Here is a 61,033-nt window from a genome sequence, read left to right as displayed (position 1 = left end):
GTCAGTGCGTGGAGAGGACTCTGCAGGGGTTGGCTTGGGCTGAGCGTGGGCCTGGGAGCCAGGAACTCCTGCATGGCAATCCTGGCTCTGGCAGATGCCCTCTGTAGCCCTGGGGCAGGTGTTACTTCCCCTCTCTCTGCCTTGGCTTCCCTGTCTGTTACACTGGGGTAACAGTCCTGCCTCCCTGGGGGCCATGGGGCCCATCAGCACGCACTGCTGCTGTTGAGACGTTTCCTCCTCTTGTTAATGTCACCTGAACACACTGCCATGATTGTGCCTTTGCCTTCTTCTGCAGGGATATATAGTGCGAGGAGAAGCAGGGGCTTTCTGGGCTGGGTTGTCCCCAGTTGTTGCTAGCCGGATGATGACCATCAGCCCATGCATTGGTTCAGAACTCTGCTGCTTTGGGGAACCTTTTAATGGCTTGCTGCAGGCCTGCTGAGCATGTAGTGGAGGAAGTGTGTATCCGCATGCGTCCGAGTCCATATTTGGGCCCAGGCAGCTGAGCCAAAGTTACTGGCTTTGTTACTTTTCCCGAGGTGGGTATGTCTGGTGGAAAATCTCATGCTGGTGCCTGTAAAATTGAACTTGCTGAGTGGGTGGAGGTGGGGGGACTCTGGGCTGCTGTTGGGAAGGTTTCAAGGTAAACAATGGGGCCAGGGTGGGGCTGGCCTCTGCTTTCCTTGAGCAGCAATGTGATGCAAAACCTGCCTCTTCCAAACATTCTTAGGAGCAAAGGACAACATGTCACTGCCAAGTCAATACACTGCCAGTCAGCCCAGCGGGGCGGCATCCCTGCAGGTCCCTCAGGAACCTGCCCTGCTCTGCTTTCCCTGCCAACCTCCGCAAGTGGGGGGTAGTGGGCTCAGCCTCCAGAATTTCTACGGCTTGCTGGAACGGAGCCTGTTCCTATTCCCTGCCCTGTGCACAGCAGCTGCACAGCTGCGGGCGTTTGCTATGGGGGCTCTTCATTTATTAAAGATCTTACCCACTGGCCTGGATAGCACAGGTGCTGTGAATGGACAGATTCACTTCCACAGGGAGCTCTGGCTGGGTCCCAACCTGCTGTGGCCCATTCTAAGCGCACTGGATTGTGGGAGGTAATGTGGGCTCGAACAGGGGCTGGGGGAACCAGAACTCCTGGGCTCTAGGCCTGGCTCTGCTGCTTTCACTGTTACTGTGGGTCACTATGCCTCCGTCAAAGCGGGATTAGGAGGCCTGCCTCACGGGTGGTTGGGGGCTGCGTCCGGATTGTGTGTGAAGGTCCTGGGGCCCCTCAATGAGAGGGGCTAGAGAATGGCAGCATTGGAGTAGTCGCTGGAGGATAACAACAGAACCCAGTGGTTGGAACTCCAGCCTGTTAGGGATGCTGGACACAGGTGGGAGGAACTGGCCCGGGACTCTCCCCCTGCCAGCTCAGACCGAGGGGGACCTGTCTCTTCATTAGAGGGGCCTCTTCTTGCCCACCTAAGTTCGCTCCCCTCTAGCTGCCAGTCCCCGTCACGCGTGCTTGGTCCCTGCCAGGGCAGTAGCAATGCACGCAACCCTGTGGGGCTGCTGCTGCAAAACTTGGGAGCAGGGTCACTATGCTTCCCTGGAGCAGGGGCTTGGGGGAGCTCAGAGCTCCTCTAGGAGGCTCTGCAGTGCTGCCCACACAGCCCTTGGCCTAGACCCTTTGCCCTCCTGGCACCCCCTCTCTAGAGCTCAGGCTGGTACGGTGCTGTATTGATGCTGCAGGAGATGCTGTCACACCAGGAAATGAAGGGACAGATGTATTTGCAGTGGGGAAGTCACCTCCTAAAAGCCTGTGTCCGTTTCCTGGCTCTGAACCCTCATGGCTTTGCAGCGGGGACTTTGCATTTCCTCCCTCTGTCCCCATGCCCTGTCTTGCTGTGCATTATCATCAGTTACATATACAGTCTGAATGCGCTATTTATCTCCAGACTGTTGGGTGGCTTCCCAATCCCTGTGGGGCTTCCACTGCCGTGGAGGGCTGGGCACAAGCCACACAACCACCCAGGTCTCATCATCTCTGGCACAGTCAAAAAGGTACACAGAGGAGAGCCAACCGGAAGGCAGGTTCTCCTGGGACTGGCGCCTGCTCCAAATTTGGGATGAGAGGCTTCTCATGGGACACAGAGTGACTCTTGTGGCCAAAGAGCTTTGACTTTGGAAAACATCTCACTACTGACCTTGTTTCTGCCTTTTACTTCCTGCACACATTGTCCTTGGATTGCAATTTGCCAGTGAATTTGTACAGAATACACAGTGTAAGTATATCGCTGTATAAATACATACACAGGAAGGCGTTGCTATAGGTAATGTCTCTTTTGTTTTGGTTTTGTATCTTCTGATCTAGTTGGCCAGATCTGAAGATGTTCTCATCAAAGCCTGTCTGCGGAATGTTTCTATTGTTCTTTGTACATTTCAAACAAAATAAACCCCACCCCCCCAAAAATCAGACTCTGCCCTGAACATTATTGGCTGTTGTTAATTGGTGGCAGGGTGCGGGGTGTGTGTGTTTGCCACTATCTCTGATGCTTTGACCCAGATGAGTCGGCTCAGCCTGACCCTTCAGCATTACTGTCTGGCAGCAGGAATAAAAACAAAACACACGTGTCTCCTGACAGTATGAAGCTGGTCGCCTTCCTTGGGATGTGGGTTGCTGAGGGAAGAGGGACGATTGGGCCGTTCATACATCCACACTTGGAAGCTCCTTAACAGCAAGGCCCAGAGACAGGATGGAGAGGGATGTATGTAGGGAGTTGCTTGCACCATCTGACAGTCATGTGTTGGGGTTAAAATGGCATTTCACTGGTGCCTAAGCCTGTGGCTGCCCCTCTGCATAGGGGGTGAACCTCACCCTAAGCGCCAAAGTCTTGTCCCTGGAGGCATTCAACAAAGTGCTTAAGCACATGCTTAGGTCCATCACTATTCAGCAAAGCATGGGCTCATATGCTTGCCTTTAAGCATGACCTTGAGTCTCATTGACACCAATGGGAATTAGGCAGGTGCTTAAAGTAAGCATGGATGTATGTGCTTTGCTGAGTCAGGGCCTAGCCCCAGCAGGTGCAGCGGCAGGACAGAATGAGATGGATTGCTCTTCCTGGCATGGCCTGGGCAAGCTCTGCTAGCGGGCAGCATTAGCACTGGCTTGTCTGCAGTCAACCAGATGTGGAGACACACGCTGACACTGATGCAAGGGCATGGGCCTGTGGTCTGGGCTTCAGTGCTGACAGAGGGCTTGTAAGAGTCCCACCAGCCCCCTCCTGCTCTCGCCTCCTTGCCTTTGGAAAGGCACCGTGGCCCCCTGGCTTTGCTGAGCAGGGTTACTGGTAAGGAGAGGCAGGGTGTGACCACCCAGAGCCCTGATCCTGCCTGCTGCTTCGCTCTCCTCTCAGTGGGCCCAAACCTGTGTGGTGCTGCACACCCCGAGCCCACTGATAGTGCTGGCACTCAGCACCCACCACAGCAAGAGCCGTTTTACAATGGGGCACTTGTTTTTTAACCCTCACATAGAGCCGTCGGGTGAGGGGTGAGTTAGGCAGAGGGTCACCCCCACGCTGGGCTTGGGGCAGGGAGAGGCATTCGCCAAAGGGCGCTAGCCCACCCTCTGCAGTGCTGCTGGGAAGGGCAGATCTGCCCCTTGGCATGGAGACAGGCAGCCTCTGCTGGGCTTTCATCAATCACAGTGCCGCGACAGGTGGAGCCACTGGATGGACAGTGCCACTCGAGGAACTAAAATGGCATGTGCTGTTCTGCTGTCAGGAATCAGTCTGCTCCTCTCTGCACCCTCCTGCTGGGCTGCTGAGTCCCAGGGGCAGGCAGTGCAACCACACCTGACTTGTTAGCCCTTGGACAGGAGGTGGCAGGCATGGCCTGTGCCTCCCACACCAACACACCTGTGCAGCTGCAGCCAGTGGGTAGACGTGCACTTGCACCTAAAGGCGTCTGTAGGATAGTGTTCCTGTGTGTGTGACACTGGGGGGTTGTGTGATTGTATGTACATGCGTGATTTTGTGTGTTCACTTGCACATATGTTTGTGGGTGTGATAGGGCGTGCACACACATGATAGGGTGCATATCATGGAGGGGGTTTTGTAGCTAATGCCTGAAGTTGGCATGATACAAACCCTTCCCAAATGCCCTGATTTCAGCCTCTCCTGCAGCTAGGGGCAGAGGATTTATGTGCTAACAGGCCAAAGGCACTAGAGCACAGCCTGTGACCAGCCTATGTGCATGCCATGCTCCCCTGAGCTATTACTGCCAGCCACTGGCTTCCTCCAGCACAGAGCCGCACTGCTCCTGCTGTCCCACAAGCCAGGGAGTGAGCAAGGGCAGGGCAGGTAGCTGACCGGCCATGGGAGCTCCCCTGTCATCCAGGAGGCCATCCCACATGCTGGCAGCTGCTGTTGTGCCAGTGCAGGCAGGGGACACTGCACAGTGGCTGGGGTACACTGTGGGGAGCTGTGCGGATGCCTGCCTCTGGGCTGGGGGGGGGCAAAGGGCACAGTCATCTCCAAAGCCCTGACGTTACCCTGCACAACAGCACCACGCTCCCGCCTCCTCTTGTCTGGCTAGGTGCAGCGTCCAGCCCTCTCAGACACAGCAGTGCTGCTCCCCACCGCGCTGCTGGGCCAGGCTTTGCTGCAGAATGGCTGCTGCCTGCTCGCCCCTCCTACCGAGCTAACCATTGCCTGTGAAGTGTGCTGGGCAGACACTAAGGAGGTCCCTGTTCCCTTGCTCCTGGCTGTGCAGGCAGAGTCCAGTGAAGGCTGCTCCATGGGATGTGACCCTCCCTGGCTCCCATGGGAGCCCCTTTGCGAGGAGGTTGGTGGCTGCGCTAGGTTCGCCCTGAGTGGTGAGGGTCCTGGCTGTCCCTGTGCTTACCTGTGCTGAAGTGCCACCCGCCTGGTATGGATTCCACTGTCAGGCTTCCCACTGCACTGTGCATCCCAGCCCCTGCCACCCTCTCCATGGTTCAACACCCCTCGAAGGCACTGGGGTTTAGGATCCCTGCCAGTTCGTGGCTTGGAGGCATTTGAAATGGCCCCTGGTGTGGCAAGACTGGGCTGTGGGCAGTAGCTAGGGGTTAGCTGTTGTTATCGCTGATAGGGAAAATAACCCCCCCTCCGTATTTAACCGGGGCTTTGGCTATCAAGATTTTACAGGCCCAGGCCCTTGGCTGAACTAATTTAACTTCCTTAAAACTTGTTTTTCTGCTCTCAGACCACAAAGACATATTGTCTGGGATAGGGAACTGGTCTTGGGACAAAGGGCCCCCTGGGTGCCATTTCAGCTTTGGGTGATTATAGTGTGGCAACAATCTGCTTGCTCAAGGTAACCGCAAGTAGGGGTAACAGAACAGTCAGGCCCACATGACTGCCAAAGAACAATAACAGGATAAAATGTATAAAATAACTCGCTAAAGTTGCAATATATATACCATATAAGAAAAATTATCAATTATGTTTTGCAGTGTTAGCAACATAATTACCAAATAAGGATATATCGCTGTGTGATGTTTTGTGGTTTTAGTCTTTATAAGCTTGGTAAAATTGTAAGTAAAGAGCAGAGCAGCCTACCCATTTCATGGGGAACCGCTGTGTCTCCCTGTGTGCACACTTGTACTTTGATATATCAGTAAAGGAGCTTTAGGCTGTCTGATCAAAAATCGATAGGGTGGTGGTCTTTTGCCCCAACATCTTGAACCTCAGAACAACGTGAATGGAATCAGCCTCCCTCAGAGCCGGATCCAGAGCCTGGCTCAGGAAACCCTGCTTCAAGCCAGGCAGGGCAAGCTCAGGCCCCTCTGCTGCATGCAGGCCTGGGCCACCATGGGCTCTGTGAAATCCCAGGGCACACACACACACCAGGCCTGCTATGTGCTTGGCATGCAGGGAGTGCCAGGCTGGATCATACGAGGGAGTCATCCTGGCCAGGATCTTCCCTCTAACAGCAGTCAGATGCCTCTGCAGGCAGTGCAGAACCCTGAGCTGAAAGCAGCCCCTGATGGAGAGCGTATGTCATGCCAGACTATCCGTCATGCCCTCTGCCTTGGCCATCACTTTTCTCCCTGGTCTCTGACATTCCCCACCAATTATCCATGGAGCAGCTTTTCTCTCGGTTGCTGAATCAGCATCAGCAAGATACTGAGACAGGATGCAGCCCAAGGAGCTGAGTTGTTTCTGCCACGCTGCCTACCTCTGGTGGGCTCAGGGACTCCCTGGTGCCTCTGTGCCCCGGGGGCCTGCAGCCACCCAGCAAAGCCAAGGCCAATGACATGCGATTTCTTGTGAGTGCATTGTCCCCATGCCCCGCAGAGCCCCAGCAGGGAGGTCAGGCTCTGTAAGAGGCAGGGAAGTGTGAAAGCCACAGCCATGAACAGGGCTAGCAGCAGAGGGAGAAGTGGTGACTAGACACTTTGCTAAAGGCCCCTTGCTCATTTTGGCAGCTTTGAGAGCAGGTGTGTTGCTATTTGTGCAGACAGTGTGCCAGTCCCTGCAGCTGCTCCTTGCCTACCTCTAGCTCCCTCCTTCCCTTTCCTGTCCATTTATGACCTTGAGAGCCAGTCTATGCAAGTATAGGAGAAAGGCACTGAAGGAGACAAGGGGACAGGACTGCTGCTCTCTGCGTTACAGCTAGAGATTCAGGCCTGATTAAATTCAGAGGATGGGGGTACAGTGGGGCTCCAAGCCCAGGTACAGATAATTCATATCCCTCTTCCTCTCCCTGACTCCAGCCCTCAGCAGAGAATTAATTGTTTATTATTTAAACTGGAAACCTCCATTATTATCTGGAGCAGAATTCAAGGGTCATTCCATGTCCTGGCTACAAAAGCAGCTTGTAAGAGCATAGAGGTCCTAGGCTCCTTTAAGAGGGAGCAGGGTTCAGTGCACCTGTGACTGATTACCTGCTACCCAGCTGGGTTGAAGGGAAGGCACTTGGGCCCTATGCTGGGGCAGCAGGAGAGGAGAAAAGTGCTCACTGCCTTCCCATAGCCCAGGGGGCTGTCAGAGGAAGCTGTAGAGAACAAAGAGGCCCTGAATAACCAGTGGATGACTGGTAAGCAGAGCAGGGGAAGGATGTTTACATGTAGACCTCAGCCCATAGAGGTGAGCAAAAGAATTACACAAATGCTTAAATGAAGGAAGCAGCTGAGATCCCAGCAATGCAGGCCCCAGGAGAGGAGGGTTGTGCGCCCCCCTGAACTGAAGGGTAGAAGCTGGGGGCTAGAGATTTTCTTTCAACTTTTTTCACACTGAATGAAGTAGAAATCGTCGAATAGGGGGATTTTCTTGTTGTCTTTGCACTGTGTGGAGTTCTTAAGTGGCCCTGCAAGTAGGGAACCTGTGTCAGGGTGCTGCAGAGCCCTCCTTATTTGGCTAGGGGTTCCTTGGTCAGTGGGATCTGATCCATGGCCCCTCTGGGTCTGGCACTGGAAGAGTTCCCAAAATTGCACAACTCCTCAGTCCCAGCTATATCTGTAACTTGCATGTCTAGAGCACCTTTCATCTGCCAGGGTCCCAAATGACACAGATCTGGGGCTTACTTCACCTGCCAGTGAAATGCAGCTGCCCCCAGGGCAGAACATGGCAGCTAGAATGACAACCCCTCCCATACCACAGATTGGGACAGGAGGAGAAGGGAATGCTGTATCTGGGTGACGCTGCAGGGGAAGTTTAATTAGGCTGAGGGTAATTATCTGAGCTGGGATTGGTCTAGGACAGCAGGTTCTGGGAAATCTCCTGGTTTCATGTACGGCTGAGGGCTGAAGTTCTACATCTCTTCCCATGGGTGGGGCCTCTAGCACCAGCCTGAGGCATTGGATGGCCTGGAGCATGGTTGGGTTCTGCCCCTGGGGGAAGATCACAAACAATCCGCTCAGTCAGGCTTCCATCAGCACCTGGGTTTCCCTTAGCAAGCTCCCATCAAGCCCCATTTAGCTTAGATGAACAGGGAATGCCATGCTGCCCTATGTGCAACCCGCTTGTGGCTCGCAGAGCACATTTTGGAACCCCGCTTCCCCCACCACAGGGCAGAGAGGCTGCATTTAGCTTTCCCTCCACCCTGCTGCTAGTGTGGGCAGGCTCCAGCACAACAGAACAAGGTCTGTGATAGTTTGCAGTGTGTGTGAATGGGGATGACTGACCCGCTGACGTGCAGGGTTTGTGGCTGATCAGTCTGGTCATGCCTGGTTTGCATACACCTTTCCAGACTGCACAGTATGGTTACAGGATGGGTTCAATGTGTGCAGTCTGCCCATTGACCTGTCAATGTAAACATGATGCTAACCTGACTGGAAACAGCTTTCCTATTCAGTATGTCACTGGGTAAATGAAAATTGCCCTTGGAAACATTTACACCTTCCAGTCCCCATGAAAGGGGGGAAGGTGATCACATCGCTACAATACACCCATAGAAACTACACATTCCATGGTTTAAAACTGACCCTAGTCCATACTCCGTCCCCCTCGTTACTGCCCTGCCTCACACCTCTTGTTGGTACCTAGGTGCCAATAATAATAGCATTTAGCACTCTCACACCGTCCTGGCCCTTTATACTACCTCTCGCCTAGGCTAGTTTCATTCTTGTACTGCAGCCAAAGCCGAGGTATCTGAGTACCTGCCTGATGGATTCCATTCACTGATTCCAAGGCCAGAAGTGACCATTGGGATCATCTGGTCTGACCCCCTGAATCGCACAGTGGCCCCAGAATCATTCTCAGAGCAGAGCTTGTAGAGAAACATCCAATCTGGATTTCAAAACCGTCAGTCAGTGATGGAGAATCCACCGCGAGCCTGGGTCAATTGTTCCAGCGGTTAATCACCCCATGTGCCTTACTTCCTGTCTGCCTTTGTCCAGCTTCAACTTCCAGCCACAGGATCTCACCCCTTAACTTTCTCTTTGTTAAGATACATGGACTGAGCTCTTTGAGTCTATCACTATGAGGCATCTTTTCGAATCCCTTAATCCAGCGGCTTTCAGCCTTTCCAGGCTACTGTGCCCCTTTCCGGAGTCTGATTTGTCTTGCCTACCCCAAGTTTTACCTCACTTAAAAACTCCTTGCTTACAAAATCAGACCTAAGAAAACAAAAGCGACACAACCCACTAGTACTGAACAGTGGCTGCCTTTCTCATTTTAACCATATAACTATAAATCAGTTGGAATATAAACATTGTACTTGCATTCAGTGTATAGTATCTAGAGCCGTATAAAAAACTCATTGTCTGTATGACATTTGAGTTTGTATTGATTTCGCTAGGGCTGTTGTAAAACTGGGCAAATATCTCAAAGCGTTGATGTGCCCCCTGGAAGACTGTGGTGTCCCCCGAGAGGTACATGTACCCCTGGTTAAGAGCCACTGCTTTAATCATTCTTGTGGCTCTGCTCTGATCCTCCAATTTATCACCACCCTTATTGAACTGTGGACACCAGAGCTGGACACAGGATTCCAGCAGCAGTCGCACCAGGGCCAAACACAGAGGTGAAAAATCCTCTCTGCTCCTACTGGAGATTCCCCTGTTTATGCAGCCCACAGAGGCGGCTCCCGGCCCCAGCACGCCAAGCGCGTGCTTGGGGCGGCATGCTGCGGGGGGCGCTCTGCCAGTCGCCGGGAGGGCGGCAGGCAGGCAGGCAGCCTTCGGCGGCATGCCTGCGGAGGGTCCACTGGTCCCGCGGCTTTGGTGGAGCCACGGGACCAGCGGACCCTCTGCAGGCACGCCGGCAGGAGGTCCATCGGAGCAGCGGGACCAGAAACCGGCAGAGCGCCCCCTGCGGCATGCCGCTGTGGTTGGGGCGGTGAAATGTCTAGAGCCGCCCCTGCAGCCCAGAATCGCATTTCACAGCATCACACTAGTAGCTCACATTCAGCTGATATCCACCACAGCCCCAAATTTTTTTCAGTCACTCTTTCCCAGGCCCCCATCCAGTTGGTATGGCCTACATTCTTTGTTCCTAGATGTACACATTTACATTGAGCTGTAGTTAAAATGCATATTGTTCGTTGCACCCAGCTTACCACGTGATATAGACTGGTCTGAATCAGTGATCCATTGTCCTCTTCTTTCTTTACCACTCCCCCAACTTCTGTGTCCTCTGCAAACTTTCAGTGATGCTAAATAGGAAACAGAAAGCAGGAATAAATGGTCAATTTTCATTACCACCTGCATCATAATGGATTTTAATGGCAGTTCCCATCCTGCTAGGAAGGAGAATTTTGTACAGGGGCTCAGAAATTGGTTCTTGGCCCTGTCACGGAGTCACCGGGCGATGCTCTGGAACTGCTCCCCACCAAGCCAGTCAGGACTTTGGGGAGCCTCCTCTCCCTTGGAGCAGACTTGTTCAGGGCAAGAAGCTCACACAGCTTCACCTCCTCGGTCTCTCCTTGGAGCATTCAGCATCCTCTGCCCCTCCGTGTGCTTCCCACAGCGAGTCCACCCCAGCGGGGTCCTGGGGAAGCCACCGGGTTCTGCACCCCCACTTTGCAGTCAGACGTGACTCTCAGCCAGCCAGTAACACAGAGGTTTATTCGATGACAGGAACAGGGTCTAAAACAGAGCTTGTAGATACAGCGAACCGGACCCCTCGGCTGGGTCCATTCTGGGGGGCAGTGAGCCAGACCCCCAGGTCTGCCCTCCACCCTTGACCCCAGCCAGCTCCAGACTAACCACCCCTCCCAGCCCCTTTCCCGGGCCTGGAGGTCACCTGATCCCTTTGTCTCCAACACCTTCAGTTGGCACCTTTGCAGAGGAGGGGCCCAGGCCCTCAGTTGCTAGGAGACAGAGGGTCAGGCATTTAGGTGCACTGGCCCTTTGCTCTGCCAGATACTTAAGAACTGCCATGGGGACACTGAGGCACCAACACAGTATTTAGAGAAAACATTAAGAACATTCCCAATTCATCACAGGCCCTATGCTATTTAACATCTTTATCGGCGGCCTGGAAGATTTATTAACAATCTGGAAAAGAGGTTAAGTTAGGGTGACCAGATGTCACGATTTTATAGCGATAGTCCCGATATTTGGGGCTTTTATTTATATGGACTCCTATTACCGCCCCCCCCCCCGCCATCCAGATTTTTCACCCTTGCTATTTGGTCACCCTAGGTTAAGCAGAGAGGTGGCAACATTTGCAGATGACACCATTATGAGCTACTGAACAGCTCTATGGAGCTCTAAGGCTTGTGTCTCTCACCACCGGATGTTGGTCCAATAAAAGATGTTACCTCCCCACCCCCTTGTCATGTTAATGCCCTGGACCCTCGCCTCTGCAGCAACACTGCAAACAAAATTCTTTAGCTTAGACAAGACCAGAAGAGATTTTAAGAACTCTGGAAGAACCTAACCAAAATAGATGAATTGTGGCAACACGCTGTCATAAAAAAATGGGTGGTGTTAAATGCAAAGTGGTGCATGTTTGGAGGGAATAATCTGAATTACTCCTACATCTAATTAACAGTATCAGCTCAGGAAAGGGATGGGGCATGAGGTGAACATATTGATGGAGAGCTCTGTGGTGGGGTGGGGGGAAGGTTAGGGTACACCAAGAACAGGGGGCAGAATCTAATGCTGCTCTGTAAATCAAAGTGACAACCCATCTCAAGAAGGCTACAGTGGAATTAGAGGGGTTTAGAGAAAGGTAACAGAATGATCAGGGGCCTGGAAAAACTTTCATAATGGGAGACTCAATAGACTGGGCTTGTTTACCTTAGAGGCAAATAAGAGGGAACTTGACAAAAGTCTATTTAAAATAAGGAGCAGGGTGAAGAAGGCAGCTCAGGCACTCGTGTTTATCATGTTTCAGTGCACAGGAACCAGGAGACAGTCCATGCACTCAAAGGGGGGACATGCCAAACTGACAAGTGGGAACACATTTTCACACAATGCACAACTGACCTCTGGGACTCTACCACACTCTGTTTAGGGACACCCAGAGCATGGAGTTGCCTCCCTGACCATCTTGGCTAATACTCTCTGATGGACCTATCCTCCATGAACTTATCTACTACTTTTTTTGAACCCAGTTATAGTTTTGGCCTTCACAACATCCCCTGGCAACAAGTTCCACAGGTTGACTGTGTATTGTTAGAAGTACTTCCTTTTGTTTTATACCTGCTGCCAATTACGTTCATCGGGAGACCCCTGGTTCTTGTGTTATGTGAAAGGGAAATAATGCTCCCCTGTTCACTTTCTCCACCTCATTCATGATTTTATAGACCTCCCTCATATCCCCCCTCAGTTGTCTCTCTCCTAAGCTGAATAGTACCAATTGTTTTAATCTCTCCTTTCATATGGAAGCTGTTCCATACCCCAAACAATTTTTCTTGCCCTTCTCGGTATATTTTCCAATTGTAATATGTTTTTTTAGTGCTGGGGCGACCAGAACTGCATGCAGTATTCAAGCTGTGAGAGTCACGGGGTGGCATTATGATATTTTCTGTCTTATTCCTTTCCTAATGGTTCCTAACTGGGTTAGCTTTTTTGAGCTCCGCTGCATATTGAGTGGATGTTCTCAGAGAACTGTCCATGATCTCTTTCTTGAGTGATAAAAGCTAATGGAGACCCATCGTTTGATATGTAGAGTTGGGATTATGTTTTCCAATGTGCATTACTTTGCATTTATCAACACTGAATTTCATCTGCCATTGTAAAAGCAGCAAAGAATCCTGTGGCACCTTATAGACTAACAGATGTTTTGGAGCATGAGCTTTCGTGGGTGAATACCCACTTCCTCATCTGCCATTGTGTTGCCTGTCATCCAGTTCTGTGAGATCCCTTTGTAACTGTCTGCAGTCAGCTTTGGACTTAACTATCTTGAGTAATTTTGTATCATTTCCAAATTTTGTCACCTCAGTATTTGCTTCCTTTTTTCAGATATTTTCTGATATGTTGAACAACACTGGTTCCCATACAGATCCTTGGGGGACACTCTCTCCCTTGTGAAAACTGACCATTTATTCTGACCCTTTGTTACCTGTATTTTAACCAGTTACTGATCCAGGAGAGGACCTTCCCTCTTAATGCATGACTGCTTACTTTGCTTAAGAGCCTTTGGCCTGAGGCCAAGAGCTCAGCAAAAATCAAATAAGAGATGAGGCATTTCTATGAGTACTAAGCAGGGCCGGTGCAAGAAAGTTTCGCGCCCTAGGTGAAACTTCCACCTTGTGCCCCCCACCCCTCTCAGCCCTGCGGCAGCTCCTCCCCACACTCTGAGGTGCCCCCTCCGGGGAGCTGTGCAGCGCCTCCCCACCCCAGCTCACCTCTGCTCCGTGTCCTCCCCGAGCACGCTGCCCCGCTCTAATTCTCCTTCCCTCCAAGGCTTGCGGCGCCAAACAGCTGATTGGTGCTGCAAGCCTGGGAGGCAGAAGAAGTGAAGCAGCGACCACACGCTCGAGGAACTGCTGTAAAAAAAAAAAAAAAAGAAAAAATTGGGGGCACCGCTTTTTGGCGCCCCCAAATCTTGGCGCCCTAGGCAACCACCTAGTTCGCCTTAATGGTAGCACCGGCCCTGGTACTAAGAATAGCCAGAAGCATAATAGTAAATACAAGAAACTAACCAAGAGTTTGGGAAGGGCTGTTAATCATCCTGCTTCAGAGCACGAGCCAACCGGTAACTACTGGGGGTCAGGAAGGAACTTTCCGTGGGGGCAGATATCCCATAACTGGTGCGGCTGCTGAATTCTTGCACCTTCCTCTGGAACAGCTGGCTCTGGACTCTGATGGAGACAGGACCCTGGACTAGACTGACCCTGATCTGATCCAGACAGGCAACCCCATATTCCAAAGAGTTCTAAGGGGCCAACTTCTCTGGTCCTGTGGCATTACTGCTGGAGGAGAACAGTGGGATTTGATGGCAAAGAACTTTCCTAGGACTAATAAGTGACCAATCCTTGCTCTGAGCAGGAAGGGAGGCAGCAGAAGCAGAAGGACACTGCTCTGAAGGGAGGAAAGGAAAGGGTGAGAATGGGAAAAGCTGCCAAGCACTCACCGCAGTCTGCTGCATTCGGTCCTTGTTCAGGTTTCTAGGTGCTGGGTCTGTCTCTGTGTCTCTCTCACTTGGGACTGCACGGCAAAGCATCTGATTAGAGAGTTTGTTTTCTCCCTCCCACTTCCCCCACCTCCTGCTCACTGGCTGACAGTCTTGAATTGAAAGGTCAGTTCGACAGGACCTTGCAGGAACTATATGGTGCTGATGGGAAGTTACATTTCAGCATCTCCTCTCTCCCCAGCCGGGGAGTTCTGACTTTCCCAGCAAAGTGCTCTGTGGCCCTGGCGCCCCAGTTCCATCTTCCTCCAGAGGGATTGGAATGCTGGGATGTGCCCAGCTCAGGGGGAGCAGTGGTGGGAAGGGGAGGAAAGCAGGGTGGTTACCTAGCTGGGAACTGGGGCTCACGTCTGTCCCAGGGGCTTTATTCCCCCAACCCTTCTGGTCTGCTTCTGGCACCTGTGCTACAAAGAGTATGCGGGGAGCTGAGCACTGCCTCAGGAGGATCCATAGGGATCTGCCTGCCCTGCTTAGTGCAAACCTGCTTTATTATCCAAATGGCAGTGGGACGGGAATGTGTCAGTACAGCCTGTTGGAAACCCTTCTGTGCCTCAGGGACATAGCAACTCCTTTGCAGCCTCCTCACTCATGTGCCTCGTGTGGGGAAGGCTTGGCCTGGGGGTGGGGTGAATGACAAGCATGAGTATGGGGCCAGAGAAGGTGGGGAGCAGGGGGCACAGAGGCCTGGCCTGTGGGACACAGGGGCATGGAGGCAGAGGAAGTGGGAGGTGCAAGGGGCACAAGAGGGGGACGGCTGGGTGGACATGGGGGCAGATTATAGTGTGTTATCTTTGCTAATAAATGACAAAGTGTATTGCCAGAAGCACGGGGAGGCCTTTGAATTTGGACACAGACTCGGCCTGGGCTACCACTGCCTACAGCACTTTGTGTGATGATGCTACCGTGGGACTTGAAAACATCCAGCATGTGTTGGAAACCACTGGGGTTTCCCTAGATCTGCATGAGCCCCTGGGAACCGGTAGAACAGTTGAGTCTGGATCCACTGACCCCCTCCAGAGACAAGAGGGCAAAGCTCACTCACACTGACACAGGTTGACCTTGCCCCATGCCCCCAGGAGAACGGTGCCTGCCCTGGCACTAAGTACTGCAGTACCAAGGTGAGACTCCAGACAGACCCCACTGGCACAGGGGGCGGTGGGACACTCTCCCCAGTGACAAGGGGAAGGTGGGTTGAAGATAAGATCCCGGCGCACTTAGGGGTGCAGTCTGTGCGTGGGGCTGGGGTGGGTGAAAGCCAGAGGCCAGTTCTGCTCTCACGGGCCTTTCAAAGAGGTTGAAGGCCTAGGTGTGCAAGAGCATAACTTATCCCTGCTGCCAGGACCAGGAGGGAGCACATGGATATGGGAGCAAGCCCATAATAACTGTGGGGAAAACACCTGCCTGCCACCACTGGGAATCGGGGGCCTGCAAAGAATGATCCTGGAAACTGGGAAACCAGAACCCGGAGGGCTTTAGTGCCAAGAAACTGCGAGACCTGAAGAAATTAATGGGAGAGAGGGGAAGTGGATGAGCAGGGGCTACACAACAAACGCAAGGGAGGAAGAGAAGGGGCAGATGGCCAGGCCTGTTTGTGCATCAAGGCCATGTCCATTTGGAGGCTGTTGGCTGAGTCTCCATCCTTCTCTCAGAATAACTCTAAAGCCCTTGAAATATGAGTCTCCCTCTTTCCCCTTGGCAGGTTTCCCTGTGACTAAGTGTTTGCACATGCCAGCAGGAAGGAGCCCTTGAGCTCTCTCTGCCTGCTATGCTGAGAAGGTGACACCGTCCAGTCCAGGACTGCTTGGCTTTTCCTGTAATCGGACACAACTAGACTCTGCAGAAAAGGGACCTGGCTAGGCAGCAGGCGAGAGTCTTCTAGGCCTCCACACCCCTTGGGTCACTTTTGGAAAGCTGGAAGGGGACCCAGGTTACACAAATGGGACCAAAGGCGGGAGACACCTGCTGCTGTGTGGCACCCCCAATAGCATGGACAAATGGGGTGTGAAGAGCTCACCCTCTTCTTGGAGATAATGGGGCAGGTCTGCATGTGCTGGGACAGTCCTTTTGGAATGCTCTCTGAACCTGGACAGGCTGTTTGGGTGGGTCAGCAGAACTGGCCATGGGCTTGTTCTGATCTGCACCTGTGCAAAGTGTGCACCTGGTGTGAGTGGGGGTGGGAATCTGAATGGGTAGTGTGCTACACTCACATGGGCAAGGTGCAGGGCAGAATGCCAGAGAACAGAGAGGCGGGAGAGATGTGGGGAGCCAGCGTCTCTGGATGATGAGGCCATTCCAAGAGGAAGTGGAGTTCTCCGAACCTATGGGGCCTGCTGCACTGGCCTGAATGTCTCTGGGGAGAGTTGACCAAGTTGCTAACTGTCGTGATTGGATCAGGAGTCTTGTGACAGTTGATGTTTTATTTAAAGGTTGAGTTCCTGGAGGCCTGTAATTGCAAGAGAATTTCAGCTGTCATGAAAAGGGGAGTTCCCAGCTCTCCTGGCTGCAGAGAAATGCTGGGAAATGCAACCCCCACAGGCTCAGAAACAAGAGGATAAAGACCAAAGTTATTTGTAGTTAAATCTTGTGGTTTTAATGCCAGTCTCATGGGTTTTGACCACCAGGGTTGGCAGTGCTGGATTCTGGCACTTCCTTTTTCCTGCTGGAAGGAGGAGTGTGCAGGTAGCACCAGCACAAAAATAGCGGAAACACAAAAGGAGATCAAACATTTCTAAATCCTAGGAAAGGCTCAATTCAGGAGTGGTGGTGGGGAAGGGTCAGGAGGGGGATCCTAGTCCACACAAACTGGTTCTGCCATGCCCAGGCACTCACCACAGCTGCTGTCTCTTCGCACTCCACACACCGGCCTCTGGACAGGTTCCTTTTCTCACTTCAGAAAGCTGCTAGATACCAAACACCCACATTCAGACCTCAGTGTAGGCCCCCCCTGCTCCAAGGCTGTGACACCCCCCATCCTCTTGGGATGACATTTCTGCCTCTCTTCCCCCATCCTCCCTTTCTATGTCTTTGCTCTTCTGAACAGCTGGTCTCCCTGCACATGTTCTCAGGTTAATTCAGTTTCTATTTTAACACTCAATGATCGATCACATGTCTGCGTATAGAGGGCACCTGCGCTTGTGTCCCCTGCCTGTCACTGCACTTGGCCTGGACCATGTAGCAACCTCCGCTTCCCACCTTTTCTCTTCCTGTGCAAATCAGTTTCCAAAAATAGTTAAGTAAGTACAGCCTGCTGATGTGCAGAACCATAGTGCCTGCTCCCTGTAGAATGTCTCCCAGTATCCCCACCCCCCCACACCCAGCGCGGTGCAATCCCACTCCACGCCCCGGGCGAACAATGCGGCCTTGGTACCAGCTGCAATGTTCTTTGTGGACCAACATGTGCCTTTTCTTGGATCGCTAATCATCCAACTTGCTGCTGCTTTGGTTTGAGGTGATCACCTAATTCTCCTTCCTACCCAATGGTGCATATTTCTAAAAGCCTCCAGCTTAAATCTTCCATTATTCTTTCCTCACTGCTCAGCCATAGCAGCCTGAGGTTCAGTCAGGATGAATTTCTATTGCCAGCTCCCCGAACTTTTTCTCAAACATTTCCCACCTTCCCGCAGCTCCAATCAGGAGCCATCTGGGCTTTGCAAGCTGCCTCAAAAACTTTGGTGTTACTGAGGCCTGGTCTACACTACGCGTTTAAACTGATTTTTAGCAGCGTTAAACCGATTTAACGCCGCACCCGTTCACACAACGAGGCCCTTTATATTGATATAAAGGGCTCTTTAAACCGGTTTCTGTACTCCTCCCTGACGAGAGGAGTAGCACTGAAATCGGTATTGCCATGTCGGATTAGGGTTAGTGTGGCCCCAAATCGACGGTATTGGCCTCCGGGTGGTATCCCACAGTGCACCATTGTGACTGCTCTGGACAGCAATCTGAACTCGGATGCACTGGCCAGGTAAACAGGAAAAGCCCTGAGAACTTTTGAATTTCATTTCCTGTTTGCCCAGCATGGAGCTCTGATCAGCACGGGTGGTGATGCAATCCCAAATCCAAGAAGAGCTCCAGCATAGACCGTATGGGAGATACTGGATCTGATCGCTGTATGGGGAGACAAATCTGTTCTATCAGAGCTCCGTTACAGAAGACGAAATGAGAAAGCATTTGAAAATATCTCCACGCTATGATAGACAGAGGCCACAGCACAGTGCTGTGTGACAAGCGTAACGGAAAGCCAAAGAATCAAATGGACTCTCATGGAGGGAGGGAGGGGGTACTGAGGATTCCAGCAGTCCCACAGTCCCCGAAAAGCATTTGCATTCTTGGCTGAGCTCCCAATGCCTGTAGGGTCAAACACATTGTCTGGGGTGTTTCAGGGTACATGTAGTCAATTTACACCTCCTCCCTCCCGTGAAAGAAAAGGGAAAAAAATTGTTTCTTGACTTTTTTATGTCACCCTATGTCTACTGCATGCTGCTGGTAGATGCGGTGCTGCGGCAATGAATAGTAGCATCCTCTCCCCTCCCCAGTGACAGACGGTACAGTATGACTGCTATCCATCGTTGTCATCAGCCCATGAGTGCTCCTGGCTGGCCTCAGGTGAGGTCAGCCGGGGGTGCCTGGGTAAAAATAGGAATGACTCCCGGTCATTCCTGGTAGATGGTACAGAACGGCTGGTAACTGTCCTCATCATAGCAACTGGGGTTGAGTTCCATCAGCCCCCCCCCCTTCATGTCTAAAGAAAAGATTCTGTACTGCCTGGACTATCACAGCAGCGGGATGCTGGGCTCCTCTCCCCCCACTGTTTAATGTCCTGCCTGGACTATCATAGCAACTGGAGGCTGCCTCGCCCTCATTTTATCTCACTAAAAAGTCAGTGTTTTTATTCCTGCATTCCTTATTACTTCATCACACAAATGGGGGACACTGCCACGGTAGCCCAGAAAGGTTGGGGGAGAAGGGAATCAACAGGTGGGGTTGTTGCAGGGGCACTTCCCCATGAATGTCATGCAGCTCCTCATTTCTGCGGGATCTGACACACAGTAGCTGTGCTCTCTGGTTCTCTAATACACTGGTTCTCTAGTACACTTGCCCCATATTCTAGGCAGGACTGACTCTATTTTTAGACAAAACATAAAGAAGGAAATGACCCAGGGAGTCATTCCCATTTTTGTCCATGTGCCCCTGGCCAACCTCAGGGAGGCCAGCCAGGAGCACCCATGACAGCAGCAGATGGTACAGAATGCCTGATAACTGTCATCTCATCGCCAATTTACAATGGCACAGCAGATGGTACAGAACAACTGGTAACCGTCTCTACTACCTTGCAAAGGCAAATAAATGCTGCTGTGTGGCACTGCAGTACCGTCCATCAGTGGCATCCAGTACACATACGGTGACAGTGACAAAAGGCAAAATGAGCTCCATGGTTGCCATGCTATGCTTCTGCCAGGGAAATCCAGGGAAAAAGGGCGCGAAATGATTGTCTGCCGTTGCTTTCACGGAGGAAGGAATGAGCGACGACATTTACCCAGAATCACCCATGACACTGCTTTTGCACCATCATGCATTGGGATCACAACCCAGAATTCCAATGGGTGGGGGAGACTGCGGGAACTATGGGATAGCTACGGGATAGCTACCCAGAGTGCAACGCTCCAGAAATCAACGCTAGCCTCGGTACATGGACGCACACCGCCAAATTAATGTGCTTAGTGTGGCCGCGTGCACTCGACTTTATACAATCTGTTTTACAAACCCGGTTTCTGTAAAATTGGAATAATCCCGTAGTGTAGACATACCCTGAGTGTTTAACCACGTTAGCATATTGAATCTCTGAAATCCTGCTCACTTGGGCCCCAAGAATCAGTCTTATTTATCGCTCCTGCTCTGTTCTCTGAGATGAGGCCCAGCAGAGCTGCTGACTGTGTTCGCTGTTCAACAAACTGCATCAAACAGCAATTGTGCTATTGCAAGTCTCTTCCCTCCCTCCCTCTGTTTGTGCAGAGCTGTGATATAGAATTTTCTGATATCCTAATTAATGCATCTCTGGCCGGTACACAGCTCCTCCTTACTTCACAAACCATTCCCTGATGCACGTTCTTTGCCTGCCCTGGAGGTTTTAGAGGAGTATCCGTGACTCATCTCACCTAACTACCTTCACTGTCCTCAGCTTCCATCCAAACTGCCTTCTGCTGCATCAGCAGAACAAACCGCAGACTCTGAACACATGAATGGTAGCTCCTCCCCAGCCTACAGGTATGGGTCAGCCCCTCAAATCTTCCAGGCTGGGGGCCCGGTCCAGCAGCTGAATCACCCATACCCGAGTCCTCCCAGTGAGGGGACAATTCACACGACTATGGGTTCAGCCTGACGTTCTATATTCAGTGAGCTATTCATGAGCTATGGTCTTTCCAAGCTCCCCAGTGAATTTGGGTTAGATCCTGAGCCTGTAGCTTAGGAACCTCCATCCTGTATCCCATCCATTTCAGGAATAACCATTGTTCTGTTATTGCACCTTTCTTGGCCCTGGTATTTACAAAAATCTCCTCTCCCTTCCCAGCAAGGCTTTCCTCAGGAGCCAAGAAGTTTTAAGCTCCAAAGAAGCAGTGCCCTGCAAAGGAGGAGATTGATTCTCTAATGCAGTTGAGAGGTAAGGTAATGAACCAAAATAGCACAATTGCATTATCAGAGGTCCCCCGTAAGAAAGCTTTTCCTTGTTCCAGCTTGGATGTGGTCCGCAGAAGGTGAGGGCTAATGGATGCAGCTATTAGGAAGAGGTTGTTGATGTTCAGAGTGCATGCTCAGGCAATGATCCTGAAATAAACTCTCAGGGCATGAATATAGGCTCCAAAGTCTTCTCTTTGGCTTCTCTAACATCCCCTCTTTATTCTCCCATGTGGAGTCTGGGCCTCGCTAGCCATGTGCTGCTAGTTGTGGTTTCAGAGACTGGAAGGAAATAGTTGCTGTCTGGAGCACTGGATGGATGTCTCCCACTCATACACCAGAGGGATTTGCTTTGTTTATCCTGCCAATGTGGATTCAGGCATGGAGAGATCTGGGATTGCCATAGCCTGGCGTCATGGTCATCTGCAGTGACATGGGGGATACCTAGGCTCTGTGTCTGGCTTGCTTCCAGTGCGCTCAGGCCTACAGAGCTCTGCTGATCACTAATTAGGAGCTTAAATTCTGGGCTGGATTTTACCCCATGGTTGTCTACTAGCTGCATGAGAGAAACATTTGAATGGCTGTTCCCATTTGCCTGTTCCCTACAGGGTCCCATCCTGCGAGGTGCTGAGGGAGGACACCGGTGCACCACAGGAGGTGCTCATCACCTTGCAGGGTCAGGCATTCTGTTGCTGGATTCCACAGAGACAGGCATGCTAGAAAGAGCTGTTGAGCTAGACTGAAGCCTTCTCTACCCAGATGTTTTAATTCCATGAACCAGTTGTTCCTTTATCAGCCTTCATGCCCTTCATCGTTGGTTTTACAGCCAGCAGGGTGTCTCAGCTCCTCTAGTCTGATCCGTAAACCCCAGGCTATCGCATGTCATCCAGGGACCAGGCCCTGCCCTGAGAGCTTCTGCTTGACTAAAGCATCTTTGCCAGAAAGGCAGCACTCTCCATTTGAGGACAGCAGGAGCCTGAGAAGCCACCACTTCCCCAGCTAGTCTGTTCCAATAGTTATGTTCTTCAAGCGGGTGATTGGGGCCAGTTAAAATCAGTGGATGCCCGTTACCTCTCAGAATGAGAACTGAGGTGTGAGGCTGGGCCCTCCAAAATGGAGATACCCCAACCAGTAACCACCGTTGCACATTTTGGCTTCAGCGCATATAGGGGCAGGTGCCATTCTTAGTTCCAGATGTGGATTTTCTACTCAAATTAACAGCACTTTGCTCCTGCTGAATGATAACTTTCCTTGCAATCACACAACCCCTATACACCTCTCTTGCACAGGATCTCTGTCACTTTGAGCAACCCTCCCGTTTTCCAACTAGCTGCAGTTTCTGTCACATAAGGAAACCATCTGTGCTCCTGCTCAGGAATTGCTGCTGCCTGGTCCATGAGGTTGCAGATCGGGAGGGATGGAGTTTGTGGTCGAAAACACTCACGATCTGCTTCCTCCACTGGTCCATGGGGTTGCAAATCGGGAGGGATGGAGTTTGTGGTTGAAAACACTCACGATCTGCTTCCTCCGCCTGGTCCATGGGGTTGCAAATCAGGAGGGATGGAGTTTGTGGTCGAAAACACTCAGGATCTGCTTCTTCCTGGCTAATGTGCCAAATTGACCTATTGGATGATCGAGGCACGCTCTTTCGCTTTTTTGTGTGTGAATACGTGTAAAGGGAAGTAAGGTTTGGGGGTACAGGGCACACCCTTGACCCCAAGGTGATAACCAGAGTGGCCCCTTTCATTGTTTCTGGCTTCCTCCTTGCTTAGTTCCAATGACATGGCTGCCTATGCACCTGTCACTGGTCCGGGGATGGTTGCAAATCGGGAGGGATGGAGTCTGTGGTCGAAAACACTCAGGATCTGCTTCCTCCTGGCTAATGTGCCAAATTGACCTATTGGATGATTGAGGCACGCTCTTTCGCTTTTTTGTGTATGAATACGTGAAAAGGGAGGTAAGGTTTGGGGGTATGGAGCACGCCTATGATGACACCACTTTCATTTTTTAAAATTACTTTTACAATTTTTTAGTTTGCATCATATATATGGACAGAAATACAGAGAATAATTTATTTAACATCAAAAACATTTATTATAATCTGATGTATACATAGAAATATATTTCTTTGGGTTGCATTATGTTTTGAACAAGAGGCAGTTAAACGATGGGTTTTCTTTATTGCCTTTTTTTTTTTTTTTGGTAATGAAGTGAACTATGCACATGTCTTGCATTTGTACTCTTTCTTCTCATATGTCAGGTTTTCTTGATTGGTTCCTTCTGTAATGCATGGTATATGTGCCCACCTCTTGCAAGAATCACACTGGACCTTTGATAAGTAACAATGAAGAAATGAAATCACAGAAGTTATGTTATACATACTTTGCATTCACTCATCCTATTCCTTCCACATGTGAACATTACCTAATATATAACTATCGGCATGAAGAAAATGTTTAATGTTGTGGAATTTTTACAAGAATCATGATCCTTACGCAGTTTATGGCATATATTTCTCATGTAATTCTATGTTTCTTACCATCGTGCAATCCTCACTTTCTTTTTCACAGTCGATAAGGTTGCAGTATATGCAGTAGTCCTCCACGCTTTCTTAAAAATAAATATAGCATTATGAAATGATGAATACGTTACGACCAACACTGAAAATGCTAATCTTGATGTATTAATTGTCAATATTGTAATCCAGTCAATGGTTTGAACACACATATCTTTTCCTTTTTTTGGAATAATTTTTTCAAATTTTAACTTTACTGCACCTGTATCTAAAAATTCAAATTTCATTTAACTGGTCGATCAATAGCAATCATTCACCCCATTCAAATTTTTGTGTACTTAAAGATATTATTGATTCATAGTCAGCATTTCAGAACCAAACCTGCGAGATATCCCACTTTAGGGTTATTAAGATAACTGTCTGTTATGTGACAAAATTCCACTCTTCATGTTATCTTCACATGTGCCTAATGAGTCCACAATACATGGTAGAAAGTAATTACCTGACTCCTTCATTAGAAGAATTGCTATATGTCTTCTAAACGCAGTATTAGCCTTCTGTGTTGTTCCCACCGTACTGATGTCTTTGTGCTGCAAATATGTTTCTGCAAACTAACAACACTGATATTTAGAATAACCTCATACTTACCATAGGGGACAGTGGGCTGGTCCAGTGTACCGGTAAGAACTGGCCACTGGTTCCAGACCATACATGGCTGACGTTACACGTCCGATGTGGCAGTGCTTTATGCTTTAACAGCACTGCCCCCTTTATCCCATCGCCCCCGCATCTGCGGCCCTGCCATAGGGTCCGGCAATGCTGTTAAATGCTCCTGGCAGGGCTGCCTACTGTGGGGGTCCAAAAGGGGCTCTGGGTTACAGTGATTTACAAAGGCCTGGTGCTCCTGGCCACTGCAACAGCAGCTGTCAGGAAGGGCTGGATGGTAGAATCTGGTCCCCCAGCACCGCACCTGCCACTGGAGAACCCATCCCTTCTTGTGGCCACAAGCCCACCCCCATCCACCTTGGCAAGGACACCAGTGCAGTGCCCACTGGTAATCGCTGGCATTTACTTTCAACATGGATAATTAAACATACATAACCAATAATAATGCCAATTTGGTATTCAATACCTTTAAGATGAGTGGTCCACAGTTGTGGCCATCACTTTGTCTGGGATGCTGCACAATTTTACTGTTCCAATCAGATGAGGATTTACTAGTTAATCGTTTGATGAAGTTTCTGAAATTGTTAGAGAGTACATTAGCAGACTGCATAAATGAGCTTTGCTTTCCTTTTTTTCCCATTCTGGTTTCTGGACATAGATAAAAATCCATTCTCTCTCTTTTTACTTAGTCATTGAAATGACTTATTGCTCACATATAGACACACTTATTTTCATATTATTGTCTCACACTTACACAGTGTGTCACCTGAGTTGCTGTGCCCCATGTTGATAATAACACATTCTCAATCATGCAACATGCTACTGTTTCGTGTGTGTCCACATTCTGTGAAGTCGTTCCCCAGAGTCACATCACACAGGTTCACTCAAAGTCCATTATTAAGCACATTCAGTACAAGTACATGCTGTTTCAATGTTTATTTGTAGCTAATAGGAAGACATTATTCTCATTATTGTAACATTCCCTTTAAAAAAATTTTCAATGGAACAGTTAGTGTCCACTGTGAAAGTAAGTATCTAATAAATCACCTCCAATTCCTCAGGCATGTTCTTTCATATCTGATCTCATCACACAAGGGGTCAATTATTAACAATTCCTTTTTTTTCATCAAGGCTATCTGTAAATTTAAATATATTCATAAAATATATTGGTAATGTGATTATTTCAAAAAATTTATACTAATTTATCAACAATCAGTATGCAATTAACATATTATCGTTTGTAATGTAACAGTAACACACAACATATAAGCATATTGTGAAATCAATCAACTCTTTACAGAATGTATTCTTCCATGTTACATGAACAATGTAAATTGACAATATCAATATATTTTTAACAATCACATTCCACTTTCCTTTGCATGCACTGAACTCACAGAAAACCTGCAGCATGGCAAATTATATCACCACTACCATAGTTGTGTTACAAATCTCTTCTTTATTGCCACATTTATTGCCCATAATCCAGAGGCACAATACAAAACATCTTACCACAAGAACCCAATGACCTGGTGTGTGGTAAGGAAGCAATAATCTATCATTTTGAAGTAATTCACTCTGTATTTATTTAAAAGAAATTAGAAATGTAATTATAGTTTCCAGTGAGGCAAACCATGAAATATACATTATACTGTATTTCCCAAATTCATTACATGTATTACTATTAGACTACTCCCCCACATCAAACATATCATTGTATTTGCTGTTTCACACTGTGTTTAACTCAGTGACTGAAATTGTTCTTTTTTCATTTTATGTATGAACGTGTGTTAACATTTACCTTCACTTTCATTTGTGTAGCTCTGCCTGAGAGAATGACAGTGGAAACTACTGATGAGATGGCTTGTACCTGTTGACAGTCAACAAAGCTATTAATGCATTAATAATTGTGGCACGTCAAGAACATAATGAATTTAATATAGACAGACATGAAACGGATCCTTAGTGTTACAAATCAGATACGTATATGTAAGAGAGTCCTATAAAAACAAAATGATTTGTAATCAATGTGCTCTGTCTTACTTCCTTTAAAAAGTGACTAAGCTGTTCGCATACTTGTGTTCAATTAATGGACCCACTGAACTGTACAGCAGAACTAATGTGGCCCTCTATTGTATGTCCAATATGCACCTCCAAATACATTTTAGTAAATGTTTGGCAGCAGTATATACACAGAAATGTTGAAATTTCAGGTGTCTGTTGATATTTCAAGGGCATTTGGACTTAAATATGTTGTGCCACATATTCCCGTGATTCTTTACTTAGTGCATCAGTGTATTGTGTCATGTATCACAGTAACTAGCCTACCTTTCCATCTGCTTTCTCAACTACACAGCTCAAAAATGCATCAATAACCTACAACACATGATGGAAGAAAAGCACAATTACAATGGTATTTGAGTAATCAATCACATCAACAAATACATGTTTAGTGGTACTTAAATGTACCTCATCACTTATCCAGCTTCTCGGTTTCAGGCAATGAAATGAAGAGCCATACAATTTTATGTTTCTCACTTTGGCCTCCAGTCTCTCTGTGTGTTTGCTGGTCATTACCAATTTTACTAGGAAAAAAATATTAACACGTATTACATGCATGGTAATACAGTTTCCTTTTTCTCTGCTTTAATACTGTCAATGCCACCACTTTGTACATGAAAACCTTTAATATAGTTCAAGTTATACAGTATGTTAAAGGTGCGGTAACCAATTACCTTTCAGAAGCCATTGCTTGTCTTCCACTTCCTCTGTAAGCATGTCATCAAAACTGTCATCAGCATCACTTGTATCATTGTTTGACACATCTTGCCCTATATATTCCTCTTTTTCTATTGCTGTGACCTCTATGTTTTCCACTTTGCTGTCATGAGATACAGTGCCATCCACTTCTCTAATCTCTTCCGTGGGTGTTTCTGGTTCAGTGTCACCAACTCCAATTTCAGTTCCAGTTTTTCCCTCTGATATGCTTTCAGCTAATGTTGTTGGCTCTTTTACTGGTTTTAAGTGTGCAATATTGTACATGGTTCCTAACTTTTTCCCTGAGATGGTTTGTAATTTCACTCTCTTACCTTCAACACTCATAATTTTGTATAGTCCCCGATATTTAGATTCCAATACTCCTCCTTTTCTTGTTCTCTGTCTAGCATTCAGTAACAGAACAGAGTCCCCAACTTCAAATGTTATTTCCCCATATTTAGAAGTCTTTCTTTTAACATAATGTCTTTGTTGTTTTTCTTGTGCTTTAGCAATGTTACTAGGGCCAGCGCAATGTCAGCGTCATGTCTCGATTTCATATTCATGCTGTACTCTTTGCAGAAATCTTCCACGAACATATTCAGTTCTGGAATCTTTGTAAACAAATGGAGAAGTGGTTGTATTTGTAAAATGAAGGCACACAGAATGCCATGTGTACATGAAAGGTGCTGGGAATAACATACACTTACCGTGTAATTCTCTAAGACATCTTCTGGAAACACTGGGTCATCACAAAACATTAGTCGGAAAGGTGAAATTTTTGTTGTTGCATGTATTTCAGTTCGCAAAGAAAACAAAATGGGTTCAAGTAATTTATCCCAATTACTCCCATTGTCATCAACCATCTTCCGCAGTGCTCTGTAACAAAGGCACATTGATTTGATTGTTTAAGAAAAGAAAGTCACTTGTACGGTCTTGTTTGAAACAGATCATACACAATCAAAAAGGTGTAATACGTAATGAAAAAGATTTCCATGTAACACATTGCTTTTGAAGATTTTTTTGTGAGTTGCATCTTCTATTACAGCACATTCTACTTGCCATTACTACTGTACGATTCCCACCCATTCACTTACCTTTTTATGGATTTATTAGCGTTTTCAGCCAAGCCATTGGTTTGTGGGTGGTACGGACTGGTGAAGCTACGTTCTATTCCCAATTTATTACAAACATACAAGTTAAGCTGAAAGAAAAAAAGTTACACTATAAACGTACATATAGACTTGTGTAGAGGAATGTTCCTTTGCGTATCTGCCACTACTTTTATGTGTAATTAGCAACAGGAAAAGCATGTCTTCTCATATTTGTTTTGGAAACAAGTAGTTGTTCGTTTCTTTGTTAGATATGAAGAAAAATAATTTTATAGCAACACTGATGGTGACCAACAGCAGTTTATATATATAAAAAGAAAAGATGGTGGTTGTTTGAGATCTATTGGTGACCTGACAGTGAGTTTGAGTACATAGTACAAATAACCAGAAAAAAAGAAATCATTACCTTATTATTGAATTCTGCACCACGATCTGTCAGTATCCGCTGTGGGCATCCATGTCGAAGAATCATGCTGAACATGATCTCTACCACCTCAAATGATGACTTTTTTCTAAGTGGAAAGGCTTCCACCCATCTTGAAAGATAATCTATGGCTGTAAGTATATACTGGTATCCATCCTTTGTTACTGGTAACGGTCCTATTAAATCCATTCCCACCAATTCCCAGATCCGAGTGACCTACATAGAAGGGTACCAGTTACAGTCATACTTCACATGTTTATTACTAAATGTTCTCAATGAACCCATATGTCAGAAACAGAGTACACAATGTACTATGGTTACAACAGCCATAGAATCCAAATGAAAGCCCACTTTTAAATGCAGAAGAAAAAGAAAGAAAGAATAAACAAACAAAAAGAAGTACAGGAATGAGTGATTGAAAACAATACCAGAGTAAAGCAGAAGAAATATCCCCAGCCAGTGCGAAGGTGTATTAGAGGTAATTGCTGCACTATGCAGTGCCACTTACATGCATTGGACTTGTTTCAAAATCAAACTCTCATTGTATTGCAGAAATAACCATGGATAATGATAAACAATAACGTGTCTGATTCAAAAATTCACCTTTATGCTTTTCAAGGTGGTATCCAGATTTGATTGCTTTCCCTCTTTCTGGCAAGTCAGACACTGTGCAACCTGTTTTTGATGGAACAATATGATGACATGAACATTTCGTTATGGAAATAGTATCACAAGGGAACAGAGTTCACATTTGCACACCAAATATACTTTTATATTTTTTTCATTCATTTTGAACTTCTATTTCAATTGTAAATACCATTCATCAGGATTTTGTTTCATTACTTTACATACCCAATTGGCAATGTCTTTTGTCATCCCTGGCCAATAGTATTTTGATGTCAGCGCATTCCTGGTTTTGAATATTCCTAGATGTCCACCCTCTGGACTGTCATGATACCTTTTAAAGAGTTGCAGGGCTTCTTTCATGGTATGCACAACGACAACCTTTCTTCCTTTTGCTGAATGGAACAATCTCCCCTCTGTTGATCATAGAAGATGGAGCACAGAGGATGATTAAAGTATATCTGGGCCCTGGGACAGAGCGATTGTTGGGCCCCTACCCACCCTGTCCACTGGCTACACCACCTATGGCCTTATCCCTTTCGTCCTCTTCCCCAGGATCTCAGCCATGTTCCACCTGGGCTCCCCACCATTTTGCCGGGCCCACAACTCCTTGGCTCATTTCCCACCCACCCTGCTGTCCCACACAGCACCAGGACTGGAGAAGCTCTGTCCCTGTGTCACGGCTGTACCAGGGAGTGAGAGCTCCTCCAGTCCCAGGGCCGTGGTGGAGTTTTGGATCCTGCGGTTCTTTAGGGGACTAGGAGCAGGGTGCTGTGGAGTCTCCTGCCCCACCAGGCATGTCTCCTGGAGATGGGGTCAGGCATAGGGGCTTCCCCTGCCGCCTTGTGGCTTCTGCCAGGGCTGGAGTGTGGGAAAAATGTTTAACTTAAGCTATAACTGGTTATTTGCAAAACCATTAATTAATTAAAAGGCATATGCCTATCAAAGACATCTATATACAGTCTGGTTCATAATGCCTTGAGTACAAGGGGGAAATTTCAGTGTATAGCAGGGCTGCCCGGGGGGGGGGGCAAGTGGGGCAATTTGCCCTGGGCCCCACACGGGCCCCCAGGAGAGTTTTTTTCAGGGCCCCTGAAGCGGGGTCCTTCACTTGCTCCTTGTGCCCTGGAAAACTCTCGAGGGGCCCGGGCCCCCGGAGTTTCTTCCACTCTTGGTCTTCACCAGTGGGGGGGGGTCCTTCCTCCAGGGCAGAGGGACGCCCCACAGCTGAATTACTGCTGAAGCGGGGCCCCCCTGCCACCAGAGACCACAGGCCCCAGAATCCTCTGGGCGGCCCTGGTGTATAGTTAGAAGTTTTTGCTCATTGAACATATAGTGATTGTTGGTGGTGCTTGCAGCAGACTGGATAACATAATTAAGAAATGAAACAAAGTCATCAGTTTTTTTTTAAATAAAATTTAGACTCATTTCTCACACAACTGCACAGCGCACTCCTTTTGTTGCACCACTGGCATAGACAGATTTTCTGGAAAATTTTAATAAAAATAGAGATCCAAATTCCAGTCCCATTGAAGGTAAGGTTAACACTCCAAATAATCCCAGTGTTGGGACATCATGACCATCATTTACAGGCTGAAGTTTCCTGTGTTATGTATCAGTACTATCTTAAAACAAGTATTCCTTACCTTCCAATGAAAAGTTGACAGCATATCTACCCAGGTTCAGTCTGCCTGCTTTATTCATTCCTTCAGGATATGTGCTACTCCTTATGTATGCCAAAACATTTGCAATTTTTTCTTCAAAAGATTCCTCTGAGAATTGTTTACAAGAGAAAACAGTTACTCAAATGCAAACATGGCATAACAATGCATATAAGACTCGAAGTTGAGTTAGAAGGTAAGCGATGTACATTGCAAACCCATAAGCAGGGTAAACCTACATCAACAATACATCATTCATAGGCCAGTGACATGACAGACATAAATAAATTGCAGGCATGTGCATAATTCTGAAATATTTGTGGCTTGCAAATTTTGGCTGTATTCGCTCAATGAAGAGTGAATGTTATCAGAGATAAGGAGATCACTACAAGATTGTAACAATGTATAGACATAGTGACTCAGGACAGTAAATGTAACAGCAAAAAAATGTCAATAAAAAAACCGAGCAGAGTTGCTTGAAGATAATGGGTTTTGAAAAAATATGTAATATATAATAATATGTGGGGATATACTTATGTCACAGAACTAGGTCATTGAGTCCAGTTCGCTGCCTTCACTATCAGGACCAAGTACTGTCCCTGACAGTTTTTTTTGGCCTTGCTTTTTTTTTTTTTTTCCCGCCATGATCGATAAATGGTCCCCTTAAGGATTAGGCTCACAACCCTGGCTTTAGCAGGCCAATGGTCAAACCACTGAGCTAGCCCTCCCCTCCATGGGAACACATGGAAAAATTCTACTTACTTGCCATTATGTGTATTGAGGTAATTTTTTGCTTGGTGCAACTTTTTGGGAGAAAATTGTTTGTCTGGAAATCTGAAGAATCTGAAATAGAGAAACCCCTATAACATACACATATCAGTATCACCTCATTCTCAGCAATGTCTTTAATCAATCATTTTAATGTAATTAAACTAATCAATCCTAATATAATGTTACTTGATTATCTAAGAAATTAGATCCCATCATCTAAATTGTTTTACACACAGCAAAATTACTTATATATCAGCCTAAAAAAAAAACAGACACCACACAGATAAACAATATAGAAATTGGGAGCAATAAAGAAATCACCATGATTACAGGCATGCAAACCATTTAAGAAATGATTATACAGTTATTGTAAAGATTCTTTATTATTCAGGCAGTTAGCCAGGAATACCTTTAGTATTTCTGTACTGTTACCAGATTTGCCCATTACTTGGTGTTACTCATTTATTGGGGTTACTTGTCTGGGTTTTCCCCCTGATAATTCTACTCTTCTGGAGGGGGCTGGTTGTGTAACTCTATCAATGTACTGGTTGTGTGCCCAATGGAATGAGTCAAACAGCACTTTCAAGCTGACACCTTTATTTGTCCCAGATGTAGCATGTCCCTATCCCCATCTTTACATCACAAGGAGAGCCTAAACAAAGTAAGTCACGTTTTTACAGTTTAATACCTGAGTTAGAAAAGGAAACAGAGAGAGAAAATGAGGAAACTCACCCACTCCAGGAAGCTTGAACTCCTGAGTCTTCACTGATGATCTTAGCTCACAGTCTTGAATCTGTCAGGAATAGATGTGGTTACCTAAGAAAGTGGTGAAATCTCCATCCTTAGAGGGTTTTTAAGATCAGGCTTGACAAAGCCCTGGCTGGGATGTTGTAGTTGGGGATTGGTCCTGCTGTGAGCAGGGGGTTGGACTAGATACCTCCTGAGGTCCCTTCCAACCCTGATATTCTATGATTCTATTCTCTGATTCTAACTCAGGCAGAATTTGGGTCTATGCATGCATAAGAATTCTTACTTAAGAGTGAGCAAATGGCTTTGTAGAGAAAATATGCAATAGGTTGAATTGGTTGAAGGGACAACAGTAGACTTGTTTATGGGTAAACCGATAACTGCAGGAATTTCTTTAGGCTAGATAATAGGAGCTGATCACTTCTTACTATGGGTTATGTTCCTTCAGGGGGCTGACAATGAAATTTGTCTGCTTCAGTATTTTGGATATCAATCAGATATCAATCAGAGTTTCACCACTAGAATTTGTCTAAATGCTAAGGTGGGTGTTGTCACGGAGTCACCGGGCGATGCTCTGGAACTGCTCCCCACCAAGCCAGTCAGGACTTTAGGAAGCCTCCTCTCCCTTGGAGCAGACTTGTTCAGGGCAAGAAGCTCACACAGCTTCACCTCCTGGGTCTCTCCTTGGAGCATTCAGCATCCTCTGCCCCTCCGTGCGCTTCCCACAGCGAGTCCACCCCAGCGGGGTCCTGGGGAAGCCACAGGGTCCTGTACCCCCACTTTGCAGTCAGACGTGACTCTCAGCCAGCCAGTAAAACAGAGGTTTATTCGATGACAGGAACAGGGTCTAAAACAGAGCTTGTAGATACAGCGAACCGGACCCCTCGGCTGGGTCCATTCTGGGGGGCAGTGAGCCAGACCCCCGGTCTGCCCTCCACCCTTGACCCCAGCCAGCTCCAGACTAACAACCCCTCCCAGCCCCTTTCCCGGGCCAGGAGGTCACCTGATCCCTTTGTCTCCAACACCTTCAGCTGGCACCTTTGCAGGGGAGGGGCCCAGGCCATCAGTTGCTAGGAGACAGAGTGTCAGGCATTTAGGTGCACTGGCCCTTTGCTCTGCCAGATACTTAAGAACTGCCATGGGGACACTGAGGCACCAACACAGTACTCAGAGAAAACATTAAGAACTTTCCCAGTTCGTCACATCTCTCCCCCCTTCAAGACCGAACTGAGCGAGGTCACTCCAGCCAGTGACCTGGGGAAGTTCGAACCCACCAAGGTTCCCATGGATGCTCCAGCATCTCTCTCATCTCTTGGTGTGAGTTACACCAGGACAGTCCAGTCTTACGCCCTCCCTTAGGTCGGGTGTGCTTGATGGCACTTGCAGACCGCATGTGGGAAGGTTTATGCAGCCCACACCCTTTGCCACCCCAGTACCCCTGGGGTTCAAGCTGGGATTGGGTCTTTTCCCAGCCCTCTGGTCTGTGATTCGGGCTCCCTTGGTTACGAGCCCCCATCTTGGCCTTTGCCAGCTCTGGGTTTGGGCAGCCGCTTCCCACTTTGTGGCTCAGACACAACACCTCTGCCGTCCCCCCCTTGCACTTTCCAGCTTTTACCATCAGTCCCACCTCCTTGAGGCAGCCCAGCCCCCTCTTCACCTGGGACACCTGTTCCTCCCAGGTCTGGCTAAAGATGCACATGTTATCAGTGTCTGCCAGGGCCAAGTTCTCCATCCCTCTCAGCTTGTCTAGAATCTCCCCAGGCCTAGGCATGGGGTCGGCATTGGACACTGTGATGGCTTTAAGCTTCTGATAGCCCCCATAAAACCAGATCATCCTGTCTCGCTTGGGGATCAGCCCCACCGGTGAGGCCCATGGGCTGTAAAATGGCTGGATCCCAGCTAAAGCCAGCATGTCCCTGACCTCTCTCTCCAGGTTCTGGGCTGCTTTCCCAGTGACTCTGAATGGGGAACACCTGATGGGGAGATTGTCTCCCACCTCAGGGAAGAGATCCCCCAGGGGGTCTTCCCCCTTCTCCATCCAATCCTCCCCCTTCAGGTCCAGGGGTCCCCTCACTCTCCTCCCATCCAGCAGCTCGAATGGGAAGAACCCTGTGGATTCCTGGGGCATCACCAGCTGTCTCCCGATTCCCCCCAGTTCTACTTCCCCTTGGGGAGCCCATTCCTGGTACAGGAATCCCTCCTCCTGCAGGACTCTGTCCCTGCAACCTTCCCCAAGGGGGTTTGCAGCGCTGTGGCCAGCAAGTTCCCTCAGCTTCTCCAAGGAGGGATCCCTCTGCAGCTCGGTCTGGGATTCAGCAGCTGGGGCAGGGAGTGGGACCTGCTCCCTCTCGCTGGCTGGACCTGGGGTCACAGCCCCCCTGAGCCCTGTCCCTGGTAGCTCCCTCCCTGCTGTGTAATCACTTCCCAGCAGCACGTCTGGACCAGGCAAACCTGGTTGGCAGCTGACCTGTCCTGCCCGGGTGTCCCCCCACTCAGCTGGGGTCTCGGCTCCCCCCGTGCTCAGCGCTGCCCTTGCTGTCCCAGTGGGGGCAGGCAGCGAGCTCTCTGCTCTGGTCACAGCATCAGAGCCAGCGTGAGCCCCCTCTCCGGTGTGCAGGGGGGCGGGGAGCATCTCTCCCTCCCACTCAGCCCCAGGGGGCTGGTTACAGGTAGGCAGGTATCCTGAGCCCAGCAGCCCCTCCCCCCTGCCAGCCAGGTCATTTGCATTTTCACTGACCATTTCCATCCTAGCCAATTGGTTCCCTGGATTTGAATTCAAACCCTCGGCCGTTACAGGAGCGGGGCCTGGATCCTGTCCCATGGGGAGACAGTTACCCCCCAACAGGGCCTCCCAGCCAATATCCTGGAGAACCCCAACTACCAGCCAGCGCGACCCCTTCTGGGTCTGCACAGGGATCTGGGCCATAGGCAGGGTGAGGGGCTTCACCCCAGGGAACTTCACCCAGGTTCCACAGTCCCTCAGCATCTGGGGCTGCACCACCACAGTTCTCTCTGTCCCAGGGTCTCGCCCTCGCAGGCGTGTTTCCCCACTGACCCCTGGGCAGCCCCCTATGTCTCTCTGCTCCACCATCACCAGTCCACGCTGCTGCTGCTTCTCCTGCAGCTTTTCCTCGGGCTCTTGCTTTCTCTCACGGTTCTCTCGCTCTCTCGGGCTCTGCTCCCATCCCATCCATCTCCAATCTCCTGATGGGGAACCCAATCGTGAAGACCCTCGTCTGATTGGGGACCAGACTCCCGGGGATGCCTGGCTGATGCTCCAGCTGCTCCCAGATCCTCTTGTAGCCCCATCTGGGCCAGGAATCTGCTCCTCAGAGCGGTGCTTCTCCTTCAACTGCACGATTAACTGTGCCTTGTTGAATTTCCCCATGCGTAACCCTCTCTTTGTGCACAGGATCACAATGTCCTTCTCAAGGAGATGGTGATAGGCCATCACTTCACCGTTCCCAAGTGGCTCTGGACTCACAGGCCTGTGTGCTCTTGGCTCCCCCATGGTTTCCAGGAAGAACCCCTGGTGTGCCAGCCCTTCTCGTGATCACCACCTCTTTGCCAGGGTTGAGCTGCAGACTCCTCCGCCCCGGGACTGCTCCTGCAATCCCCCGGGGAACCCTGCTACTGCAAAATCCTTCTCTCTCCCAGGGTCGAGCGGCAAGCTCTTCCGCCCCTGAGACTGCTCTCTGCAGTCCTCAGGGGGACCCTGTTACTCCAACAGTCCTTCTCGCTGGTCACACACTTCCAGAGGTTAACTGCCCCTTGAAACCGTCCCTCTCTGAGCCTTCAGCACGCCTGGTCCTCATTATCCCTCCTTTGTTTTACTGCTCCCCAGTCACTTACTGCAAGCAGCGCCATTCACGGGGTGCAGTACGTCCCGCCGCTGCCACCAGTTGTCACGGAGTCACCGGGCGATGCTCTGGAACTGCTCCCCACCAAGCCAGGCAGGACTTTGGGGAGCCTCCTCTCCCTTGGAGCAGACTTGTTCAGGGCAAGAAGCTCACACAGCTTCACCTCCTGGGTCTCTCCTTGGAGCATTCAGCATCCTCTGCCCCTCCGTGCGCTTCCCACAGCGAGTCCACCCCAGTGGGGTCCTGGGGAAGCCACCGGGTTCTGCACCCCCACTTTGCAGTCAGACGTGACTCTCAGCCAGCCAGTAAAACAGAGGTTTATTCGATGACAGGAACAGGGTCTAAAACAGAGCTTGTAGATACAGTGAACTGGACCCCTCGGCTGGGTCCATTCTGGGGGGCAGTGAGCCAGACCCCCAGGTCTGCCCTCCACCCTTGACCCCAGCCAGCTCCAGACTAACAACCCCTCCCAGCCCCTTTCCCGGGCCAGGAGGTCACCTGATCCCTTTGTCTCCAACACCTTCAGCTGGCACCTTTGCAGAGGAGGGGCCCAGGCCATCAGTTGCTAGGAGACAGAGTGTCAGGCATTTAGGTGCACTGGGCCTTTGCTCTGCCAGATACTTAAGAACTGCCATGGGGACACTGAGGCACCAACACAGTATTCAGAGAAAACATTAAGAACTTTCCCAGTTCGTCACAGATGTGAATGAGGGTAGGGGAGTTGCCTCAAGCTTGTCACCAGGGTTGTAGGTATGCAGGTATGTCTCACACCACCATTGACTGCTCCATGCAAGTTTTTTCTCTGATCACTTTTGGTTTGGGGGAACAGACAGGATACTGTGCCTTAGTTACCAAAGAAGACAGTATTATCTGTGACTGCTGAGTTCTTAACAGGATATTGATCATAAAATATTTAACCATAAGTTGTGACTACTTACATTAAAGAAATCCATTCCATCTTAGTTTAGGAGAGAGAACAGTGATTGACCAATAATAATCTGGTGTTGCAGATCCCCATAGTACAATTATTTTTTCTTCTCCACTGTCAGTGCAGCTTTTATTTTGGTGAGTTTTGCACAAAGATGCAGAAATGTGGACCATCCAAACGTTCTGCAGCCACTAATCATCAGCCCAAGCCTTCATTGTTGCAGAAGATTTTTGCCCTTGGGAAGGTTCTAAGATGACACCATATAATAAACTTACTGAATATTTGTGAATCAGTTTCTACACACAAGCAATGACGTGTGAAAATAGGACTGTAAGAGCTGAGTTCACAGGCAAGATAAATGCAGCAAAAGGCAATTCTAAAATTTGTGAACTGTTGTGAGACTTCACATAGACAAATAGTTATGAGAGAGTCTTTTAAATACTGAAAATGTGTGATGCAGAGTCTGATGGAATGTAGGGAAATTATTTCACTGCATCATGTCTCCTGTAGAAAGAAAGTAGCACGGGGGCAGCAGATTTTAATATTTTTTGGTGGGATCCAGAAAAGGTCCAAGGGAGTTTTGCTATGGGATGGGGCTCGACGTCAGTACTGAATTTACAATGGTGCCAATGGTGCCATGGCAACAGGCCCATGCTGCATCTCGCTGCAGACACAGTGCTCAGAATTAAGCGATGTTCTCAGGGCTATTGTACGCTATAGTAGTTTTCAATTGCCTGATAAATGTTTCAGCCATGCCACCTTTTCACTCAGCTATATCCTGATTAGTGGTGACTGGGAATGGGGGGCAGGGGCAGGGAGTGTAGCAGATGCCAATTTGAGGTGAATATTCTCTTGTCCAGACTATACCGGGTTTATGGTGCTTTGTGCCATGGACAGGAGCAAAGTGGCTGGTGAATAACCAAGAATCTGGTTAATAATTGTTCTCTAAATTCAGCTTTCTTCTTTCTCTCTCTGTGAATTATCACTAATTCAAAATAGTAGTGTGCAAATTGACTGGATAATGGTAATAGCATAATCTCTTCTTATAACATTGTAAACCCTACTACTAAAGTGAGGGGGCTCTGGGTGGGGAAGTGCAGGGCACTGTGCAGCTGTGGAAGGGCTGTGGGGGGTCTTCAGCTAGAGGGTGACTGGGCAGTGAGAGGATCTGTTGGGGGGTTCTGAGTGGGTGGGGAAGTGGTCTGGGAGGGCCCTGGGCATGGGGGTTTGTGGGGGTCTCTGGGTGGTGTGGCACTGGGCATAGGGAGGCAGAGGGGTGCTGGGCAGGGGTGTGTGGGGGTCTCTGGGTGGTGTGGCACTGGGTGTAGGGAGCCAGAGGGGTGCTGGGCAGGGGTGTGTGTGTGGGTCTCTGGGTGGTGTGGCACTGGACGTAGGTAGTCAGAGGGGTGCTGGGCAGGAGTGTGTGGAGGGGTCTCTGGGTGGTGTGGCACTGGGCATAGGGAGTCAGAGGGGTGCTGGGCAGGGGTGTGGGGGGGTCTCTGGGTGGTGTGGCACTGGGCATAGGGAGGCAGAGGGGTGCTGGGCAGGGGTGTGTGGGGGTCTCTGGGTGGTGTGGCACTGGGTGTAGGGAGCCAGAGGGGTGCTGGGCAGGGGTGTGTGTGTGGGTCTCTGGGTGGTGTGGCACTGGGCGTAGGTAGTCAGAGGGGTGCTGGGCAGGGTGTGGGGGGTCTCTGGGTGGTGTGGCACTGGGCGTAGGTAGTCAGAGGGGTGCTGGGCAGGGGTGTGTGAGGGTCTCTGGGTGGTGTGGCACTGGGCGTAGGTAGTCAGAGGGGTGCTGGGCAGGGGTGTGTGTGGGGGTCTCTGGGTGGTGTGGCACTGGATGTAGGGAGCCAGAGGGGTGCTGGGCAGGAGTGTGTGGAGGAGTCTCTGGGTGGTGTGGCACTGGGTGTAGGGAGCCAGAGGGGTGCTGGGCAGGGGTGTGTGTGTGAGGGTCTCTGGGTGGTGTGGCACTGGGCATAGGTAGTCAGAGGGGTGCTGGGCAGGGGTGAGTGTGTGGAGGGGTCTCTGGGTGGTGTGGCACTGGGCATAGGGAGTCAGAGGGGTGCTGGGCAGGGGTGTGGGGGCCTCTGGGTGGTGTGGCACTGGGTGTAGGTAGCCAGAGGGGTGCTGGGCAGGGGTGTGGGGGCCTCTGGGTGGTGTGGCACTGGGTGTAGGTAGCCAGAGGGGTGCTGGGCAGGGGTGTGGGGGGGTCTCTGGGTGGTGTGGCACTGGGCGTAGGGAGCCAGAGGGGTGCTGGGCAGGGGTGTGGGGGCCTCTGGGTGGTGTGGCACTGGGTGTAGGTAGCCAGAGGGGTGCTGGGCAGGGGTGTGGGGGGGTCTCTGGGTGGTGTGGCACTGGGTGTAGGGAGCCAGAGGGGTGCTGGGCAGGGGTGTGGGGGCCTCTGGGTGGTGTGGCACTGGGCGTAGGTAGTCAGAGGGGTGCTGGGCAGGGGTGAGTGTGTGGAGGGGTCTCTGGGTGGTGTGGCACTGGGCATAGGTAGTCAGAGGGGTGCTGGGCAGGGGTGAGTGTGTGGAGGGGTCTCTGGGTGGTGTGGCACTGGGCATAGGGAGTCAGAGGGGTGCTGGGCAGGGGTGTGGGGGCCTCTGGGTGGTGTGGCACTGGGTGTAGGTAGCCAGAGGGGTGCTGGGCAGGGGTGTGGGGGCCTCTGGGTGGTGTGGCACTGGGTGTAGGTAGCCAGAGGGGTGCTGGGCAGGGGTGTGGGGGCCTCTGGGTGGTGTGGCACTGGGTGTAGGTAGCCAGAGGGGTGCTGGGCAGGGGTGTGGGGGGGGTCTCTGGGTGGTGTGGCACTGGGCGTAGGGAGCCAGAGGGGTGCTGGGCAGGGGTGTGGGGGCCTCTGGGTGGTGTGGCACTGGGTGTAGGTAGCCAGAGGGGTGCTGGGCAGGGGTGTGGGGGGGTCTCTGGGTGGTGTGGCACTGGGTGTAGGGAGCCAGAGGGGTGCTGGGCAGGGGTGTGGGGGCCTCTGGGTGGTGTGGCACTGGGCGTAGGTAGTCAGAGGGGTGCTGGGCAGGGGTGAGTGTGTGGAGGGGTCTCTGGGTGGTGTGGCACTGGGCATAGGTAGTCAGAGGGGTGCTGGGCAGGGGTGAGTGTGTGGAGGGGTCTCTGGGTGGTGTGGCACTGGGCATAGGGAGTCAGAGGGGTGCTGGGCAGGGGTGTGGGGGCCTCTGGGTGGTGTGGCACTGGGCGTAGGGAGCCAGAGGGGTGCTGGGCAGGGGTGTGGGGGCCTCTGGGTGGTGTGGCACTGGGTGTAGGTAGCCAGAGGGGTGCTGGGCAGGGGTGTGGGGGGGTCTCTGGGTGGTGTGGCACTGGGCGTAGGGAGCCAGAGGGGTGCTGGGCAGGGGTGTGGGGGCCTCTGGGTGGTGTGGCACTGGGTGTAGGTAGCCAGAGGGGTGCTGGGCAGGGGTGTGGGGGCCTCTGGGTGGTGTGGTACTGGGTGTAGGTAGTCAGAGGGGTGCTGGGCAGGGTGTGTGGGGGTCTCTGGGTGGTGTGGCACTGGGCGTAGGGAGCCAGAGGGGTGCTGGGCAGGGGTGTGGGGGGGTCTCTGGGTGGTGTGGCACTGGGCATAGGGAGTCAGAGGGGTGCTGGGCAGGGGTGTGGGGGCCTCTGGGTGGTGTGGCACTGGGTGTAGGTAGCCAGAGGGGTGCTGGGCAGGGGCGTGGGGGGGTCTCTGGGTGGTGTGGCACTGGGCGTAGGGAGCCAGAGGGGTGCTGGGCAGGGGGGTAGCATGGTGCAGCATGGGCCCACACCGAAGGGGAAGAAGCAGGATAGCAGCACAGGGCTGGACAGTGCCCGTCTGGCAGCTCCCGGGTTGTAAACAGTGCCCTTATACTGGGCTGGGTGTTTGAGTGAGGGGGGCAGGCTCTGAGCTGGGGTATAGCAGGGGGCGCAGACATGTGGGCTCTGGGAGGGAGTTAGCACATTGTAGAAGAGAAAGAAGCTGCAGTGATTTCATACAGACATAGAAACTGACAGAGACACTTTTACAAAGTCAAAGCATGAGAGGCAGAGTTTGAGGGAGGGAGGGAGGGAGGCGGCGTCTGTACAATATTAATACAATAGAATTTGCAATTCTAAGGAAGGGTAGAAGGGAGTACAGCAGAATAGAGACAATGGATTTCAGGAAGGCGGATTTTGGTAAGCTCAGAGAGCTGATAGGCAAGGTCCCATGGGAATTAAGACTGAGGAGAAAAACAACTGAGGAAAGTTGGCAGTTTTTCAAAGGGACGCTATTAAGGGCCCAAAAGCAAGTTATTCCGATGGTTAGGAAAGATAGAAAATGTGGCAAAAGACCACCTTGGCTTAACCACGAGATCTTGCGTGACCTACAAAATAAAAAGGCGTCATATAAAAAATGGAAACTAGGTCACATCACGAAGGATGAATATAGGCAAATAACACAGGAATGCAGAGGCAAGATTAGAAAAGCAAAGGCACAAAATGAACTCAAACTAGCTATGGGAATAAAGGGAAACAAGAAGACTTTTTATCAATACATTAGAAGCAAGAGGAAGACCAAGGACAGGGTAGGCCCACTGCTCAATGAGGAGGGGGTAACAGTAACGGGAGACTTGGAAATGGCAGAGATGCTTAATGACTTCTTTGTTTCGGTCTTCACTGAGAAGTCTGAAGGAATGTCTAGTATAGTGAATGCTCACGGGAAGAGGGTAGGTTTAGAAGAGAAAATAAGGAAAGAGCAAGTAAAAAACACTTAGAAAAGTTAGATGCCTGCAAGTCACCAGGGCCTGATGAAATGCATCCTAGAATACTCAAGGAGTTAATAGAGGAGGTATCTGAGCCTCTAGCTATTATCTTTGGGAAATCATGGGAGACGGGGGAGATTCCAGAAGACTGGAAGGGGGCAAATATAGTTTCCATCTATAAAAAGGGAAATAAAAACAACCCAGGAAACTACAGACCAGTTAGTTTAACTTCTGTGCCAAGGAAGATAATGGAGCAGGTAATCAAAGAAATAATCTGCAAACACTTGGAAGGTGGTAAGGTGATAGGGAATAGCCAGCATGGATTTGTAAAGAACAAATCGTGTCAAACTAATCTGATAACGTTCTTTGATAGGATAATGAGCCTTGTGGATAAGGGAGAAGCGGTGGATGTGACATACCTAGACTTTAGTAAGGCATTTGATACAGTTTCACATGATATTCTTATAGATAAGCTAGGAAAGTACAATTTAGATGGGGCTACTATAAGGTGGGTGCATAACTGGCTGGATAACCGTACTCAGAGAGTAGTTGTTAATGGCTCCCAATCCTGCTGGAAAGGTATAACAAGTGGGGTTCCGCAGGGATCTGTTTTGGGACCGGTTCTGTTCAATATCTTCATCAACGATTTAGATGTTGGCATAGAAAGTACGCTTATTAAGTTTGCGGACGATACCAAACTGGGAGGGATTGCAACTGCTCTGGAGGACAGGGTCAAAATTCAAAATGATCTGGACAAATTGGAGAAATGGTCTGAGGTAAACAGGATGAAGTTCAATAAAGATAAATGCAAAGTGCTCCACTTAGGAAGGAACAATCAGTTTCACACATACAGAATGGGAAGAGAATGTCTAGGAAGGAGTATGGCAGAAAAAGATCTAGGGGTCATAGTGGACCACAAGCTTAATATGAGTCAACAGTGTGATACTGTTGCAAAAAAAGCAAACGTGATTCTGGGATGCGTTAACAGGTGTGTTGTAAACAAGACACGAGAAGTCATTCTTCCGCTTTACTCTGCTCTGGTTAGGCCTCAACTGGAGTATTGTGTCCAGTTCTGGGCACCGCATTTCAAGAAAGATGTGGAGAAATTGGAGAGGGTCCAGAGAAGAGCAACAAGAATGATTAAAGGTCCTGAGAACATGACCTATGAAGGAAGGCTAAAGGAATTGGGTTTGTTTAGTTTGGAAAAGAGAAGACTGAGAGGGGACCTGATAGCAGTTTTCAGGTATCTAAAAGGGTGTCATCAGGAGGAGGGAGAAAACTTGTTCACCTTAGCCTCTAAGGATAGAACAAGAAGCAATGGGCTTAAACTGCAGCAAGGGAGATTTAGGAAAAAGTTCCTAACTGTCAGGGTAGTTAAACACTGGAATAGATTGCCTAGGGAAGTTGTGGAATCTCCATCGCTGGAGATATTTAAGAGTAGGTTAGATAAATGTCTATCAGGGATGGTCTAGACAGTATTTGGTCCTGCCATGAGGGCAGGGGACTGGACTCGATGACCTCTCGAGGTCCCTTCCAGTCCTAGAGTCTATGAGTCTATGACTATTTCACCGCATTCAGCCTCCTGGCTGGAGCAGTAACAGCCCCGCAACACGTGTGTGGGACAGAGAGGAGCTGCGGTGGCTGAGCTTTGACAATGTAGGAATTGGGAGGTCTGTGCCCAGCCCCAGGAAGCCGCCCCCTGCTCCGGGGCTGACATGCAGCGTCCTGGGAGCAGAACGAAAACAGCCTCTGCCCCCCCGCAGCCCCCGACACCCCCAGATTTGCGAGCACAGCGGATGGCTCATCCCCAGGGGTCGCTGTTCCCCCCTCTTCCCCTCCTTAAACGGGGGGTTTGTCCCCGCACAGGGTCTGGCAGCGTCTCCCCCCCCAGGCTGAACCCCGGCTACCCCCCCCTCCCGATTTTCCCCCTTCAGCCCCCTCCCGCCGCTACCTAACGCAGTTTGATCCCCCTGGCCAGTACATTTCTGCCCCCTGCTCAGACCTGGCAGCCCCCCCGCGGTGCTTTCAACCCCCCCCCAAAGGGCAGGCAGCAAATCGTGAGTAGAAGTGAGGGCAGAGAGAGGGCAGCGAGGACAGCACAGGTTACTGCGCATGCTCCGTGCAGCCCGAGCGGGTCTGGAGCACGCCCCTGCCGGTCCCCAGCTGGCTGCAGTCTCCGCTCGTCAGGCACCCGCGGCTCTGGCTCCAGCCTCGCCCCTGTCCCGCGCGCCCGGCACCGGCACCGGCATGGCACAGGCGGGCGGGAGCGGCGCCCGGAGCGGGCCGGCGGCGGCGGCGGCGCTGCTGGGTAAGGGGCTGCGAGCGCGGAGCCCGGGCATCGCTGTGCTGCCCCCGGGATCAGCCGGAGGGCTCCGCTTTTCGGGGCTCCCCACCCCGGGGCACAGAGCGCGTCCTCTGCGCCACCCGCTCGGCGCCCCGGGCTCCGGCCTGAGGCTGGGACTCGCCCTCCAGCCGGCTCCGGGAGCCCCGCACGGGTGACAAGGCTGCGCTGCCCTCGGGGAGAGTGCGGAGCAGAAGCCGCTGCTGCAGTGCACCGGGGCGAGGCAGGGCGTAGCTCCTGGGGCCTCTCCTCACCCCAACTACCTTTATTACCCGGTTATTAAGTGCCAGCCACGTCCTGCCGCTAATGGCCCGAGTTTCTGCCTTGCTGGAGCCTCAGACAGCACACGGCCAAATCCGGGCTCGGGGAGGGGGCAAGTGAGGCAATTTGCCCCGTGCTCCATAGGGCCCCCCCCAAGAATATAGTATTCTAAAGTTTTGCAAGTTTTTGTGTGGAAGGGGCCCCTGAATTCTCTGGGCAGGCTTGGGGCGGTGAAATTGCTAGAGCTGGCCCTGGCAGCGGGGTGACTCTGGACTTGCACCCTGTCAGTGAGGGTGCCCTGTGTTGAGGAGTGGGGCAGGAACTTGCTGTTGGTAACTAGTCCAAGGGAGTTGTGTCTGGAGGCTGGAGCGCATGGTCGTCAGGGCTTGGAGACGGGCACCGGTTTGGAGCAATGGTTCACAGCGTGGCCAGTGCCAAGGGCTCACAAATCAGGAGTCGAGCCCCCCAAATCAGGAGACTTTTACAAAATAGTAAATGTTGGGCTCTTTTTTTGATGGCTGGTTTCTCAGCCTTTAGGGAGCTCTCAGGCCATGTGTTCAGGCTTTTCTCTGCAGTCTGGAGGGCTGGAATTTACTTTTGTTCTAAAGGAAACTTGAGAGTCTCATGTACTCACAGGACTCCAGGAGCTGGTGCTTTAGGAAGAACATCAAATGTAACAAGGCTCCCCAAATAAATAGAGAGAGTCAATTAATTCTGGACAGTTTGCACTATCCCACCCACTGTTGCAATGATATGGTCCTGTATGACAGTGTGTATCTTTCTACATACTAGACCCCTCTGAGCCTCTGTTCCTATGTTACTGTAATTTAGTAGCTTTAACCATTTCTGTAAGTCCCATAAACACTGAAGTTATTGTTTCTTCCTCCTCGAAAAATATTTACATTTTAAAAGTAAACTCTATGTTTCCATGAGGAAAGATCAACCCACAGCAAATAGCTTGCTTTGACTTCCGCTGCTCTGCAGTGAGTCGTGGGTAGTCGGCATTGCACTTTCATCCACAATCTCCCAGTGCTCCACTCAGGACTGGGGCGGATGACCTCCATTGTGCAGATGTGCAATCTGAGGCACTGGGGATAAGTGACTTGCCAAGGTCGCTCCAGGAATAGAACCCTGGCTCCCAGGCCTTTGCCCTACCTGCGTCAAATACTAATATATACGCAGTGGTGTCTCCTTTGCTGTTTTCTCTCATAGGCGCCATCATTCTCGCTGTGCTGATCTGCTGGCAGGGGGTACAGCCAGCTAACTGCTAAAATTAAATGGGGAAAATGTGTCAGGGACCAGAGGAAACAATTGTGAATGTTTAATGCTGCTGAGAATATTAATAGTTATGGATTTAAAAATATTTGTCATACCTTCCTTCCCAGCAGAGGAAAGAAATGCATATCCAGGGCCCTGCTTGGAGCATAACACCCAAATCTGAGCTTGGGGGAGGTTCCGTAAAGTGCCCCGGCTACATCCAGGGGCTAGGAGCCAAGACATGCTGTGGCAGCTTTTTCTGGTGCTGTTTTCTCTGTCCCAGCAGGCCCCACATATGGCTGGTTCAGAGTGCCCTGTACCTGCCGAGGGTGTGGTTATCTGCTAGGCAGTTGTCCTAGTCTGTGCAGGGAGTTGTTCTTTGAACCAGGGCCCGCTCTAGGTTTTTTGTTGCTCCAAGCAAAAAAAATTTTGGCTCCCCCCACCTCAGCCCTGGGCTCCTCCATCGCCCCCCTGCCGCCCCAGCCCTGGGTTCTCCCTGCACCCCCTTCTGCCCCAGCCCTGGGCTCTCCCCCCCACCCCACCCGCACTCCCTGCTGCCCCAGCCCTGGGCTTCCCCCCACCAGTGCTGATTCCGCCTGCTTCCCCCCCTCGCCTCCAGCCGGTCTGGTGCTGGCAGGGTCAGGATAAGCAGTGAGGCTCCCGGGCCATGCAAAAGCCCAGGGTCCCTCCAGCCAGGGATCCAGCCTCTAGGACCGGCCAAGACCTGGGACGGCAGAGCCGGGGGACTGTCTGGCAGAGGGCTGAGGAGCCAGGGCAGGGCAGCCCCAAAGGGAGCGGAGCCTCGGAGAGTGGGACGCGGGCCCCACACGGCAGTGCATGGGGCAGCAGTCCCCACTATGGCTCAGCTGCTGCTCCTGGCTGCCCTGCTGCAGTCCCTGGGTGGCTCGGGCCACTTCGCCCAGCCCCGGCTGCGGTGCTGGGGGCAGCTGCCCTGTGGCACCTGCAGGCGTCTCCATGCGCCCCATGGTGCGGCCCCTAACCCGAGTATCCTGCACTCAGAGCCTGCCCGGCCATAAAGTGTGGGCGCTGCTCCCCGACGCGAACTGCAGCAGCCCCAGGGCACCCCCACATGCAGGATGCACTGCTGCTGCCAGGGCCAGCTCTAGCTTTTGCCACCACAAGTGCAAAAAAAAAAAAATAATAAGGCTGTCTGTGGAATGCCACCCCTGAAAATGTGCTGCCCCAAGCCCCTGCTTGGTTTGCTGGTGCCTGGAGCTGGCCCTGCTTTGAACAGAGAATCCGAAAACAAGAATTTAATTGAATTTTCAGTACTTAAAATCCACTGCCTGTTGGAAAACTCCAGTGAGGGGCTTCTGGTAGGGCAAGGAGCTGTTGGTTCTCAAGATAATTTTAAATGAGTTGGAGAAATTAGAGAGGGAGGGACTGGGATATCAAAGGAGCTTGGAGTCCAGTGAGATTTAGGTGCCTAATTCCCTTAGGTGTCTTTGAAAATCCCAGCCCAGATAACCCAAGGGCAGCCTCATTTTAAGAAGGAAAAACTGGCCATGTGTTGTCATAGTTAGAACAGAGGCTCAGATGTTTTAAGCTGGAGTCATCTTGAGTTCTAAGGCCAGGTGATGGTTCTTCTGATCTCAGGAAAGAAATCGGACCCCTTTGTACCTCAGGCAACTCAGCCAGTCTTAAACACAAAAGGGGGGCGGGGAAGGAATCTCAGGGCAAATTGTCTGCAGCTGAGTAATTTAATTCTGCTTTTCAGTGGCTGCGGCTGTGAGGCTCATTGCACAGTCAGGTCTGGCTAGCCAGAGCCACCCCCAAGCAGGACTCGGGGGCAGAGAGGGAGTGGTACCTCGATATTACAACAGAGGAAGTGCTAACAGCTCTGCTCTCCTTCAGGGACCCTCACAGACTGTCCAACTCCTGTACCTCAAAGGGGTGGTTGTGGCCGCCCCCCGCCCCCCCAGCATGCCGAGGTACCTAGGAAAAGGGCTGAAGTGTAAAGGTTCTTGTACGATGGCAAAGGTGTAGTCTGCTCCAAGCGGACTGTGAGCTCTCCCCTCCTTGGTGCTGTGTGGCAGGGGGTGGGGAGGAGGAGCCCATCTAGCCTGAGGAAGGGGTTCTGTCCCCAGTGAGCTGTCTGTGGGAGGGGACCAGGTTGATTGTTGTTAGTGATAGAAGTGCTCTTCTGCAGCCCTTTGTAAAACAACAGAGGCCTCCAGTGGCCATATAGGTGAATCCCAGTCGCCCATTGCACTGGGCCCTCCGGGTCACGTTTCTGCCTCACAGTGGGATGCTGCCTGCTCCAGTCGATTTCAGGTGCTGTCCTGACCTGTCCCATGGCTGGTTGGGTTGTTTCAGGTGCAGTCTGCTCGGGCAAGCCCAGTGCAATGCGGACGGGGTTACGTGAGAATTGTTTTCAGTGATTAGAGCAGGCCAGGGAATGGGGAGTTAGAGCTCCTGCCTGGGTTCCAGTCCCAGTTCTGCCACTGACTGTGGGACCCCCTGGGAATTCAGCCAAGCTGCAGGGTGCTGGGAGGTTTAATGTTAGCAAAGAGCTTTGAGAGTTTTGGTTGACGGTGCTGCAGCTGGGCATTGTTATTCCATGGGAATGTGCCAGCTCTTTCCTCCCCAGGCCAGTCCAGTGGGTGTTCCCTGTGGAGAAGAAATGGGACAATGCTGCAAAAACCTCGCTGCTCCTGGCTTAGTGTTTCCTGCTGCCCTGCTCGGGTGTGTGTGTGTGCGTGCGTGTGTCTCATGCCCGGGTGGGCAGAGGATTTAAAATGCCGCCAGTGGCTAGAGTGAGTGGAGAATTCAGCTTTGTTAATGTTTTAAGCCCGCTCTGTGGTGATGGGGATAAGCTCTGTCCCCCAGTGCAGAGCAGTGGGGCTTGGGCCCTGCTGCATGTTTGAACAGCCCTTCTGATGTCTCAAGCAACCACCCTTGGTCTTGGCAACACGGGGCAACTCAAATTTCTTGATCTGAGAGCAGCAAAGAGAAGTCTTCTAAAGCTGCCGCATTAGCAATGGAGGCAGAGGCAGAAAGGACACACGTCTACACAGGCCTCCTCTCTTTTGGTGCCTTTGATTGGTTGCTGCCACGGGACTTGTGCTGAGCTACACCACCCTGCTCTTTGCCATGTCACAATGTAGGAATTTATTACCTTGGTTTTAAAACGTGTTTTGTGTTTGCTCCAGTTTGCTTTGCTTGGAGGGCTTGGGCTCAAGGACATTTTTGGAAGAAGCCAGTGACAGCTATAGCAAACATTCACTAATTTCTGTAGCTCGCTTGCGCCTGTCTGGACAGAGTTCTTACAGACCCTGCGATGCAGCCCTGCCCTGCCCTTTCCCTCAGGAAGGGGAGGCCCAGCTTCACTGAGGGAGGATGTGGGCCTGAGGGAGGTGGCTCCTCTGGAGGGAGCATCTCTGCTCAGGTGCCCCACCCCACCCCCCTGCCTCCTTGGGGGACGCAGGCAGCACTGGACAATACTGCTCTGAGGGTGAGGAGTTGACTGATGACCCCAGGGGAGCCTGTCCCTCCTGGAGCCTGATGGGCCAGCAATCCTGCTCCCCAGCAGCGATGGGTCGCTGGGGGGATTGGTGTGAAGGGACAGATCTAACCAGACAGACCCTCTCTCCCCCAGGACGGTCACAGGGAAACCCTGCCCTGGAGAGTCGAACTCCTCGTAAATATTCTCTGGCACTGCCACTCTCCTTTGGCTCCTCTGGGCCTGGCTGGCTCTGACCCCTCCAGGGAGCACCTAACCCCTGGGCTGCTCTGCAGTGTTAAACATGAGAACAGGTTCACCCCAGTGTCATTTATCAAAGATCCCATAATCCCTCTGTCTGGCTCGAGGGTGCGGTTGGGCCTCATGACTAATGTCTCCTTTCTCACCCTCCAGAACAGCTCCCCCTTGCGGCCCTGCCCTGCCCTAGGCCATGGCCCAGATGCCAGGACCCATCCAGCCTGGATTATGGGGGTGGTGCTTGGCTTGTAGACACCTGAGCAGGACTGAGAGCTCCAGAGTGTGGACGCCAGGGGCCTGGGAGTGAAAGGCCAGAGCTGGGAAATGCTCCCCTCCCTGCTGAATGGTGACACTGCTGCTGGCCATTGCCTTTTCCCAGGGCGTGGTCCTGAGGCTCTGTCCTGCTCTGTGTCCTCTAGGAAGGCAGCGCGGAGACTGGCTAGGTTAGTCTGAGGCATGTGGTGCCTCCAGGGAGCCCAATTAATGGAGCAGCAATCTCATCTTACCACCAGGTGACTGCATGACTGTAGCCTCTGGGCATGCCCCAGGAGATGCTGTCTCTGAATGGGAATCGGGTATTGGGCGCTGCCCCTGTGGAAACTGATTCTCTCTTTCCCCGGGCAGGTTTCCATCTCTTCGCCATGGCTGTCACCTTGGAGGTCTCAGTGGGGAAAAACCACCTTGTGATGGCTCTGAACGGCTCAGAAGTGCAGCTGCCCTGCATCTTCACCACCTGCATAGGCTTCAAGGACCTTGACTTCACTTGGTATTACAACAGCACTGAAGTGGTGCGTGGCACTCTCTGCTCCTTGCTGGGTTTGATTTCCAGTTCTCCCGGGTCCCCCTGGCACAGACCGGCGGCTAGCGCTTCAAACAGTGATTTGGATCCTGTTTCTCCTGCTTTAGGACACCCTGCTGGCCACGAGGGATCTAGTTTGGCAATTTCCCTCTCAGAGCCCACTACACCCTAATGGCTGGGCACCATAACTGCCCACAGGAGACACCGCTAGGTGGAGCAGTTTCTCCCGCTCGGTTTGGCCACAGCAAAGTCACCATTTCATTTCCTGTAGGCATGTCTGTGAGCTTCGGCTTGGAAATGTCCCATTTCACTCAGGAGCAGGTCAGCACTATGCAAAACACAGTGAATTTTCCAGCTAAACAGGCCCTTTCTCATGCTCGCCATGAGATGCCAAAGGGCCATTGATTCTGAGAGGCGTCACTTTTCGCCCCTCTGCCTGCTAGTGTGAGGCATTGCTTCCTCCTGTCGGCCCAGCTGCCCTGCAGCCCTCCCAGCCTTGGACAGCTGGCAGAGGACCTTGGAGCCTGCCTCTCTGGCCAGGTATGCACAGCACTAGCTGCTGGAATGCACAGCTCCTCTGCGTTAGCCTTGACATGGCTGTGTCCGCTTCTGAGACAGGCACGCTTGTGGCTGACTGCAGCTCATGGATTCCTAGGGGCAGAAGGTGGCTAATGCAGCCACCTGGCAACTGAGACAGGCCAGCTGCTTTCATGATGGCCTGTTGACTGGACTGCCCCATTCTTTGCCCCAAGCATTCAGCTGCTTCTCCCTTTCATGTGGGAGGCAGGAGGTGGAGGGTATATGTGTGCGTGTGCAGAAATGAGGGAGGGGAAGAGTTCTGGGGCCCAAGAGGCACTAAACACAGTCGTCATTTCATACAAACGTGGCTTAATAAGGAGAAGGGCCCCCCCCCCCAGCATTTGGCCAGATGCAGGTGAGAAGTGGGGTAGTTAACCTCATGCTGAAGAGTCAGGAAGGAGCAGTATGCATGGAGTATGGTTCTGCTCTGCCTCCATTAAGAGACCCCCCTCCACTCTGCTCAGCCCCTTGACTTTCCCTGTTGATGACTGTTGCATATCACTGGTACATACCTAGCCTGCAGGAGACATCTCGGGGGTGGGAAAGGGGTGTGCTGAGAGGAATAACTGGCTCTGGGAGCCCTGGGCAAAAGCCAAGCATTTAGATTGATTCTTCCCCTCACCCGGAGGAGACAAAATCCTCGGAAAGAAAGGGAGGGATGGAAAGAGAATTTCTTGTCCCCTTGTAATCCATGTCTACACTACAGCTGTCGTTGACCCATGGCACTGTTACAGCTTGCTTGTCCCTAACCTGGATGCAACATGGTTACAAACTGTCATGTAGATGGGCCCCAACCCTCAGCCTTGGTAGCTCTGTGCCTGTACCACCCCTGGGCTGTGTCTGACTCAGCCGGTAGAGCTCTCAAGGCCTTCCTTTGTCTGGGGCTTGCTGAGTTTGCGGCCTGACTGTGCTGTTTGCTTGCTCAGCATCCTGCTGCATTCCCTCCCACTGCAGATATACCGTGGGAATATAAAGAACAAAGCATCCGAGCCGACGATGCTGTATGCAGACCCTCGGGTTCGGTTAATTGGCACAACCACTGGGAGGGAAAACAACATCTCCATCTCCATATTTGTGGACTTTGACAATGCTGGGAAGTACACCTGCCATGTGAAGAACCCAAAGGAAATGAATGCTGAACACAATGCCACCATCATCCTCAAGGTGGTCCAGGAGAGTAAGTGTTTGCCAGGAGGACCCCCTCCCACCCTCACTCCGCTGGTGCCGATAGACAAAGGTTCCCCTGAGTGACCAGCAGGATCGGGCAAAGCTGAAACAAGATATGCTGCTAGTGGCATACCAGGGGACTGGGACTCAGGGCTGCTGGGTTCTGTTGGGTTTCCATCAGTGTAAAGGAAAGTAGAATCTGCTCCCAGGAGTTCTAGTCTGGCTCAGGTGACCATAGACTCATAGACTCTAGGACTGGAAGGGACCTCGAGAGGTCATCGAGTCCAGTCCCCTGCCCTCATGGCAGGACCAAATACTGTCTAGACCATCCCTGATAGACATTTATCTAACCTACTCTTAAATATCTCCAGCGATGGAGATTCCACAACTTCCCTAGGCAATCTATTCCAGTGTTTAACTACCCTGACAGTTAGGAACTTTTTCCTAATGTCCAACCTAAATCTCCCTTGCTGCAGTTTAAGTCCATTGTTTCTTGTTCTATCATTGGAGGCTAAGGTGAACAAGTTTTCTCCCTCCTCCTGATGACACCCTTTTAGATACCTGAATATACCAGGTATATTCTAGTTAGTCTTCAGCAAATGGCTGCGTCCACCTCAGAAAAGAGCCCCAGGAGAGGCACCTGTTTAGGAGAGGATCAAGGTGGGATTGGTCTAGGGGCATTGGCAGAATTAGGGGTCTTTCACTTCACACCCCTCCTCCTGCCAAGAAGTAAGGCCGACCACTCAGAGTGGGCTCTGGCTTTTAGCTCCCTTGATCTATTTTGGGTGCCTAACTTGAGACCCCTCATGCTGAGCACCCACAACCTGAGACACCTACAATCCCTCCAGGAGATGATGGCTAAAATAAAGATATGGGCCATCTCCTGTGGGCCCTGCTATAGGCCAGTAGCCAGAGGCACAAGGAGGGCATTCATGGGGCAAGCTCCCTCCATGGCTTACGGTCAAGTTGAACCATGAGCTGTGCAGTTGCTGGAGAAAGCTTAGGGCAGCAGAGACTAGAGCAGGGGTCGGCAACCTATGGCACGCGTGCCAAAGATGATACGTGAGCCGATTTGTAATGGCACGCTGGAGCCTGCCGGGACTCCAATGTGCCATTAAAAAATCCTGCCGACGTGGCAAGCTGCAGGGTCCGCGCTCCTGGCCGGAGCGCCGGCCGAGCGCAGCAAGCCGCCGGCTCCTCCCCCGCCTTCCCCTGGAGCCCTTCCGCCGTGCGCACAGCGCTCTGGGGGCCAGGGCTGCGCGCTCCCGCCGGGCAGCATTTGGCTCCGTGGGGAGGGAAAACCACTCCCCGCTCATCCAGAGCCCCGCCGCCACACGGGCAGCGCTCTGAGGGGCAGGGCGGGGCTGTGCGCACGCGGCAGCGACAAAACTCTGGATGAGCGAGGAGCCTCATGGTAAGGGAGTCGGGGGGGTTGGGTAAGGGGTGGGGGCAGTCAAGGGACAGGGAGCAGGGTGGGTTGGATTGGGGGGTAGGATCCGGGAGGGGTGGTTAGGGGTGGGAGTCTCTGGAGGGGGCAGTTAGGGAGCAGGGGGGGTGGATGGGGCATGGGAGTCCCAGGGTCTGTTAGGAGGTGAGGGGTGGATAGGGGTCAGGGCAGTCAGGGGACAGGGAGCAAGGAGGGTCCTGGGGGGCAGTTAGGGTGGGGGTGGGGTCTCTGGAGGAGGTGGTCATGGGACAAGGAGCTGTGTGGGGGTTGGATGAGTTGGGAGTTCTGGGGAGGCTGTCAGGAGGTAGGGGTGTGGAGAGGGGTTGGGGCAGGCCAAGAGCAGGGGGGATTGTATGGGTCCAGAGTTCTGGGGGTCCTGTCAGGGGGTGGGAGTGGTTGGATGGGGCATGGGAGTCCAGGGGGTTCTGTCTGGGTGTGGGGGTGTGGATAAGGGTTGGGGCAGTCAGGGGACAGGTAGGGGGTAGGGTCCTACAGGGGCAGTCAGGGGTCAAGGGGCAAGGAGGCTTAGCTAGAGGGTGGGCTCCCAAGAGGGGGTAGTTGGGACAAGGAGTGGGGGGGGGTTGGAGGTTCTGGGGGGGCAGTCACCTAGCCCTCTGCCCTGAGCCCTGACCCCTCCCCACCCCCACAGCCCTCTGCCCTGAACCCTGCAGCCCCCCCCCCCCAGGCCCCTGCCCTGAGCCCTGTACCATCCAGCCCTCTGATTCCTTCACCCCCTCCCATGACCCCAGCCCTGACTCTGGCACCCCACACATACCCAGCCCTCCTACCCTGATATCTGCATCCCCCTCACATGCCCCCAGCCCTCTGCCCTGACTCTTGCACCCCCCACATCCCCAGCCCCCCCCCCACATCCCATGCACCCTCCATATCCCCACCCCCACCCTGAGCACCAAACGGGAGCTGACCAGGTAAGTGCCTCCACACCCAAACCTCCTGCCTCAACACTGAGCCCCCTCCCTCATTCTAGCTCCTGGCCAGACCCTTCACCCCCAGCCCTGTGCTCGGGGCACTCCCACCCTCAGCTCAGTACAGAGAGATGAAGAGAATGGGCCAGAACCAGGGAGACAGTAGGTACCCACTGTATGTGGGCAGGGCAGGGCCGGGACCCCAGACCAGCAGTGGGCTGAGTGGGTCTGGCAGCCGGGATCCCAGCTGGCAGGAGCTGGCGGATGGAACCCCAGAGCCACAGTGGGCTGAGCTGCTCAGCCCACTGCCAGTCTGGGGTTCTGGCTGCCAGATCCTTCCCAGCAGGGGTCCTGGCCGCAGGCCCCACTCAGCCCACTGCCGGCCTAGGTGAACAGAAGCCCAGACCAGCAGCGGGCCGGCTGCGTAAGATCAACATTTTAATTTAATTTTAAATGAAGCTTCTTAAATATTTTGAAAACCTTGTTTATTTTACAGTACAACACTAGTTTAGTTATGTAATATATAGACTTGTAGAGAGAGACCTTCTAAAAAACATTAAAATGTATGACTGGCACACGAAACCTTAAATTAGAGTGAATAAATGAAGACTCTGCACAGCACTCCTGAAAGGTTGACGACCCCTGGATTAGAGGGTGACACCCATGGCTGTTCGACTTTAAAGACTTGAACTGTTCTGCAGAGCAGAGGCAGCTGAGGGGCCCCTGCAGCTCCGGTGATGGCCGAGGGCTGAGTGTCCGTCTCCTGCTGCTCAGGGCCAGAGACACCATGCTGGTGGGACTCTTCTGGCTGGCACCTACTAACATCTCCTCTGGTGCTCTCTCCTGCAGTGGTACCCGTGGACAACACGCTGACGCGCATCATTGTGGGAACCGTGGGCGGGCTTGTCGGCCTCCTCATCCTCATCCTCATCATCAAGAAAATCGTCCTGCTCATCCTCAAAAAGTCTCAGGAGAAGAAGTGAGTACAGATGGGCTTCCCTTCTCCTAGCCCCCGCTGCATCTGGCTGGGGGGTGCAGTGCGTAACCCTGGGCTGGGATTATGCTGGGTGCAGCCTCATGTGTACCACATGCATGGATGTTTGTGCTCTTTCTGACACTCCTCCCCAGCCCATACACCTGGGTGTTCACAAGGAGAAGGCAGGAGGCAGCATGACCCAGCAAGCTGGACCCAGAGCTGGAAACTGGGCTCTTCTGAGTTCTGTTCCCAGCTCTGCCTCTAGCTGGCTTTTCACTTCCCCATTGCCCCAACTGTAAAACGGCCAGGGACACCCAGCTAACAGGTCATGGGGCCAGCACGAGGATTTGTCTAACTGGTGCAGACATGCACAGAAGCCTGCTGCTGCCCTGTGGTTGGACAGTTCCCTGTGACCTGCCTTGCCCAGTCCTATTGTCAGTGCCCGAAGCACAGGGCCTCCCTTGGAGAGTGTGGCACAAACACTGTTAGCTCTGTGTTGGGGTTGTAGTCCTGAGTCCTCTGCCCAGCATGGGGAAGGCACGGCTCTTTGAAAGTGGGAGCCAGGGACTCCTGGCGTCTGCTGCCCACTCCCTCTGTGCCCTGCAATGTGTCACTTGACTTGTCTGCCCCGTGGGAATGATAGTGCCTCTTGGCGAGCAGGGAGGATCCGGGCACTAGTGCCAGTCTAGTTTTGGAGCCATGCCTGCACATCTCTCCCTCCAGGGCTGCAGTGGGGGGCGAGCTTCCCCATAGCTCTGAGTGCATACACCCCTGCGGCCTGGTCTCTGACAGGTGGGGAGGGGCAGTGACGCCGGGAAGAGGGGGCCAGGTGCACATTCAGGCCGAGGGGGGCTGCAGGCACCAGCCAGCTGCTGTAGGTGCTGTTCTCTCTCCTAGGAAGGAGTGTCTCGTGAGCTCCTCAGGGATCGACAACACTGAGAATGGTCTGGCAGGCTCCAAGGCGGAACAGAAAGCTCCACCAAAGGCATGAAGCAAACTCAGTCTGACCCACGAGGCAGCAAAACTCTAATGGCGGGGGGAGGGGAAATCTATTGTATTTTGAAACTAACCATGTTTGAGCCATCTCTGTATTACACACAGGCCTGCAATTTGCGCCGCTTCTCAGCCCAGACTTGGAATGCTGTGTGGCCTGGGAGCAGGCAGCTCTATTCTCTCTGGGAGGAAGTGGGTACTCCCTGCGATGGAGCTTGAGCTGGGGTGGGTGTGTGTTTTCACGTGGTGCATGCGAAAGAGCGGCTGGGTTGTCACACACAAACGGCGTGAGGGCACTGAGCAGAAACGGTGTCTTGCGAAGTTGAGAGGGGGTGGGTGTCTCCTGCCTGGCTGCCAGGGGTGCTAACCTCTGGGAGGAGGCTGTGCATCAGGCAGAGGGCAGCTAGTTCCTGGAGCACAACTCGCTGGAGTGCAAGGCTGCATGGAAGACTAGCAGCAGAGAGAGATGCTCCTGTCCCTGCCTGAGCATAGGGCTGGCTCAAGGAGGAAGGGGGCTCTGCTGCCATTCCAAGCACACTTCTGAACCAAATGCCCAATGCCATCTTTACCAAGCCTGGCTTTAATCTCTTTTCCTAACTGGATGAGGTAGCAGCGGGGGCCCCTGCTGCTGCTCCTGGGATGAGCTCTCCCTCCCCTGCCACTTCCATTCCACCCCAGCAGCTGAGCTGCCCACTCAGTCAGTCTGGGCTTGTGCAGCTCTGTGGTACAGTCACCAGCTGCAGTTGGTGCCAAGGGTGGAATACGCTGCAGCCAGGGGTGGCTGTAGTCACGGGGGGGCTATGTCCGTTAGTTACATACAGCAGCCATTCACCTGCTACCCTTTGTGATTGCTATAGGCCTGGATCTCCACTGCCTTGCCCCTGGTGTCCTCACTTGCACTAGTGCAAGGGGAGTGCAGAGCACTGCCAGTCTGACTTCCTTTGCACATGGCTGCACAAGGTGCACAGGTCCTTCGTCTGGCTGCCTGGCAAACCTGCCCTGTGAGCTCTGTGTGGAAAAGCTGGGTCAATAGTAAAGTGTTGGAGGGAGTAAGGGGAAGGATTCATTCCTCTCCCTGCACTTTGTCACTAGCACTCACCTGGCTCATGGTGAGGGCACTTGTTCTGCTCTGGGGTGTTCCCTGTCCTGCTGGCAGCAGTGCTGCTTGTGGGGGAAGGGCAGCTGGGACACTCGTGTAATTCTTGTTCTCTCCCTTCTGGAGGGTCCTTGTGACTCTGCAAGACACCATGGTGATGGGCGTGCACCTGGAAGGAGGCAGCTGGAGTGACAATCTTCAGGTTTCTGACTGTCCTCCTGGGACAGAGGAAATATTGACAAAGTGCATCTGAGCCCTCGAGCTGAGGGCAGTGGCTGGTTCTGTGTCCAGTGCTGGCTGTGCTTTTACCTTCAGAAATCTCGACTCCCCTGCCCCCTGAGCAGCATTCAGGGGAAAAGGAGTCCAGATTCTGTGTTGGGTCTTAGCTGGGCTCTGGAGCATGGCACTGCGATCCCCACCAGGCTGCATTAGCAACGTTCCCAAAAAACCAGGCCCACATTCTGCCTTCTGTTACGTGTGCCCAGACCCAGTGACGCCCGTGAGCTGCACGGGAGCAGCCCCTTGGAGTCCCCTTGCTGTCCCAGAGTGACAGGGTGGCAGTGAGGATATTGTCACCCTTCCTGGTCTGGTACAACCCACCTGGCAGAGCCACTCCCTCTGGAGCACTGGAGTTTTCTGTGGAACTACCAGAGCATCCTTTCGTCTTCCCTATGCGGATTGGCTGCTGCAGCCCCATGTCCTCACTGGATATGCTGGTGCAGAATTGGTGCCACGCTTTGTGACATCCCCTCCGGGAGGTTTTGTCTCCCACATGGGCTGGTGAGGTACCAAACATGTCCTCTCCCTGAGCCGTCTGACACCCCAGTCCCAGCTGCACTGACAGTCCCTTTGGGGCTCAGCCATCTCCCGGAGCTCTGCCCTATGACGCTGGTCACATCTCCACCAAACACAGCCTTGTCTCATCCCAGGGAACACAGGGCTTTACCAAAGAGTTGCCATGTTGCTTGGTAACACCCGCAGTGCTGGGAATATTTTTGTTTTAGCAGCGAGCGCCTTATCGGCCTGGGTGCTGTCTGCATGTCCCTGCAGTGCTGCATAACCAAGCAGAGCTGCAGGTTCTTTGCATTGTTCAGCCCCACAGGGGTAGGGAGCACCAGATTGTAAAGAACAGGTTTGCACATCCCTGCCACGACTGGGTGCTTTGTGCCATAGGGAGCAGCATGAATGGAGCTAGGGATTGTACTAAGCATAGTGTCTTCCGAAGGAGCCAATCCAGGCGAACTGGGGAATCCGTTTGGAATTTGTTTAAATAGCACCAGCCCCGCAGGGGATTTTCCTGCCAGCGGAAGTTGGGGGATGTGCTGGGAAGTGCACTTCATGGAACGGAACCAAGCGGGGGAACGCTTTGGCTGCGAGAGGGCTGTGTATTAATGAGGAACTCCAGCGATGGGACTGGAGAGCCCGGGAGGCCAGTGCTAGGTGAGGACAGCCCTGAGTGATGCAGGAAGCCCACCGAAGTCTTTCTCTTGATGTCGCTGGACTTCGGGTCAGTGCCTCAGTGACTGTGATCATGAGAGTTAGTGCTGCAGAAAGTGAAAACGTCCAAGCGCAGGGAGAGTGGCCAGAGGCTGGCTGGGGACGAGGCCGTGGCTCCAGACTGATGTGCTGGCGTGTGTAAACACGGGCCGCAAGATTGTTGCTGTAAGGCACCGGGCCTGATTCTCCTGCCCTATGCCTACTTTATGCTGGTTTCAGTTGAGTCACTTCTGATGCCCAGGAAGTGAGTGGTGGGGTGTGAAAGGCCAGAGAACTGGCGCCCGTGACTGCTGGTGAATGGGTCTGCCTCCCTTCTCATGGGTACACCTGCCTGCCCCACCAGATGCTTCCTTCAGGGGAGATCGGGAAATGGGTGGGCGCGGTTCACACCGAACGCTACATTTCCTTCGTGTTGCAGACCTTAGCTGCGCCGTCTCATTTATGTGGGTATAAATCAGGAGTAACGCCACGGGAGTCAGTGGAGTAAACCCAGTGTAAACCTGGGGTATGTGGGAGAAGAACTGGGCCCAAAGTTCTGTCCCCTGCTCCTGTTGCCCCAGTTGCGAGGGGCTGCTCAGGCAGCAGGGACAGAGGCCGGGGAGAGGGGCTGCTCGAACGCAGCTTCAGACAGCAAAGCAAGTGGGGAAGGCGGCTACTTGAGGAGTGGGAGCAGATGATGGAGCTACATTTCTAGGCTGCATGTTTAAACCCGGTAAGCTGTGGTGGTTCAGTGGCTCCTGTGAGTCGTGTGTTTCAGCCCCGTCCCTGATGGACAGAGGTCCACATTCGAGGCTGCACCAACTGCTTGAGTCTGTAGAGAGAACCAGGCAGTGGAGTTCCCAGCTCCGCCTTAAGGCAGGGTGGAGGCTAAGTTCCCATGCAGGATTTCTGAGGGCGTTCAGCCAGGAACTATCCCCGGGGTGGGGTGGGATTCCCTGTTTTTATGCTGTGGAAGTGCCGGACAGCTCCTTGAGTTCTGTGCTGTGGACATGCTTAGGCATCTTCCCAGCCCGTGCCCCACAACCAGGAAAAGACGAGGTTGTCAAAGTTGCTGCGTCTGCCCAATGGCAGAAGAAACCATCGTGAAATGCATCTGAACAAAGGTGTTGTGTAGGCCTATGAGCAGGGCCCATGCTCTGTGCTGCCTGCCTGCGCTCATGCCAAGCGGAGCAGTCTGGAATACACGCCTTGGCTGCACTGGCTCACCCTGTCCTGTGTTCTGCTGTGGCCGATGTACATTCAGTTGCTCTCCCCACTGTGTGGCATGTACCTGGCCGGTTTTCTAGGGAGAAGTTGCCGTATTTTTTCCCTCAGTTCCGGTTTTAGCCTTTAAAGCTTGGCGCTTACAGTAACAGACATGGAAGAAGCTGACCTACGCAAATCATTTGTGTAATGGATTGAAATGGGAAAAATGGCTCATTCGGTTTCCCTTTCCCTTAAAGAATGTGGAGCTCCATTCGCTATGCAGGGAGGGAGTATGGGCTAGTCATGGTTAGAGGACTTGGATTCAGGACTCAGGTTCTGTTCCTGGTTCTGCTGCTGACTCACTGTGTGACCTCAGGCAAGTCGCTTTGCTTCTCTGTGCCTCAGTTTCCCCATCTGTAAAATGGGGATAATAATACTGACCTACCTCACAGGTGAGTAAACATTTGTAAAGTGCTTTGAAATCCTTGGACGACAAGTGCTATAGATGGGCACAGTGTCATTAGGCGAGAGCTACTTGGAAGGGTAGAAACTGATCAGGTGAAACATACATGTTGTATTTCACTGTCAGTGTGGAAATTGGATTTCTCTCTGGACACTTACACCTTCTGTTGGTACAGCTGGCGAGACCTGAGAGACCTTTTCAGTTCTGTTCTGTTTGTGACTTTGTCCACACGCTAGAGTCAGCCTGGCTGATTCATGGCTGATCGATGGGGCGTCCTGTCTCATGCTCTAGCCTGATGACAGGAAGCTCCCATGCACACTGTTCCCCGGTCCTGCAAAGAGGCTCCTCTCAGTAACAACAGCAGCAATATTGACACTGAAGAGAGAGCAGGCAGTTGTTCAGGGAGAGGTGCCAGGGACATGATGGAGTTTGCTAGGGACATTGCTATTGAAGGGGCTTTGGTACTGCAGTGATGGGTGGCCACATAAACCCTGAGACAGAAACAGGAGCTGGAGCAGAGACAGGCCTGAGATAGTTGGGGTTGTTCTCTGACTTTAAACCCTTGAGTACATGGGGAGCTAGAAAATCCTTCTCCATATAAATGAAAGGGATTAAAAACAGCCCCAGACATGCTATTATTCCCAGGTGCTGTAGCTGAAAATGGAAATTTAAAAAATTCTCCATCTAAAATAATTCTAGTTGACTGTGACCCTTTAAAATAATGTGATTTGTTGTTTGAATGTCATCAGCGAATTCCTTCATTCCTTGTGTGGGCTGTATCTTTGCCTTTGTTCCTGAGGCTAAGGAACTAAACTCTGCTGTTCT

General features: G+C 51.6%; 2 protein-coding genes and 4 long non-coding RNA genes across 7 annotated transcripts; 1 reads left to right on the top strand and 5 right to left on the bottom strand.

Moving 5' to 3' along the window:
• Positions 1-5,280: 5,280 nt before the first annotated feature.
• LOC115637267 lies at positions 5,281-14,078 on the bottom strand. The gene is made up of 3 exons (XR_003997220.1): positions 13,992-14,078; positions 10,024-10,119; positions 5,281-7,858 (listed from the first exon to the last, which is right to left on the bottom strand). It is a non-coding gene; the product is annotated as an uncharacterized LOC115637267 (long non-coding RNA).
• An 8,845-nt stretch (positions 14,079-22,923) lies between these two features.
• LOC115637424 lies at positions 22,924-26,943 on the bottom strand. Its single transcript, XM_030538666.1, has 9 exons — positions 26,637-26,943; positions 26,371-26,486; positions 26,230-26,277; positions 25,703-25,771; positions 24,949-25,037; positions 24,368-24,476; positions 23,738-23,846; positions 23,260-23,330; positions 22,924-23,049 (listed from the first exon to the last, which is right to left on the bottom strand). The coding sequence occupies exons 1-9, from the start codon at positions 26,941-26,943 to the stop codon at positions 22,936-22,938; spliced, it is 1,032 nt and encodes a 343-aa protein (XP_030394526.1). The 3' UTR covers positions 22,924-22,935.
• A 334-nt stretch (positions 26,944-27,277) lies between these two features.
• LOC115637376 lies at positions 27,278-28,225 on the bottom strand. The gene is made up of 3 exons (XR_003997254.1): positions 28,174-28,225; positions 27,753-27,859; positions 27,278-27,534 (listed from the first exon to the last, which is right to left on the bottom strand). It is a non-coding gene; the product is annotated as an uncharacterized LOC115637376 (long non-coding RNA).
• A 57-nt stretch (positions 28,226-28,282) lies between these two features.
• On the bottom strand, positions 28,283-30,530 carry LOC115637375. The gene is made up of 4 exons (XR_003997253.1): positions 30,462-30,530; positions 29,044-29,231; positions 28,795-28,866; positions 28,283-28,407 (listed from the first exon to the last, which is right to left on the bottom strand). It is a non-coding gene; the product is annotated as an uncharacterized LOC115637375 (long non-coding RNA).
• A 771-nt stretch (positions 30,531-31,301) lies between these two features.
• Positions 31,302-37,015, bottom strand: LOC115637377. Of its 2 annotated transcripts, none has more exons than XR_003997255.1 (3): positions 36,793-37,015; positions 31,980-32,040; positions 31,302-31,319 (listed from the first exon to the last, which is right to left on the bottom strand). It is a non-coding gene; the product is annotated as an uncharacterized LOC115637377 (long non-coding RNA). The 2 variants fall into 2 exon arrangements; XR_003997256.1 differs by having other exon boundaries at positions 31,303-31,319; positions 31,936-32,040.
• Positions 37,016-43,766: 6,751 nt separating this feature from the next.
• SCN4B (sodium voltage-gated channel beta subunit 4) lies at positions 43,767-60,140 on the top strand. The gene is made up of 5 exons (XM_030538514.1): positions 43,767-43,808; positions 49,705-49,868; positions 51,413-51,635; positions 54,848-54,977; positions 55,872-60,140. Exons 2-5 carry the CDS (start codon positions 49,722-49,724, stop codon positions 55,963-55,965), a joined length of 594 nt encoding a protein of 197 aa, XP_030394374.1. The 5' UTR covers positions 43,767-43,808; positions 49,705-49,721; the 3' UTR covers positions 55,966-60,140.
• The last annotated feature ends 893 nt before the right edge of the window (positions 60,141-61,033 follow it).

This window comes from Gopherus evgoodei, chromosome 19, assembly GCF_007399415.2.
Source record: "Gopherus evgoodei ecotype Sinaloan lineage chromosome 19, rGopEvg1_v1.p, whole genome shotgun sequence".
In the NCBI taxonomy this organism is placed as follows: Eukaryota; Metazoa; Chordata; order Testudines; family Testudinidae; genus Gopherus; species Gopherus evgoodei.
Note: the sequence above shows the minus strand (reverse complement) of the source record. Positions and strands in the feature narration are given on the sequence as shown.

Bases quoted from the DNA above. Each gene is read 5' to 3' on its own strand.
- LOC115637424 (XM_030538666.1), bottom strand. From the start codon at position 26,943: ATGTACAATATTGCACACTTAAAACCAGTAAAAGAGCCAACAACATTA. The intron at 25,772-26,229 runs GTAGGCTAGTTA...GACTGTCAACAG, and splicing joins TTGAGAAAGCAGATGGAAAG to GTACAAGCCATCTCATCAGT. The intron at 24,477-24,948 runs GTGATTTATTAG...TAACAATTTCAG, and splicing joins ACATGCCTGAGGAATTGGAG to AAACTTCATCAAACGATTAA.
- SCN4B (XM_030538514.1), top strand. From the start codon at position 49,722: ATGGCTGTCACCTTGGAGGTCTCAGTGGGGAAAAACCACCTTGTGATG. The intron at 51,636-54,847 runs GTAAGTGTTTGC...TCTCTCCTGCAG, and splicing joins CCTCAAGGTGGTCCAGGAGA to TGGTACCCGTGGACAACACG. The intron at 54,978-55,871 runs GTGAGTACAGAT...TCTCTCTCCTAG, and splicing joins AAAAAGTCTCAGGAGAAGAA to GAAGGAGTGTCTCGTGAGCT.